Consider the following 56,903-nt stretch of genomic DNA (forward strand, 5'->3'; position numbering starts at 1 on the left):
CCGGGGGGGTGGGGGCGGCGCCGAGGAGGAGGCGGAGGAGGCGGCGGCTCGCCTGCCTGCCTGGCTGGCTGGCTGGCTCTGGTGGCTGCGTGGGGGTGGGGACACGCCAGAGGAGGACAGTGTATGGGGGGGGGAGGGCCCTGGGGGGAGAGGCGCCACAGCCCGCCTGCAGGGCTGTTGTGCTTCGCTGTCGCCTCAGGCCCCGTCAATGCCTCCGCGGAGGGTGTGGGGGGGGCAGAGTCCAGGGTCGTCCGGGCGAACTGGGCCCGGGATAGAGGGAGCGGGGCTGCCTGCCTGCCTGCCTGCCTGCCTCTTTGGGCCCGTCCTTGGCGTCCGCCCCCTCGGGGCGCCCGTGACGAGGAGCGCGGCAGGATGCCGACGGCCCGCCTGATGGCGGAGGCGCGGGGAGCTGGCCCGGGAAGAGCTCCGAGGGTCCCTGCGGGAGGAAGCCCCCTCCCCCCCCCGGCCTCGGCACGGCCGGGGGCAGCTCTTGGTCGGGCGACGGGCGAAGGGCCTGCGGGGGGCGCCACCGAGCGCCTCCCTTCCCCCTCCCCCCCCCGGGTGGCTTCTGCGTGACCTCCCGCTGGGGCTTCTAGCGGGGAGACATGGGGAGACCTCCTTTCCGGACCTCGGCATCGCCCAGCAGTGGTCCAGGGGGAGCCTAACAGGAAGGCTCTGGGGAGCGACTTCCCTCTTGTGACACGCTGATGCCAGGCGGCCTCAGACAGCCTGCCTTGGTGGTGCCAGTGACCCACCACCCACCCACCACCCACTCCTCGTCGTCCTGCGGGAATGAGAACTGGGGAGCAGAAACCCGCCTCCCCCCACCCAACCCAACCCAACCAGTGGTGTGTGGGTGGGTGGGTGGGTGGGTGGCATTCGGAGAGGCCGAATGTAAATGGGCTGGGAGGCAGAGCTGGTGGCAAGGGGAAGTGAGGGCTGGTTTGGCCTTTCCTATACCTGCTGGGGAGCATTAGCTGAGCTTGCTGCGAGAGGACGGGGTTGGAGAGTGAGTGGGGCTTGGTTTTTGTTTTTGATTGGTGCTGGGTGGAACGATGTGCGAGAAGCAGAGGCTGTGAGCATTTAAATTGTAAAAGCTCCTCCTCACCAGAGGCACAAGCCAAAGGGCAATGGCACAAGGGCTCTTGCCCTGTGGCTCTTAGCCTGGGGATTGGGCCCGGGGACCCTACAGGGTGGGGAAAGAATCCTGTTATCAGGGCAGAATAGATCTGTGCGCCCTGCAGGAGTACCGAGCGAGTTAAGCGTTGGTGTGAGTTAGCAGCACAGCATGGAAGCCAGGGCACTCGGTCCTCATTCAGTACAGAAAGGGCGCAGGGTATAGAGGGCAGGATACTTTTCATTTCCAGGGTTAAAACACCAAAAATAAATGATTAAAATACCAGTTGTGAAGTTAGAAAGCCAGCAGGGATGGGGGGGGGGGAGGCTATCCAGTGTGCCCGCATAGAATGTCACATGTATGACTATCTGCCTGCTGGTCAGAAGTCATGGTAGGCGCTCAGTGCAGGATGACTCTCAAGGAGTGAGTTCATTTCCTTGAGATCAAGGTAGCTCAACTGGAGGAGCTGAGACACACACACAGAGAGAGAGAGATGGGTAAAGACTCCAGGGATGAAATAGTTGCATCCCAGTCCCAGGGTGACGGCTCCCTGCAGATGATGGAGCCCTTGGGAAAGGAGGTCATCTCTCTGAGGTAAGGGGATGTGGTACCTTAAAAGGGCCCCCTGCCTTGGATGAACAGATATCCTCTTGTACCAAGGATATGCCTCTGAGAGGAGGGGGGCTTCTTTTAGTGGGAGATTCACTCCTTGGAAATGTAGACAGCTGGTTTTCTGGCAGGTGCATGGATCACATGGTGACTTGCCTGCTTGGTCCAAAGTGTGAACTGGCAAAATCCACTTGCAGACGATCCTGAAAGTGGATTGAAAGTGCATTATTTGGCATGTGTGAAAGTGCCCTATTATGTTCTTATGAGTATGGATCACTGCAAATGGTGAGGCTTGATGCCACCTGGCCCAACAGATGGTAGTTGGAAGGGATGGGGTGTGAAATGGCCCTCTGGGCTGCATCACTCTAGTGGCTGGACCTGGGTTGACCATGAATGCACCATGACCTGGCCAGTTCCTCTCTCTGTGAAGCCACCTAAGATGAGGACACGTCAAGCCCTCTATAAGGGCCAGGGGCACCTGCTCTGTCCTAGGATGCCTCCTTGAACTGTGGTGGGCCTGGCATAAAGTTGTTTATGTAGATGTGTTTCTAGTATTTTCAATATTTTTTAGCTTTGTTTACAGCACAATTATTTCACGTCAAGATGCCATCAGTTAGTGATTTGAAGGAGGGAAGCTCTCGGAATGCTTTGCTGCTGCCAGACTTACCCAGTGGACCACTGTGTACTTATCGTAAGAAAGCATCCTTCAATTGGAAGGAGATGGCATTGTTCATAGAGGAAGAAGATCTCATTCAGTTCAAGGTAATGTTTAAAACAGTAACTTGTCAGTTCAAACTTATAAATTCAGTGAAAAGTATTGTAACACCACTTGGAATGCGTAGAAGCCCATAGTTAGCTGACACTGTGGAATGCATCAAGAAGTAATAACTGTTTCTGTAGACCATGGCTGAGTGAGTTCACCTATCCGGATGACTTCTCAGTTGTGTTTTTCCATACTTCTCCAACATTTGATGGAAAGGCCACTGGTTCATTTTATCAACCACTATTTTGAGATTACTAGGAAGTCACTTTACATAGGAATGAATTTGTTGCACCTTCTTGTTGTAGTCTGGGGGCCTAAAAGCAACTTACAACATCGTTCTTCCCTCTTTCAGTTTATCCTCATAACAACCCTGTGAGGTAGAGAGAGTATGACAGGCCCAAGGTTACTCAGCAAGGTTCCAATGGCAGAATGGGAATCCGAATCTGGTTCTCCCATTTTCTAGTCCAGCAATCCAACTATGACACTAATCAACTATGACACTCTAACCCAGGGGTGGGGAACCTTATTGCTGCCAAGGGCCATTTGGATATTTATTACATCATTTGCGGGCCATACAAAATTATCAACTTAAAAATTAGCCGACCAAGACCCAAGCAGGCAGCTGCCCCACCGGTGTGGGCAAGCAGGCAGGCATCCAACCAGTGGCGTACTCACGCACCTGGTGACACAGGTTGGTCTCTTGCACCAGCCGGGCGTAGCCGTCCAGCCGCACACCAGAGTTGCTCCTGCTCCGCATGGTCGGGGCCGGATTCTACAGCTCGCTCCTGCTACCTCCGCCTGCAGGGATGAAATGAGGACACACTGGCTAAGAACTCACCCCCCCCCCCGCGCGCATTCTGGCCCTGCCCCCTTTAACACCTCCATTGTCACCACTTCCGCCCCCAGCCCTCTTGTAGTACAGAGGGAATACGTTTCTCCACAACCTGGATGGGAAAGGGTTAACACAGTTTCTTGGGCAGTCCCAGCAGCTCCATAGCTAAAAACTCTTCTGCAAGGGGAAAAAAAGGTTCCTTTTCTCGGCAAAACAAACTCATACCCGCCTTGAATAGAGGCTATTCATGTCTGCGGGAGGGGTCGGATCACCAGTCTTAGATCCTTCTGAGCTAGAGATTTGCCAGGACCCACAAAGGGCCAGACCAAATGATTTCGCGGGCCTTAAACGGCCCCCGGGCCTGACGTTCCCCACCCCTGCTCTAACCGTTCTGGTTCATATATATGTGCATGTGAAAGAAATTGGTTCAGTGGATTGTGCTGATTTCTAGGGCAGTTAAGCATAGCTGTGTGTGGGGTAAGTAGCTTCAGTGGGAATGTAATTAATACCACACACCCTCCCATTTATTTCCTTTTATGTCAGTTTAATTATGACCAACTTAAATTTGTGGCATTATGAATTGAGGTTATGATATTACAAATTCCCTACTGTGTCCTAACTTGGAGTTACAGTGTTGTAAGGAATTTAGTCCAAATTCTGTTTTCTAGCAGGCATACCTCAAGCCTAGGATTATATGGTAAGAAACATAGATAGCAATCAAATAACTATACCAATTTAGAGCTGACTGTTTGTAAGCGTTTTTATTTTTGAAACCATTCTGTTGCTGTTTATCATCCACTAAGAGCCGAGTATTCACAGCTTTTGAACATGATCCACTTTTTGCTCGTCTCCCTGGAGAAGAATTATCCCTTGAGAAATATCGAGAGCTAACCTTCCTCCGCTGTAAGAGACTTTTTGAATACAATTTTCTAAGGCTGGAAGATATCTTGGAGAAACCATTAAAAATCATGCTGCTGATTACCTGTCTGGGGATGTACGATTGGTCTCTTGGAGCCAAATATTTGCTGAACTCCCAGGTAAGGAGGACAATACAGATCTGAGAGTCGTTATAACTGCCGTTGCAGACTTGGGTCCTTCTGGCTCTGTACTTCTGTCCTTCATCTTCTAGAAGAATATTAATCACTGTGTATGACTCCTTGGTTGGGAAATGCTAGAAGCTCCATGTGTTATTTTTTCATGGGATGATTGAACTTGAAACGATTGCTTGAATGTTTGAAAAAGGTATCACAAGTTAACAACTGTAAGCCCATCATTTATCATGTCACTGGAAACAGACCGCTGTATATCTAGTTATTATCTAAGCTGCCTGTCGGTCCTGATTTAGGGACTGGCCAGTTAACGGTAGCTCCGAATACTTCGATGAGCTTTAGCGGAAGTTAGTTTTTGTCAGTTCCGATGCCAGTTGCTGCTCCTTTGTACAGGAGCAAGATGACAGCAGTTCATAGCTGGGAAGAAGCGGCAGCAGCAGCTGAGACCATGAGCCAGACACAGTGGGGAGCCTTTATAGGAAGGGGTCAGGGGCTGCTGAGAGCCACCAGGGGACCCTGGGAAAAGTGTTCATCTGAGCCCAGCCCCTCTTAAATGCAAAGGAGAAGGGAAGGGATGGGAGGAGCTCAGCAATCCTGAATGGAGCATAACATCCCTTTAGAAATCCATGTCCACTCACTTTGCTTACATAGACAACAGAAAGGTCTTTCTTGCTGCAGAAGAGTACTTGCTGTGATTTCAGGTGAAGCAAAGAGTTGAAACAAATCTCTGGGTTCCTAGAGCGGCCCCCATCTGAGGAAAATGAAGCCATGGGATTCTCAAGTGTCCCCCCCCCCCACACCAACTTGTGCAAATTTTGTACAGCTAGTCTTCCCCTCTCTACAGCCATTATCTGGCCTGTTCCTGTAAAGAGCTATGCACAATCTCTACAGTTTCCTCCTTTGGCCAATGTCAGGTCTTGCCTTGGGTCCCAAGTCATTCCATGAGCTTGATTTCTAACCTCTTTCTGCTAGTTTCTTTCTATGTTCAGTATACAAGTCTGTTTCACAGACACAAGTCTATGATCAAAAAGCTTTCAGGTGTTTGTAAGTTCATCCCGAAAGCCTACTACGAATTGTCGGTTTGGAAGGGAAACAGCTTCCAACTTTGCCTCCGTACTATGGAAGCAGTAACATGTTTCACTTAGTATCAAGACTCCCTCAATTTCTTTTGATCTTTCAGCTGCATGGTGGGGGAAGTCTGGAACTCAGGACACAGCTGGGGCCAGTGGTCCCCTGCTTTCCTTTGGATTAGAGAGAATGGCTTGTGTTTAGTGTGTATGTGAGGGTTGGTGTGTAATGGAACAGGATTGTTTAGGGAGCGCAAGCCTGGAAGCAGATGGGAATTGGTAAAAGATAAAGGTAGTCCCCTGTGCAAGCACTGGGTCATTACTGACCCATGGGGTAACGTTACATCCCGACATTTACTAGGCAGACTATCTTTATGGGGTGGTTTGCCATTGCCTTCCCCAGGCATCTTCCCTTTACCCCCAGCAAGCTGGGTACTCATTTTACCAACCTCGGAAGGATGGAAGGCTGAGTCAACCTTGAGCCAGCTACCTGAAACCGACTTCTGTCAGGATTGAACTCAGGTCATGAGCAGAGCTTGGACTGCAGTATTTCAGTTTACCACTCTGCACCACGGGGCTCCTTGCAGGCCTCCATTCCTGTCTTCACCTGAGCTTTCCAATGTTCTTACTTATCCATACCAAAGGCTAAACACTTGTTACGTACCATTTTTATTTTATTTACGCTATTTATAGTCTTCCTTTCTCACTGGGACTCAAGGTAGAATAAATCAGTACAATCAACAGGGTGGGACATTCAAAAGAGAATGAAACAGGCATTTTACCAGAGGTGACCCACAGTATAAGTGTTAATGTGACACATTAAACAAAAGCAAAAATTACACAGCAGTGGCCTTACAGCAATAGACGGTACCAACTATTCACTGTGGTACAGTCCACAATCCCCAACCCTCCACCTCAGGCCTTTCTCTGAGCCACATTATTACCACACAAAAATTGCAAATCTGAACAAAAAGCCCTCTTGGACAGTTTAATTTTCCATAGCTTGCGGAAAGCTTGTGGGAGCCTTCCTGACCTCATCAGGCGGCGTCTGCAACCCTAAATTCTTATTATATATTTGAGATGACTACATTTTGGGGGAAAGCATTTGTGGAGTGCAAGAAGTCTGAAAGACCAGCAGCTCCTTTAGGCCCACAGGACAAAGCTGTATCCTCTAGGGAGGAGGAAAAAGGCGCCTCTGAAATACCCGGCACTGCGAAGCTTTTTGCTCTTCTTGATGCATATAGTGGAAAGTTTAACCTTGCTCAGACCTTCTCAAGAAACACGATCCATAAAGGGAAATTATATTGCTTGGGAATACTTCACAGGTAAGGCAAAGCTTAGGGAAGTTTTTTTTGGGGGGGAGGGGAGTTGCATAGTTTACTTCAAGGATAATTCTGGAGGGGTAGCTGTCTTAGGCTATTGCAGCAAGAATAAAAAGGAGACCTAGAGCATCTTCAAGACTAAAACTTTTATTCCACTGTAGTCCATGAAAGCATACACTGGAGTTTTTTAGTCTTTAAGGTGCCACGATACTCCTTTCTTCAGAGAGCAGTCAGGAGCATATTCTCTGAGCTGTGGACTCATCCTGAGACCATTATGAAAGAGCCTTTGCTATCCAAAGTTTGTTATAGATATCTGTTAACAGTTTCAAGTTTTGACCGTTGCATAAGCATGTTAATTCCTCATGTTGATATTTGCAGGTGTTCAAAAGTGCCATTGAGAGTTCGGGCTCGGAAAGACATGAAGAATTTCTTAAACAAAATGAGAGCATGGAGGTAAATTTTCTTGGTTTCGGTATATGACTATGAAACCTTTTAGTGAGATCTGACGTAGCTTTGGAGGCGAGTGTCATCTGTATGCTGATGCCCTCTGGCTGTAAAGCCCTTGGAGCCCCTAGAACGTCGGTCATCTCTCTAGAACGTTGTCTGACTGCTGTGAACAAGCAGGGGGGCCGGCCTAGCCAATGGGAACAGGGGCAACGACCCTGGGCCCTGTGCTGGTGAGGCTCTGACTGCCCATGGCCCCAACCCCACTGGGGGGGGGGGAGAAAGATGACAAAAAAGAGCTGGCTCCCACCCGCCCCATCTGGACCACCTGCTCGTGGTGATGGCTGTTTGCTCCACCTCGTCTGGGGCTCGGTCATCTAGATTCATCTTGCTTGGCCCGGGGGTGGGGTGGGGCAGTGATTCTGGGCCCCCATTCTGGACACACTGCTGAGGATGAACAAGTGGCATCTGGATCCAGATAAGGGGGAAGTGATGCTAGTCGGTAGGGGTTGTGGCCTGGAGGATGTTATGTGCCATAGGCTGGATGGGGTTGAGCTGTCTCTGGCAGAGTTGGTGAAGAGTTTGGGTCTTGGCTTCCTATAAGAAAAGCAGGCAGGTTCCATTGTGAGAAGTGCTTTTTTCACCTCCTTCAGCTCGTGAGGAAAGTGGCTCCCCTGCTTGGACACAGGTGCCCTGGCCACACCAATCCAGGCCACACACCCTCAAGGCTAGTCTAGTGCAGCTCTGCTGTTGGGCCTGAAAGCCATCCTGAGGCTGCATTGGGTGCAAAAGGCAGTGTGGCGTGCTGTCGAGATAGCTCTAGCCATCGGGCACAGTATGCCCGAGGACTGGCGGTCAGTGTGCTTGGGGGTGCTGGTGCTGATCTTTAAACCCATCTTGGTGGGGGGACCCACATGCTGGCAGGCAGGGCTGCCCCTCCCCATGTGGACCAGAGTGGCCGCTCCATTCCTGTAACTGTGGCCTTTAACCCAGGCTAGATTTCCCCATGGCAGAAGGGAGCTTCCCTGCCTCCCCCCTCCCACTGCAGCCCACCGGTCTCCACGAAATGCTGCTCCTGAGGGGCAGGGGATGTGAGGGGGGAGGGCTGCAGCAGGAAGGAGGAATCAGTGAAAAACTGCCAGTTTAGTCTGGATCCCACCCAGGGTCTAGAGATCCTCCCCTGTTGTCAGGTTAAATCAGCCTCTGCCTGTTGTGCAGCTCCTTCATTGTGGAACAGCCTTCCAGGACGTTTTAGGAAGAGGTCCATTTTGTTGCATTTCTGGAAATTAAGCAAGGCTGAACTTTTTAAGACTAGCATTCCTGACTTCTGAGGATGAAAGTCCTCAGGAGGCCAGGAAGGGGCTGCGCTGGTGTTGGGGGCCCCCACGCCGGCGTCCGAGCTACTTACACTGTTGTAAGTGGCCCCAATGCCAGCAGGGAGGCTTGGATGCTGGTCTCTTGGTGCTGCTGTGGCAGCTGCACCCCGGGATGCCGATGGGGCCTTCCGCTGGCATCCCACTGGCATAAAGGCCCATGCCGGTGTACCAGGGGGCGTTCCCGGGGTGTTTCGGGGGGTGGGGCTGCCTGTAGGCAGCCTCCTGTCTCCTTTTGCCCCAGGAACGCCAGCAGGAAGAAGAGTGAGGCTGCACCTGCTTTTTAGCAGGTGCAGCCTCACTGTTCTCAATGGGGCAAAAGACCCATTTTAAAAGAAAAAAACACGAAAAGGTTTTTTTCGAGCTTTCGGTGGACAGGGAACTGCTTAGGAGGCACTGCAACGGCGCCTCCTCCCTGCTGTCCCTGGCTGCTGAAAGCTCAGGAATGGGCTATAAGTTCTTGAAAGAGGCTTGTCTAGCGTTCATTTGTTTATGTAAATTGGTAATTGATTTGATTGGCTTTAATTTTTGTAAACTCTTTTTGAATAGAGGCCCTTCGTTTCTCTAACCTACCCCAGACATTCTTGTGGTATTCTTGTTTCATTAAACATGCGTTAAACTCAATTTCATGTGTGTTTTCCTGCAGAATTTTGGATGTTTTGCTCTGACGGAACTCAGCCATGGCAGCAATACCAAGAATATACGTACTACAGCTAGATATGACCCTTCTACGCAGGTTAGTCCAAAATCACTGGCGTTCTTTTTTGATATTTTCATGAGCGTCACTCAGCTCTTTGCCTCAGCTTCAGGCAGAGGCAAAAAAGAATTTCAGGAGGACAGACCAAATCCCCAATAGTGCGGGCAGCCAAGCGCCAAGTAAGTGCCAGAATAAAACAAAATAAAAGTTAAACAGGGGCAAAGAAACAAGCAAATCCACGAAGTTGCAGGCTGTTTTCAGCTCAACCCCATACCCCACCGTCTTCATAGGCGTTGCCCAGCTTCTGCCTCGGCGCCGAACTCAACATCAAGCTCATCAAGCCTGCAGGGGCGAGGAAAAAAAAAAGATTTATGGGCACCAGCCAGCCAGCCGGGCACTAAATCAATAAAATAATACTCTAAACAAAGACAAAGGGCTAAAATAAAAGGCGACTATACGCTCTGCAGAGCAGAGCTCAGTTGCAACGCTGCTCTCAGTTCGACCGGAACTCTCCCTTTTTTGATATGGTTTCATTGAAATTTTTATTAAATTAGAACTTTCTACTTCTCAGCCTGGCCACAACAGTATTTTCTGTATTGGCCCCCCGGCAGAGATATTTCATATAAATTGCAAGAGTAGAACCGCCTCAGGGATTCTCACCCAGTTGCACTTTGCAGCTTTAAACCTCCCTGTCATCAAGAAGTCTTTTCTTGACTTCTATGGAATCATCACTGAACGCACAAATCTTTGTGCCTATTTGAAACCAGATCCCGAACCTATAACTGAGGAGCTACAAAGAATTGCAATATGGAACTGAATACACAGTCTGACAAGAAATACCTTAGATTACTGTTAATACAAAAAGAATGTTATTCTGCGCCATTACTGGATGCCTCGTAAGTTCTTTAAACTGGAGCAGTCAGACTAGGATAAATGTTGAACACATGAGCAGCTAAGAGCAAATCTGACACACATACTGGAGGTATTTTTTTATTATCATCTCATTTTGGTTAGAAATTAATAGACAAACTAATTTTACCCTAGAAATGTTCACTGGATCTTAATCCACTTACTGCAATATTGGGGTGTGTTCCTTTTTTCTGGAACTGCTTGTAAAAGGACAAAGGCTCTGAATCTTACAAGTCTTGGCAATAGTGAACACACATAATTCTCCAAAACAGGAAAGGAATAAATATGCCACACATTGAAATATGGACTAAATAAATATCATGGCATTTGGTCTGAGCTTGTGAATTTATTTGGATATTAACATGCATATAGATTAATCTGTTTACTGGTTGCTTCAGGGCTGACCAGGGATTTCTGGGACTGTCTTTAATTGGTTGTGAGAGGGTCTTTTTTCTTTTTTGGCCTGGTTTATACTGTATTAACAAGTGGGAGGCTCATTTCAGTAGACCCAGTTAGAGTAGACTGGTGAGGCCCTAACTAAGGTGGCAGATTTTGTGTGGGCTGGTGGTTAAGTGAGTTTAATTCCTGCAGTTTCGGTGAGGCTAATTGGCAGGCACCCTGAGGGAGTGATCCTAAACAGGTCTGCTTAGAAGGAAGTACCTTTGTCCTCCTAGGAAAGCATTCTTGGTCCTCTAAGGCTGAATATTCCATCCTTGACTTTAGGGGGAGGAGTGCCCTTGGTTCTAAATAGATCAACCAAACCCTTAGCAGCTGGAGCGGCACCTTGGGGGAGGGGAAGAGGCTTAGCACCTCTGGGCGGGTGTTCTGTGTACAGGTGAAGGGAGGTAAATTAAGCCGGCAGCAATACTGACCAAGCATTGAAACAGGGTGGATTCACCCCAGGGTTTGATAGGCCACTTGCTGGCAGCTGCTCTCACCAAAGTTAGGGCTGTTTATTCGAAATCAAATAAGCAAATAAATAAATAAAAAGGGAATTATGTGCATTTATTTTGTTTATAGTCTGAATAAATAAAGGGCTTTTTTCTTGCAATGTGAGCTTGGGCGATAGAAAACACTAGCAGCTTTAAAAAAGAATTAAAAAAGAAAATAATTTTAAAACTAATTTACTTATCCATTCAACTCAGCAAAAATATTCTGTATCCCTATGCTTAGCTTTCTCCAAGCCAGGTGAGAGCAGTTTTTGTGTTGCCCTTGTTAGCTGTGGGGTGGGAGGGGGCTTGAAACAACGAATAGCACAAAAAGACACCCAGCCCCCTCTTCTCTGCAGCTGCAGACTCTCCCCTCCTGAACAGCCTTGCAGTGGTGCCCATGTACAACTGGGACTAGCATCACTTGGAGACAGAGGGCTGGGGAAGGCTTATTCAGGTGAAGTAGATGCAGGTCTCAAATGATGGATCTATTTATGAACGACTCTCAGGGTTGAAGCAGGATGGTTGTCCTGTTCCCTGGAATCAAGGCCAAAGTGCAAGCTAAGGTCAGGGGTCGTGTGCTGCAGTGTGTAGATCCAGCATTCCCTTCCGCTGTTGAAGGTCAAGCTCCCCTCTGCTCAGCTTGGGATTGGCTTGGCATATGTACAGGGTACTTGTGAAACATGAAGCTGTTTTTAGAGAGTACTGCAAGCTAAAAGGCAGCTTCCTGTTTGCCCAGATTTATCATTTGGTTTGCAATGTTGGCTCATACATCCTTATTTTTACTCTTTTTGTGTACCTTGTCACATTTTCTTCTGTGAATATCTCTATTGTATTATATTTTAATGCCCCACTGAAGGTGCAGACTTTGTGCCGGGGAAGTGCTGGGCACAGATCTTGATAGATCTGCAAGCTTTGATGTCTGTTCCTCTCAGCATTGCAATTTCTTCCAGATTTCAGCCTTGATTTTCCTGAAATATGATTTGCATTAAGATTAACTCTGATAATTTCTGTCCAAATGTTTCATTGTATTTGAATCTGAATAATTCAAATTCTAAAACAGAGGCATTGCTTGATTCCTGTAATGTTGTGCTTTTACAAGTGTAAAGCATCTTGCAAAATTCATACACTTTTTTTTCGTCAACCGTGTAGGAATTTGTCATCCACTCACCTGATTTTGAAGCTGCCAAGTTTTGGATTGGCAACTTGGGAAAGAATGCCACGCATGCTGTTGTTTATGCCCAGTTACATACCCCAGATGGCCAGTGCCATGGACTTCATTCTTTTGTTGTACAGGTAGGCGTGGATAAATGCTGCTGCCTTTTTAGAGTGTTGGGAAAACTGTGACGGGGACAGTTGGGCTCTGCGCACCTTGCAGTGGATCCCTGTGTTTCTCTGACCCCAGAGAAACTCCCCATGAGAGTTTCCATTCTGCCACCAACTGGAGTAAAACCTGAAAGTTATGAAAAGCCAGGTCAGCCTATAGCGTGCCCCATGGACATGAGGAAAGTCAATTAGCCCCACCGCCCTCTTCTCTGTCTCCAGGGCTGCAGGAGCTGGTGCATGTGCATGTGTGGTCCTTAATTCAGAAAGTCTCTCTTAGTCAAAAGTATCAACGTTTAGTTTTATTGGTAAGGACCCGGAAAACAGGTAGTGGGACAAGTCTACAGAGAGGTGAAACCCTCCAGAATAAGCAAAAGTAAACAAACTTACACCTTTAGAGCATCTTCCCACCCTGAAAGACAGATCACCCAGCCTGCGGCTAGGATTGGCAAGAGGCAAGGTGTCAGGCTCTCACACCAACAAGAGCTTCCTCTGGGCACCATTATTTCTAGGGCTCTTGGGTGGCAGGGATTTCACTTTCCCACAAACATTTTTCCTTATTATCCTAGGATGTTTTTGCACTCAGTCCTTCAAAAGGTGTGGTGTGTAAACTAGTATGAGTATAGAGAGGAAGGGATAGGTGCCAGCCTTGGGAAAGTACCCACTGATTTCCCCCCCCCCACACACACACACACACACAGTTTACAGGAGACTGATGCAGAGGGTCAAGGTGTGGCATCCGTGTGCTGATGTGTAGGCGCTGTGTCCATCTCATGCTTAGCTTACTGCAAACTCAAAAAACAGAACCAGTCTGCTTCTTTCACAAAACACCTGGATCTGTCCATAACTTGAGCCACAAACATTGTGGGTTAACATGGACAACTTGATTTTAATTACCATTGAACACTGCAAAATTTGAGGAAAATTTAATTGCATTTAATGTAATTTAACTGACTAGAAGATACGGATATTTTAACGTCATATTGCTTGTGATCTAAAATTAAATATATTTATTTGAGGAAGGGGGAAAAGCATTATGGCCATTGAATGCTATTGGAATTGTGCATTTAAACTAGGCTGGGAGCCCCCTTCAGACTGGCTGTGTGCGCGCACGTGCAAGGGCACACACATCCCATGGCTGTGCACCTTTCATGCTAAGCAGCAAAATGTTGGCCCTGTGGAGCTGTCACTGAGCACGCATTTTTCTACCTGGAAGAAGATGAGCTGCCCCATGTCAAGGGGCTGGGGGGCAGGTTTTGTCCCTGCATTCCACCTAGGAATTAATGGCAGTGACTTAAACAAGGTCACTTGGCAAACACCCTTAGGCTGGAGACAAGCCCTGAATCATGTCTGGAGGGGAGCAGCTTTTGCACCTTCTCAGTCTGTTTTCTTGTATTAAAACCTATTTATCATCCTGTACAACTCAGTGAGAACCACTGGCAATTAAGGCAGTCCTTCTCTTTACAGTCACGCACTATCTGTGTAGCTCCTACTCCTAGCCTCACCCTGGGTTTCAATTCCTGCTCATGCTAGAGTCTGGAAAGGAGGCCAGAGAATGGCTCTTAGAAGTCCCATTTATCATAATAGCAGTAGAGGTAATAGTAATAAACAGAATGCTGTAGACTCCTTTCAGTTGCCAAAGGCTGGCTGTAAAATTGAGAACAGTCTCAGCTTCACAGCCAATCTCAGACAAGCCAAAAACTGCTTCTTCCCCCCTTTCCAGGCATCCTCAGGACTCTCTCTGCTAGTGGGGCTGTTGAGGCAGTCCAGGCAGGTGTACATTTTGTACCCTTTTCCCCGCTAACCTCTTCTTTTAAAAGAAACTTCCCCCTTTCAGATACTTCTTGAAACCCATGGGTTTTCCCTTCCCCATTGTGTCCTAGTTGTGTCCATTTTTTTGAACCACACTGAGGTTCAGAATCAGATGTATAGCTAAATATGTATGTGGCTTTACATTCGAGACCAACAATGTGTTCAATAACCTCCTGAAAATATTTCATAGAAATGGAAACTATTGCAGGAATATAATGAGGTTTTTGTTACAGGTTCGAGATCCAAAGACCCTGCTTCCCATGCCTGGGATGATGGTGGGTGATATAGGTAGGAAACTTGGACAGAACGGCCTAGATAATGGGTAAGCATCTACAAACGCTCTTCGCTTCAACTGAGCTTGACCTGAGCAGTACAAATGTTATGAGGCACTTCTGCCGCCCTCTTGGACAGAGACCTTTATTCGTTTATCATAAAACCAAGCCCAATCTAGTAGGAAAACTCCCTAGATTTCAGCACTATTTCTTTAGAATATTTGTATCCCATCTTATTCTTCATGCAAGGTGAAATACCTGGAAAATATGATGCAATTTAATACTGAAAAGTGTAACATTTAATAAAAGCAATAACCAAAACACCAAATAGCATGTACAGATAGTGGCCAGCTAGCAGTAGCCCAAACAAGACATTGGTGCAAGAATAAACTGCCGGGCCTCACATAATTCCAAAGGCTGTTTAGAACAGACAGGTTTTAATGGTGCAAGGAGAGGCTAGGAAGGAAGAAAGGGAATTATGTCAGGAGGGAAATAATTCCATATCCTGGGGATGGCAACTAAGTAGGCCTGTCCCATGTGCATGAGATGGTCAATAGACAGATGTGTGAGGGGGCAAACCCTTAAAGCATCCACATGGAACCTAAAGTCTCTTTGGCCGAGATAAAGCAACACAGTAATCACCAGAAAGCACAGTGCTGAGGGGCAAGTGGAAATCTATCGAGCTTTCCTTTTTGCAGGTTCCAGCCACCTGATTTTGAGGGAAAATCAGAAGTTTATTTATCTGTTCCCAGATTCAGAGTGAAATCCTTATATTCCCCAACCAATAATCATTTGTTGCTTTAGTTAAAACGTTTGGTTAAAATCAGTCTTCTTGAAAAGGTCAGATAAGCAAAGATCACCGATGTACGGATTAAACTAGCTTAGGTCATAGCCATTAAGAACAAATGAGTATACATGTCATTCCTACGCAACCTACACTGAACACAAGAATGAATAGAAAATAATGAAATTTCTTCTAAAACTCTTAACCTGGGTTTTTTGTAAATTCTTGTAAATTTTTGTACATTCTGTCTCTGAGAGATTCAGTATGTGACATACTGAGTTCTCATGCATAAAAGATCACTCCTCTACTGCATCAGCTGATAATTTTTTTTATCAACTAAAGCTTGACATTCCATTGAGCATGCTGTGATATTTCTCAACTAAATACCACAAAAAAAGTTGGTAGTTTCTTTCCTGGGATTTTTCTGAGCATAGAACCAGCTATTCATAACTTATTTTAACAGTGAATAATAAATGTTTCGTTCAAGGCTAAAAGTAGAAAATTGAAGCCATAAAAAGTGTGTATGCTTGTAATTTTCCCAGGAAGTCTCATAAGCAATTCTAAGAATCAAAAGTAAGTTCAGGACTGCTAATATTAATCAAATAGAAGCAAATTCATGTATGAACCGTGAAGCGTACATGCCTACTGACCTCATTTCTGGCAATGTCATTTGATGAAGCTGGTCACCACCAGCTGTTTCATGTATATGGGTGGAGGCAGGCTTTAAGGTACATTAGATAAAGACCAGCACTTTTAACTAGGCCTGGAGACAGAGTGGGAGCCAGTGAAGTTGTCACTGGCTTCATCATTAGAATCATCTGCACATTGCAGGGAATTCACAACAACCTCCCTGCCCCACACCCCCAGTGACAAAAACCCCAACCCTCCAGTCCCAATGCAAAATGTGGCCAACCTGGACTGAGACAGTTGCTGTTGCAAACCTGGGTGAAAAAAAACACTAAACTTTTTAAAAGGTGTGGGAAAGGGGATGTGGAGAGAAATAAAACAAGAGTTTAAAGTTGTAGGGATTGTGCAAGACTCATGCATAAGAAGTAGGTGGGCAGGACAAACAGGGAGTGGGGGTCAAAGAGGGCAGAGGGAAGGAGCACCCGAGAATGGGAGAGAAGACAGCAAAGGGGGGGGGAAGGAAATTCTCTGGCCGCAATCCTTCGCAAGGCCCCCACTCGGAGCTGCTTAAGCTGAATGTTTTCCAAGCAGGCCTACCTGCAGCCTAGTCTGTTTTCTCCAGGAATGGACACTTTTGGCATACCAGCAAGATCTGGTAAAAAGCACTCGTTATTTTATATTTTCCATCTTTATAATTTTAAATGAAAGTGTTGTTAGCCAGCCCTTGGTCATCCAGATGGCTCAGTTAAGTGGCATTGCCCAGAGGGCAAGCTCCTGCCCCAGCCCCCACAGCCCGGTATCTTTGGACATATGAATGCCTCACACCTTCCTCTCCAGCTGGCCAGCTTGAGGACTCTGGCACTGCCAGCTGATGTCATTCTTGGGTGGCTGCTTCCCCTTCGGCCTGCCTCACTCTTTTGGGAATCCCACTTTGCTGGAGGATCCTGGCTGGCTGCTCCGCTTGCCTGTCAGTGTCAAAGATAGCTCCATGTTTGATTCCCCACTCCTCCACATGAGTGGCAGAGGCTAATCTGGTGAACTGCATTGGTTTCCCACTCCTACACATGAAGCCAGCTGGGCTAATCACAGCTCTCTCAGCCCCACCTACCTCACAGGGTGTCTGTCTGTTGTGGGGAGTGGAAGGAGACTGTAAGCTGGTTTGAGTCTTCCTTAAGTGGTAGAGAAGGTCGGCATATAAAAAACCAACTCTTCTTCTCCCCCCCCCCATGGTGTATTATTCTGTGGAGGGGGCAGGGCAGAGTAATAAGCTCAATTAACAGGAACGTTTGATTATCCAGCAACCTCCATTCCCCATTGGGTGCCAGATAATAAAGCTTTTGCTGTATTAATATTAATAAGGCTTCTTTTCACAGTTTCTGGTGCAGTAGCTGTTAAACGGTCAGGGAAGCTCTGCCCTTCTGGCTCCTCTGGGAAATAGTGGAACCCCCTGGAGATGTTGACACTGTAGGGGCACCTCTGTAATCTGCCTCCACAGCAGCAGTAATGGATCCAGGAGCATTCCTGACTGATTTTAAGAGGCAGTTAGGCCTCACTGGAGCGGTGGGGCATTGAAGGTGCCCCCAGTGAAGGGGGATAAAAGCAGGAACGTGAACGGCTCCAGGAGCAACTGGCAGCTGAAGGCAAGAGAACACTGCAGAAAATGAGGCGGGTGGAGCATGGAGCCCACCAGCTAGGTGGGTCAGGGGCCCGGAAAGCCCCTAGGCTGAATATCCAGCCCCCAACCAGAAGGGACTGGAGTGATGGGATTTTTGTTGTTGTGGGCGTTTGCACTCTGGAAGAGTTCCCTTGTTCGGCTTCTTACCATGGAAACCAGCCAGGCTGCCCTTGCTCTGCTTTAGGAGCAGGTCAGTGGGGCTCTTCTTTCCTTAGGAGCACACCACGCACACTCGTTTGGGCCCTGGCAGTACACATCTCAAACGGAAGTGGGGGGGAGCTGCAAAAAATGTTGTGTGCATGGGAGACCTGGCTTATTTAAACTGCTGTGACTCGGCCCTTCTTCAGCAGGGTTTTCTGTAGTCTGCTCACATTGTGACTCTCAACAAATAAATTTTGAATGCCACATCCTAACAGGACAAATAATCTTGCTTCTGTTGTTGAACACAATGTTCCAACTTTGCTGGGAAACCAAGAAGACTTAAACTATTGAACCCTCCCACCCCAGTTTCCATAATATAGCCAACTATTTTTTTGTAACATTTTGTGGTATTTTCCCTGAGCAACAAGTATATTGACTCTTAAGCTCTCTTTTTGCTATTATGCGTCCTTCCCCCCTCTCTCTTCCGGTATGTGACATGTACCGCCGAGCTGCAGTCACCTCATGGTGACCCCAAGAAGGTCTACCTCATGGGGTTTTGGAGGCAAGAGATGAGCAGACGTGGGCTGCTGTTGCCTTCCTCTGCATAGCAGCCCCCCGTCTTCTTCCTTGGTCATCTCCCGTTCAATACCATCCCTGCTTAGCTTCTGAGCTCTGACAAGTCCAGGCCAGTCTGGGCTATGAGGGCTTCTTCTTTCTTTGTAGACCTTTTATATCCAGCTTGAGAGAAGAGTGTTAAAGGGATTAACTGGGGAAGAATACAGAGGCATATAAACACTGCATGCTCATACAACAATGTACACACTTCAGAAAAAATTCTCTGCCTTCTGTTACTAAATGCTGAAATTGAAATGGTCTACAGCTCTTGTGGTGCTTTTGAGTTACTTTCACTCTCCAGCGGGTGGCACACTTCCCTTTCTGGGATAATGTCATAATGTTCTGTAGACTCTTAAATTTGATCTCTTTTGTAAAATAGCTGCTAGGTTTTTCAAAGTAATGAAGGTGGATCGTGGAAAGATTAATGCTGAACCTAGATAAAATGTTTTGACAGAATTCCAAAATGTTTTCTCGGTGGCCCTGCACCGGTCAGTTCCTGTGCATTTTTACAACTGTTCAAGCATTTGCACAACAGTGGTCCCTTGTATGTTGTCACAACTGGAAAGCAATTGCTGTAGAGGTCTCTTGACAGCTTGCTCAGCAATTCACAGTGCCTTAGATCCCACCTAGAATTTCTGTGGGTGCAAGAGGGGGTGATGTGAAAAACCTCTGCCTGAGTCCCTGAGAGCTGCTGCCAGTCTGAGTAGACAATACTCATCTTGTTGGGCCAATGGTCTGATTCGGTATAAGGCAGTGTCATAGGTTCACTGTTCTCTCAGCCCCAGCTGCAGTGTTAGGATAATGAGTTACTCCTTGGGGTCACTGTAAGAGCAGCTGATAGATATCACATATGAGAATCATTTTGAAAACTCAAAAACATCCCTGTATAAATGCTAAGTAAACAAGGAAGGATCTTTACTAGCACCAACCAAGCATCTCACATGTGAACCGAAAGCGACATTATCTTATATTCTAATAGTCAAACATGGCCCAATCTGGGAATACTTAAATCTGCAGATCGGGGCCACACTGACACAAAACAGATGGTTTAACAAACTTGGGTAACTCCCAAGTTTGCAGAATGCCTCTCTGAGCTTGGCCTTTGGGTTGGGGAGGGCAGAGTAAAAATGCAATAAAAATAAATAAAAGATAAAACTTTTTAAAAAAGAAAAAAAGTTTTATGAAGGAAAGGTTTACAAGCAATCACAGAGAAGTGTTATCAACAGGCAGGTGAGGAGGGCAGGAGGGGAAAAGAGATTGGGGGCACTTACAAATGAGGAAGACAGAGGCATACGTGTGAATCACATCTTTCCGCCTAACTGGTGAGACGAGTAGATGCAAAGAATCCTCCTCAACACCCCCCCAACTGCTCTAGTGCTGCTTCTCCCCTTAATTGTTCCTTCCTTCCCCCCATGTCATCTCCAGCAGGTTCCCTGCACCCCCAACATTGCTGGCTCAGCTCCCTGACTTGGCTCCCACCTCCACCCTGGCCTGGCATGGCTCCCTGCTCCCCTCCCACTGTGGCTACCACCACCCCTTCAGACTCTGCAAGTTCCTTGTAGGTTTCCACTTGTCAATATATCTAATTCTCAACATGACCAAATCTGTGAATACTTAAATCCAGAAATGTCTCCGAAAAATGAAATCTAATACAAACACACACACACACGCATTGGGGTTTTTAAAATGAAAAATAATAATAGAAGAAATGGCTGTAGCCTTAAGAACCTAATGCCCTTAGTGAGTATTTCTAGACAACCACATGACTATTGCCAGCCTTCAAACCTTGGTTTCTGTCAGTGAAAGGCAGGGGGTTGAAGAAGGGCCCTTTAAGAGAGGATTCATTGAGTCCACTGGCCAACTTGCCACCACACTTTGCAGAAGAAGAAGAGGAGGAGGAGTTGTTTTTTATATGCCAACTTTCTCTACCACTTAAGGGAGACTCAAACCGGCTTGCAATCGCCTTCCCTTCCCCACAACAGACACCCTGTGAAGTGTCTTCTTGCTACTGTTCAAAATCAGCCACCTCACAAAAGCCTGTATGGTATACTGGTTAGAGTTTGAGATTAAAATCTGGGAGATCCAGATTCAGATCGTTTCTCTGCAGTGGAAGCTCATAGGTTGACCTTGGGCCAGTTAAACGTTCTCAGCCTAACTTATCTCTCAGGGTGGTTGTGAGGATGAAATGGAGGAGGGGAGAATGAGGTACCGTAAGCTGTTCTGTGGAGAAAGGCTGCTGGGTATAAAATGAAGCAAATAATACAGTGGCAGGGCAGGGGCAGATTATACAGGGAGGCTGGCTGGTGCCCGGAAGGAGAGAAAGAAGTGGGAAAAGCAGAGAAGGTATAGGGGCTGCCAGGGAAGGGAAAGAGGAAACAGTGAGGGAGGGGGAAATGAGATGCCCCCCCCCTCCAGAAAGTCCTTGTGGGTCCTGTTCGTGTTCTCATTGCTAGAATGCTCTGGGTTGCCAGTTCTTCCTGGCCTGGCTTGTCTTTGTCCATTCTGTATAAGAGTGCAGTCAGATCCATAAGAAGATTGGTGTTTACCACTGCCAGGGAATATGCTTTACAGATAAATCTTGCCCATCATGTTAAGACCAGTCTTCTGGTTCTTCTACTCCCTTATGAGCCATGCATGGCACTTGATCCAAATGTACTTTCCGGCAGAACTGGTGGAGTTGGCGCCAAGTGAAACACACCTGCCTTCTGAGGGGCTGCAACGCCTTTGTGTCTTTGGGCTGTGCGTTCAGCCTTTGATTTAGAGTGAATTCCTTTCTTTATTGATAGGTTTGCCATGTTCCACAATGTCAGGATACCCAAGGAAAACTTGCTGAACCGAACTGGAGATATCACAGCTGAGGGGACATACACAAGTGCATATAAGGTAGGCGTTGTGCTTGATTGACCTCTGTGTGCTTTGTCATGCCCATACTTAATCTCTGTCTCAACAGGATTCCTTTTATTCACTAATCCTTTTAGTTCTTCCTCGTGTGCTGTTCAGGGCATTTTCCACTGAGCCCTTTTACAAAATGAGGATTAGGAAGTTCAAACATCATGTTGAACTTCCAAGCCGATGCAGGCTTTCAAGGTGGCCTACAGCCAGAAAAAATTGTGTGTGTGTGTATATGTGTGTGTGTGTACATATATACACATATAATATGCTAAAGCAAATATAAAAACCACATTAGAAAGTATAAATTCATCTGAAACAAATAAGAATACAATTAAAATCAAGAATAGCAGCACTTGGAAAACCAGCAGCAATAAAATATCATAAAAGTAGGCAAGACGGCAGTTAAGAGCAAATGACAATAAAATATCACAGTACCACAAATCAAACATGAATAACCCGTTAAGATCAGCAATATTCCCCCTCCCAAAAAAAAGCTGACAAAATGCCTGGGTAAATAAATAAGCCTTCCCCTGTCATCAAGAGCTTACCAGGCTCAGGGCCAAACAGATAAGGGAGAAAGAAGTGTTCCATAATCTGGGTGACAGAACTGAAAAGGTCCCGTCTCTTTCAACTGCCACTGGACACCCTTGCATAAGGAATGTGATGCTAATCTGACCTGGCTGTGGTTACAGAATGGACAACTGTGGCCAAGCTTTGCCTTCGGAAGGTTCGGCCCAAGCTGGCGAAAGGCACCGTGCACCAAAGACGCAATCTACGCTGCTGACAGCTGCAGTTCAAGATCTAACAGCACCTCCAGATTTACTCTCTTAGGGGGAGTATGGTCTCTTCTAGAACAGGCTAACTCATCAGCGACCAACCAGAGCTCTCGTCTGGACTGAGTTTCACTTTGAACTTTGTCTATTTTGCCAAATTTGTTGTTGATGGAAAAAGTTGGGGGAAAGTTCTTAAATTAAAGCCTTTGTGGTTGTGTTGCCTTATTTCCCTAGGATCTCAAGCAGCGTTTGGGAGCTTCCCTTGGTGCTTTGTCTAGCGGAAGAGTTATGATTATAGCCATGTCCGTGGTTAATTTAAAGCTCGCCATATCAATAGCAATTCGTTTCTCAGCTACTCGGCATCAGTTTGGACCAACAGATGAGAAAGAGATACCCGTTCTTGAATACCAAATGCAGGTAAAAAACAGACTTCTGTTAACAGTTGACACACCTGATGAGCAACTAATGTAGACTAAGAATCTGGTGTCAACTTAAAATACTGGCACAAGTCTTTCATATTCTCTGGCACAGCAATTTGACTTTGAAATGCCACACAGCTGGCTGACCAGCATTATTGCTGGTTGCAGTTCTTCAAACCTGTGAGGGCCTGTTGTGTCATGGGCAAGAAGCGGCTGTGTGGCTGTGAAAAGGGAGTGGTGAGGGAGGCTTCCAAGGCCAAATGGTCCTTATCGAAGCAGAAGACACAGAATTAGCTCAGCAGGACTGTTGTTTTTCCCCCTTGTTATGAGGTAATATGAGTGCCCGAGACTATTTCTCATGGTTTAGTAGTATGAAGGAATCTTGACATCAATATGGATTAATGTCCAAATCACTTTTCTGTCATGTTTCTGATTACCAAGATTTATTAAGGCTCATCTTTAAGAAGCTATGCTCGCTCATGATTTAAGCCACTGGGTCATAGGGATCCAAAGCAATGTGCATGCATTGGCGTTGATGTGGAGATATCAGAGTTTTTACAAGTTTTCCCTCATGGAAATTCCTTTCTTATTCCAGCAGTGGCGGTTGATTCCTTATTTAGCAGCTGTCTACGCCTTAGACTGTTTCTCTAAGTCACTGTTTATGAACTTCATTGAATTCCACATCGGCCTTCTAATGAAGGACAAGAGTCCACGACAGGTGAGAGATTTCTCAGGTGTTAATGGTGTGAAGAAGCCCCCACCCCTTCAGTTGCTCGATCTGAGCATGCCAAAGTATAAGGTGTGTCCTTTCTCCCTTGTGGTGGGTTCCCATAGAATTCTTGATAGTCCGGAATACGGTAGCTGCCACTATTCTTCTGAGATGGGAGACAGTGAGATGCCAAAACAGCTGTCAGGGCTGAAGGTTTCTAACCGCTTCCAAACCCTGAAAATTCCCTCAACTCCGCACTCCCTTTCTTTCTCAAGTTCTCAGGTCCCTAATACCCCCCTCTTATCCATTATGATGGAAGTGAAAGAATGGGAGAAAAATCCCTTAAGGACTAATTTCCTGGAAGTTCAGAGGCTTCCACCATCCCCCCTTTCCCAGCAAGCAGGATGGTCAACTTTCAGAGGAAGAGAATATGCAGCAAGAATACACAACCTATTTCTATTTTAGGGGTTTCCTAGTTTACCGGAAGACATAATTCCCTTCTCAAGCTAACCTAAGAGAAACCTGTAGGAGAGGGATATAGTTGGGAGCTGCTCCTATTCCTACAGCCAAAGGGGCAAAGGCTGTTCATTTTCGTTCTGTGCAGCCCCCACTGGGACTGTGCATGTGCAGTCCTGCCGCCAGAGGTTTTCCCATAGTTCTACCTCTAGGGGACACAGCGCATCGGCTGATTTAAATCAAGGTGATTCAAATTATCAATGAAAAAGACCAATTTAAATCATTGCTTTAAATCAAAGTTTCTGTTGATTATTTAGATGTTCCCTAAATAAAAGTGTATATTAATTGGTTGTTATAATGATAAAACATATTGATGTAAAGCTGAATAGAACCTTTATAAAAGCCCCAAAGGGACATACTGTGTTTCTTAAGTATTTAACTTAATGTTTTCACTGTTTTTTAGAAAATGACACACACCGTGTTACTTTTTTTTAGTTGATACTCATGATCTCCAAGAATGCTGTCTTACAACTTGCAGCTTTCAATAGACAGGTCCTGGTTGGAATGGCCACTTAGAGAGTGCTGCCTCTTTGCCTTTGTCATTAACCCTGCCTACCCTTGCCCCACCTCGCAAAAAAGTAAATATTCCTAAGCAGAAAGCAGGGCTGGTGGTTGTTACCAGTCAGACCCATGAAACATGAATCTTTGGGCTCTGCTTTGCGAGTTTACAAATAAGAAGGTCATGTTCAGTTTTAAGAGATTATATGTTGGGACCTGAAAGAATCACAAGGGAGGGAATCACATCCGTCCTCCTCCTACTCGCCTGCTGGGTCAGCCACCCACTGACCAGCCCGCCTGCTTGCCTGCAGCACCTCGCAAGGAGACACTCTGATAGAGCACAGGGCCTTTGTTAGGCCAGGAGTCTTTGCATGCTGATTACTGTATTTTTACTCCCTTGCATATCAGGCTGAACTTGGACGTGAGATACACGCCTTGTCTACTGCGGGCAAGCCGCTGTCCTCCTGGCTCGCACAACAGGGAGCTCAAGAATGCCGAGAAGCCTGTGGGGGTCATGGCTATTTGGCTAGTAAGTCAATTATTTCATCAGCTGCACAGATAGAGATCTACACGAAGAGTTTTACTTGGTGAGGTTTTGTTTAAAGATGTCGGGGGAAGGGCATGGCTCAGTGGTAGAGCATCAGCTTTGCATGCAGAAGGGCCCAGGTTCAGTCCCTGGCATCGCCAGTTATAAGGATCAAGTAGGAAGTGATGTGAATTACCTCTGCCCTGGAGAGCCACTGCCAGTGTGAGCAGACATTAATGACTTTGATGGACTAATGGTCTGAGTCAGTATCAGGCAGCTTCATGTGTTCATGTCTCATGGCCTCTGATAAGGAAAAGAGAGTAGGGTGGTCCACCCCCACCCCCACCCCACAGCAAGCTGGATCTCAAAGGTTTGCTGCAAGCTCTTGCGAAATGTTCTGCTTATATGGCTGGTAGTCATACAGAAGATTTTGTGGCTCTCTGAAATTAGTAGGCCAGGCATATTATGAATACAACTTCTTTTCAACATCCTTTTCCTTGCTCTGGGTCCTGTTTGGCCCCAAAGTTTACAGGTGATTTGAGAGACAGGAAGGACAGGGGACAAAGAGTAATAGTAAAGGAAAACTTGGACCCCTCTATGGTTATGCAAGGCAAAATTCTGAATATACCACACCCAGACAGGACCTGTCCTTGCTCTCCTGGATCTGTTGATTCATTACCTCCTGCCCTCTTGGAATGCCGCGTTTATGAGGAACTTAGATCACGTTATATCTCTCCCCTTTTAACATATAAATCTAATGCCTCTGTGTCTGACATAATGCCTTTTTTATTAAGTGACAGGGATCCCACAGCTACATTGTCAGTGGCAAGATTTGTTTCAGTCCTTTAATCCCTCAAACATTAGATATATGCTGCTCAAGATCAATGGATCAAGGAGCTTCTAAGGGAGAAAGGAAGGGCATGGCTCAGTGGTAGAGGAAAACTTGGGTTGAGTCCAACAGAACACAGGCTAGAGTGCGCTGGTTGTGATGGCAGTGCAGAAATAATGCTTCTTTGCCACCATCATGTCCATGAAGAGCCACCCAACAATGCTGTTTAGGGTTATGCTGTTCAGGGTGGACGCTGATCTGGAGAACCGGGTTTGATTCCCCACTCCTCCACATGAGCAGCAGAGGCTAATCTGGTGAACTGGATTTGTTTCCCCACTCCTCCACATGAAGCAGACTGGGTGACCTTGGGCTAGTCACACACTCTCAACTGTGTGACTAGCTGTGGTTTGATTCTTGGGCGTAAACGTAAGATGATGCACACACTGATCTTGTCCCCGGTGCCCTTGAACATTTATGTGAAGCCACTGGGAGAGACCATCCAAGTATTTGGAGCACTCTGTCATTAGAATTCCTTTTCTGTGGCTGCCCCCACCCCCTGACCCACGTCCCTGAGAGTTTTCTGCACTGGATCAAAGACCTTCCAGTTGTGGAAGGCCTTTGATTTACCATAGTTTACACAGTCTTTTAGAGGGTGGTTGTATCTCTTCAACATATTATGAATAAAGGTTTGAGGATTTGCAAAATCTGCTTTTTATACATTCAAATTTGTATCATAAACTACCAAATATGGTCAAAATGTAGTCTAGAAATTTTAAAAAATAAATGTGTATTCTTTTATACCAAAGGAGAAGTCTTTGACCTGCTTTACAAAGGCTTAACTTTCATTGACATTTTTACACTAAAACAGAGCAGTCTGGGTCTCTGCAAAGTGGTGCACCTCTCATTTCGTGCTGCTTGTACCACCTCCTGAGGCCACAGTCTGAACGCCTTAATCTTGTTTGCATGTGTGTGTTTTTTCCAACAGTGAACCGTCTAGGTGACATCCGCAACGACAATGACCCAAACTGCACATATGAAGGAGACAATAATGTTCTGCTGCAGCAAACCAGCAACTACTTGCTGAGCTGGATGAATGCCAGGCATCAAGGTGAGTGTGTGGGACTTGAGGTGGCCGTGAGCCCAGCGAGAGCCAGGTGAGGTCTGTCAGTGGGTGAGGAAAAGAGGCAGTGAGCAAGAGCCTCTTCCTGGTTGTGATGTGACCTCCTGGGGGCTGCAGATTCCTGAGATTCCTTGTTGAGGTTTCACATGAACACGTGAATCAGACCTCTTGGTCTATCAAAGTCAGTATTGTCTACTCAGACCGGCAGCGGCTCTCCAGGATCTCAGGCAGAGGTCTTTCCCATCACCTACTTGCCTGGTCCCTTTAATTGGAGATGCCGGGGATTGTACCTTGGATTTTCTGCATGCCAAGCAGAGGCTCTACCGCTGAGCCACAGCCCCTCCCCTTTCCTTGCACTGAGCTGCACTTACCAGCCCAACTGTGCTGTAGGAGGCTAACTCAGCCAGAATGCTCATTCCTTGTCAGCTTTTCAGCTGAAATGCTGATGGGTGGTCCATAGCCAATTAATGGCCAATTCCTGGTACTGTTTTTCTTGTGCCAGTACCAGTGTGGTGGAATGGGTAAGAGTGGCTGCTGCAGTCGTCTTGTTTGGGGGCTTCCTAGAGGCACCTGGTTGGCTGCTGTGTGAACAGACTGCTGGACTTGATGGACCTTGGTCTGATTCAGCAGGGCTCTTCTTATGTTCTTATTTTCCAAGGCTTTAAGAGGGGAGTGGACATGTTTATGGAGGAGAGGGGTGTTTATGGATGCTAGTCACAATGGATACTAGTCATGATGCCTACTGATCCAGGTTCAGAGGAGCAGGCCTATTATATTAGGTGCTGTGGAACACAGGCAGGATGGTGCTGCTGCAGTCATCTTGTTTGGGAGCTTCCTAGAGGCCCCTGGTTGGCCACTGTGTGAACAGACTGCTGGACTTGATGGACCTTGTTCTGATCCAGCTTGGCTTTTCTTATGTTCTTAATCTTGCATAATTCAGTTGTTCCTTACACCAACTTTGCTTCAAGGTGCATGACATGTTCTCGGACAAATCTAGCTGGGATTTCATTCAGCTTCTTTATGCTAGGGATTATGCTACAAAATTTGGAATTTGAATAAGTGCGCCCTGTAGCTTCACTCCCTCTCAATTGGATTGCATATGCACAGTCCCTGCAGTATGCTACTGTATCAAATGTTTGTTCTGTTTCAAGCTTGCTACATTTTTCACATGTATAATAAATACTCATCCTAAAAATGAAACATATCAATTAGCTATCAGGTACAGCAGATTTTGTACATCTAGAAATAGGCCACTGTTTTCCCTCTTGAGTGTGAAAATTTTAATTTTGAACATGGCTGAAGATTGGTGTCAGTTATTATTTTGGCACTTGGGCAGGAATGCGTGAGAACGCCGGGCACTGGATCAACGCTAACCTCTAGCACAGTGTTAATTTTATTCTGCTCAAATCTGCCAATGCTGTCTCCACACTAGCCATGCACACAAGGGATCAACGAATGCACCACAATGACCAATGAATGCATGGCATGACCGCATGACATAACCCCAGCACACTATGTATGCAAAACACAATCCAGCAGGCACGAGGACCCCATGGCACTCGTGACGAGCGGTCAAGTGACCATTCCTGACTTTCCCCACCACTGCATCTCTAGACCAGATATGAATTCACTGCTACCTAACTGTCGAGAACTTGCAAAGGTTCAGGAGCTCAGCTAGAATCAATGTGACAACCCCACAAAGGAGCAGCTGGTTTCACACAGGGCAGTGGTGGCGGTGGTCTTGTTCTGGGCCGTGCACGTGGCCTGTTTTTTCACTGTTAGTGGGGAGTGTCCTTGGCCTTCTATGGAAGGACCTTTTCCCACGGTCACCCCTGCCGACTGCTTCGGGGCTTCCTTTTGATTATGCATGCCTTTTCCGCCTGTCAGAGGTCGCCCTGCTCTCCCCACGTGTTTTGCTCGCATTCTCCAGATTCTGGTTAAAACAGCATCTGGAAAACATGGGCAAAACACGTGGGGAGAGCGAGGTGACCTCTGAAGGGTGGAGAAGGCGTGCATAATCAAAAGGAAGCCCCGAAGCAGTCGGCGAAGGTCATCTTGGGGAAACGTCCCTGAATAAAAGGCCCTTGCCTCTGCCCTATTTGGAGGGCTGTTGGGGAAAAGTCAAGGGAGAGACAGTCATGACTAATAGCAACTGCAGCAGACAGTGTCCAGTGTGGGCTGATGAGAAAGCGATGCCACCCGGGTGCTCCTCCCCTTCTAGCATCTCTGCCTCCCTTCCAAGCTGACGCTGCCCCTGTTGAGGCGGGCGCTGCGCTCATTGAGACAAACACCACTGGAGGAGCTGCAGTCAGACCTTCCCCTGGAGTTATTCTGTTTCGTGTGCCAGGAGTTTTGATCTTGGCAAGGCAACAGCAGCAGCAGTCTTGGTAGCCAGCATTCACTTGCAGAAGTGGCCGTACGTGATGGGAGTTCGCCTGTGGTTAGATGTCCATGGCCAGCTGGCCTCCACATTTCCTGCCTCATGCAAACTTATCCATTGTTCCCCAGGTGGAAACGTCTTACTGTTACCTGTTGAGTGAGTGTGGATTGTTTAGCTAGTGCACAGTTTTCCTCTAGTGAGGGGTGGGATTGTGGGAAACATTCTGCTCATATGTGGTTTCCCTCTCCCTTACTTACCTGTATGGAATACTTTGTCCCTACTCCCAGTTGGGCCTTGATCTGGATGGCCCAGGCTAGCCCAATCTTGTCAGATCTCTTGTCAAAAATGGCCTTGACCTCACCCAGTGTTACAACATTTTCCACACTAGCTACCTCCCTTTTTCCCTCTCTGTCTTGAGGTAACATTTGTCTTCTCAGCAGCCCCAGCCCCTCCTGTCTTTGTTCTGCTCAGCAGTTTGGTGGACAAGACTCCTTCGTTGTGCAAAATATCCTTTTACCAGATTCTCCTGCCTTGCACTCGGTTGCCTGAGAGAAAGGTTTTGCCTTGAATGGGCAGCAGCCTTGCCAAGGATCCTGTGCTCCACCCTGGTTGCAGAAGCAGTGTAGAAGGAAGGAGGTAGGGGAGCTGGAGTTCAGTGGGAGACTGGAATGAAATAGGCCTGAGGCCTAAGCAAGCACACGGGCGCTCCCTCGCCACATCCCCAGTGCCCACCCCCCAGTCTGGCTCTTGCATCAGCAGTGCCATCCTGGCAGTATCATGGCTGCCACAGTCTAACGTTATGTTCTGTGACCTCAAGACAATGGTGACAGAGATCCCTGATGCCACCTGGATCTCTTGGATCTGCTGGTATAAGGAGATGTCTCTTTGTTAAGCCCGCAAAAGTGAAGCAAAGGATGGCACGGCAAGTTTCTCAGCCAGTTATATGTATTTAAACCCTAAACAGTGATTGGGGTGTGGCTGTCATTTTTAGGTTTCAAAAATGCAGATGGGTGTTTTTTTTAAGTTTCCAGCTTAGACCTCAGGACAGTCTTTTAAAAAGGAAATAACCTCTGAAGTATGAATGTAGTGTCAAGGAGAATGCTTGCTTGACCTCCTGAGAAAACAGCTTCCTAGGAGGTGATTGTCTCAGTTAATGCTCAGGTGAGCTGATTTCTACCTCCCGTTGACTTTCAAAGTTGTTACTGCTCAGATCTTGACACACTCTGAGTTGGTATGTGGATTTGCTGTCATTGCTGTTTTCAGACAGAGGTCCCATGACATCACCGCTGGGCTCTTTGGATTATTTGGAAGGCTACGACCACATTCTTCGCCAGAAATTCACAGTGTCAAATGTTCATGACTGCATGGATGCTTCAGGTAACTTGGTTCACTTTGCTCCTCCCATTTCACACACCTCCGTTTTCAGTGGGGCCTCTTTTTCTCCAGGTCTTCTGTGTTTGCTGCTTTCGGGGTGTTGCAGTTGGGTGAATTAGAGTGCCTGTGACTGTAAGAGGATAGATACAGCAAGCGTGTCAGTAACCATAGGGGAGAGGGACAGTCATTAAGACACATTGATCCCAGACGTGGTTTGGCACCAGACTGACATTTCTGTGTGTGCAAGGACTTCTGGCGGGAATGAGGGGGGCATCTGGGGCTGCTGTTGGAGGCAGAAGGCAAGCAACTGGTGCTGTGAGGGCAGAAGTCGTTGCGCCCATGGAGACGTTAGTCTGATGCCAAGCCTAAGAACACTGACCATGGGGTCCAGAATACATCCACCCTCTTTGTAAATGGTCTTATATGTGTAGGTACAATTTTGAATTAAAGAGCGGCTTTAATGATTGGGGAGGGGAAGCTGAGGTTGAGGGAAGGCTAATGATTCTGTCTGGCATGCTGGTTGTGTAAGGAGAGAGGGGCTCTCTGGTGTTGGTTAGGACTATGGGGGCATCAACAGCAGGACGAGATGTGCGCCAGGCCCACAAGGATAGCACAGGACTTCAGTTCCCGGTTTATAACATACTCAGGACAGCTGATAGTATATGAAAATATTAATCACATTTTACAGCAGCATAAAAACAAATCACAAAATCAATACAAACAAACAGAAGGAAAAACCATAGGACTCAGCCCAGTAGAAACAAAAACCTTAAAAACCAGCAACACTACTAAAAGTTCTCCGAAATACAACAGCGTTTAATACACAAAAGCCCCTAAAATAAAACTCGGCACAAATCAAATCCCCTCTGGAGAATCATCCAGCCCTGCAGAGAAGAACAGTTTTGGCTGCTCTTCGGCAGGCCATCTGTTCTGGGGGGGAGGCCTTCCTAACCTTGGGGTCCTCTGTGTTGGGGGGCTCCATAGTGCATCCCCACCAATCTCCCCTCCTGCAGCGCCAGCATGCAGAGAAGGCTGACCCTGGCAGACCTTCAGTGGAGAGCACCTCCATATGGGCGCAGGTAGCCCTAGGTTCCTGGTCTGAGGCTGCTGAGAGCTCTCGGGGTCAGCACAGCACTTTGACGTGGGCCTGGAGACAAACTGGAAGCGAATGCTGGAGCCGAAGGAGCAGGGGGCAGGGTGTGGAGGCACGGGAGAAACTGGGAGGGGCTCCCGTAGGGCAGAGGTGGTCTGTCCGGAGAGAGGGCTCACGTTGGGCAGCTATAGAGCTAGGCCTTTGTCTGACTTGGTCCTCAAGACACCACAGGTGGGCGACAATGTTCCCAGCTCTTGCCTAGGTAAGACAGGTCAGTTGCATTCAAGGAAATATTTATAATTCAGCAGTCACAAAATATATGAACACAAGGCTAAAAGTCTTTTATGGGAAATGCAAATTTTCTGTTAAAAGAGAGCCAGCATGGTGTAGTGATTAAGAGCGGTGGACTCTAATCTGGAGAACTGGGTTTGATTCCCCACTCCTCCACATGAGTGGATTCTAATCTGGTGAACCAGGTTGGTTCCCCCATTCCTCCACATGAGCAGTGGACTCTAATCTGGAGAACCAGGTTTGATTCCCCACCTCCACCTGAAGTCTGCTGGGTGACCTTGGGTCAGTCACAGTTCTCTCTGAACTCTCTCAGCCCCACCCACCTCACAAAGTGCCTGTTGTGGGGAGGGAACGGGAAGGTGATTGTAAGCCGCTTTGAGACTCCTTAAAGGTAGAGAAAAGTGGGGTATAAAAACCAATTCTTCATAATGCTCCATAAAACATTTTACAAGAGGTGCACGTCTGTTTTGTAGAATATTGTGACTCTTCTTCTGGGAGGCAAAAACTGTGCTTTTTCTTACTCTGGAGGAGGGGGTTCGGTGATGTTCTGTGTCTGGTCCCTTCCAACATGGCAACTCCCTGCAACAGGAAAGTCTTCACTATCTCTTGGTCGTCACTGTGGGAAAACGGGAAGTTTGCCTGAGCTTTCCGTGAGAAACGGCCATGTCCCGGAATCAGCCCCAGATCAGCGACTTGTACTTAAAAGTAATCTGAATGAACAAAACTGCCCGAGTATAGCCTTGCTCTGGGTGCAGAGTTTTCATGGTAGGTGACGGGACTGGGCAGACTGATGGTTTCCTAGAAGAGAGGCAGCCGTCCCAGGGACTCTCTCTTGATTACAAGAAGGAATGTTGTGGTGTGTGGCACTCCCTAAGTGAGGCTCAGATGGAGTAAGGATCCCAGCAGGGAAAGGGTGCTCACTGACTCCAGAGTAGACGGAGGGTGGTGGGACACTTTGGTTCGTGGGGGCCAGCTTAAAGGCCCTGATAGATCTGCCCTGGACAAGTCACTTTCTCAACAGCAAACATTGCTTTATTGACAGAAATATGCAGGCATAATTTAGAGAATCCATAAATTGCTTTTAAATGTAAAAGTGGCCCAACACATTGTGTATGTCCTTGCTTGCCTTCCCATCTGCCATCTCATTACTGGAAGGGTTTGTTTTTTCCAGTTATTATTATCCTGTGATCTGGGTCAGACACTTTATGAGTCATGCTTTGAACAGGAAGTTTGGCACCTGGGGGATGCTTAAAAAACAACCCGTAATAACCCTTAATTGCCTTGGAGTATTCCACGATCAGATTGCTCTCAGCATCCATGTGCATTTGTGTGTCGTCGTCAGTTTCTGTCATGTTTATGAATAATTTCAGCAGGGAGACAACAACCAGCCTGCTTAAGGAAATACGTTGCTCAGGTGTGTGTGTGTTTTTTGAGCATTATGTCCACAAGACACCTGCAAGTCACGCAGGGATGCAGATTTTGTTACAGACTATCAACATACATTGCTCTTCACTTCATAATGATTTCAGATACCTCAATTAACACAGTAAACATTGACATGTTCTTTCTCCAGTACCTCTAACAGCATACAAGTGGCTGGTTTGTTACTTGCTTCGAGAGAGTTTCCAAAAGCTGAGAGACCAGGAGCAATCTGGTTGTACTGAGTTTGAGGCCAGGAACAACAGCCAGGTAAACAACTTCTATAATTTCATGAGTTCAGGTTGGGTTTTCTTTCATGTAGTTTTTCATGGACTACGCTGCCGGCCTGTTTTTTTCAACTACCATTTGCCCCCCCCCCCCCCCCCGGCCCGGTACCTGGCCCTCCTGAACCTTGTAAAGCCATGAGTGACATTTGACAGTCACAGTAGTGCAATGTGAGTGGTGAGCGATCCGGGGGCAGTTCTTTTCCTGGATTGTTTTCTCTTTGAAGGAGGGAGTACTGAAGACACAGGACAGTCTTGTAGTATTTGCTCTATGTGCAAATATAAAGGTACACACACATGAAGCTGCCATATAGTGAATCAAACCATTGGTCCATCAAAGTCAGTACTGTCTACTCAAGCTGGCAGCAGCTCAGGTCAAGGTCTTTCACATCACTGATTGGTCTTTTTTTTTTTTTTAAGTGGAGATGCCAGGGATTGAACCAAGAATCTTCCGCATGCAAAGCAGAGTCCCTTCACTGAACCACATCTCCTTCCCAAAGCATAGGTAAAGCAGACACAAAAGCATGGTGGCACTCCTGCTGAGCAGCAGATCCTCTGGGATCTGATGTAGTGTAGCGGGAGAGAGAGAGAGATCCTGCACCACTAACCCTCCTAAGCTACCTCAGCCTACTCACAGCCGGAGCTCTCCGCTTCTCTTTCTGTCCCTGCCCTTGCTTTTTACACAGATATAAAGACCATGATCAAGGCAGGTTGAAGTTTGCATTTGGAAAACACTCTAGTGATCATCTGAAAGGTTAAGAAACCCAAGGGGACCGTAGCAGTTCCTGGCTAACTATCCATATTTCAATATTTTTATTACTATAGATATATAAAGTTGGTCCTGATCACCCCCAGTTTATCTCTCCCCCTCTTTTTTTTCTTTGTTGCGTTTAGTCTGTGTTCTTCGTCTTGGTATTAAGGGCTGAAAAGGTTATCATCAGGGGAGACAGGGGAGAGGGTCCCTCGGGAACACAGTCACAATTAACATCCAGGGTGGCCAGCAGTGAATAGTTCCAAGCGATGGCAAGCCAGTACATAAACATTGTTTTGGCCTTTTTCACAAGTGTGCTTGGTGTTGTGGTGAGGAAGTGTAAGGTGGGCAGACAGTCCTCAGTTACTCCCAAAATCAAGATTCCCACTTTAAGAACAGGGGCACTGGACTGTGTGAGAACTTTCCCACTGAAAATATTTTGGTGCCCGCTCCTGCCACCCCAAACTGTCACACGTTTGCTCCTGTGTCTGATATGCAGAGTAGTCCTTGTCTCTTGCCCAGAGCTCCTGTCAGCGGGGAGTGAAGCTGTTACCTTTAGAAGGAGGTAAAAAGGTAAAGGTAGTCCCCTGTGCAAGCACCGGGTCATTCCTGACCCATGGGGTGACATCACATCCCGACGTTTACTAGGCAGACTTTGTTTACGGGGTAGTTTGCCAGTGCCTTCCCCAGTCATCTACACTTTACCCCCATTTTACTCATTTTACCGACCTCGGAAGGATGGAAGGCTGAATCAACCTTGAGCCAGCTACCTGAAACCGACTTCTGTCAGGATCAAACTCAGGTTGTGAGCAGAGCTTTGCCTCCAGTACTGAAGTTTACCACTCCACGCCACAGGGCTCTTTAGGAGGAAGTGGCATGGTGGAATAGGGCATAGGACAAGAGCATGGGGGGAGGTGGAAGAAGAGCCTGACAGAGCATGGGGGGAGGTGGAAGAAGAGACAAGAGCTGTTCAAGTAGGTGTGAGTCAGAGGAGGGGAGTAATGCTGACAGCAAATGAGGAGGGAGGGGCTGTGGCTCAGTGGCAGAGCCTCTTGCTTTGCATGCAGAAGGTCCCAGGTTCAATCCCCGGCATCTACAGTTATGGACCAGGCAGCAGGTAACGGGAAAGACCTCCACCTGAGACCTTGGAGAGCCGCTAACAGTCCGAGTAGGCAATACTGACCTTGATGGACTGATTCAATATAAAGCAACTTCATGTGTCTTCTCTTTTTTTGGAGGAGGGGTTGTGGATCAGTGGTAGAGCATCTGCTTGGCATGCAGAATGTCCCAGGTTCATTATCCTTATTTGTCAGTGTCCATTTGTTAGATGTGCAGAATTTATCATACACATTTCAGGCCATCATGCCTGAGTACCTCAACACGAGAAATTTTTGGGGTCTGACTGTCTTGGCCTGGGTCGTCATGATTGGGCAGAAACCGCAGAGATTTCGAAATGTTTGGTCAGTGTCTGGGCAGGATTCCTGAGTGCTGGGACAGTCAGAAAACAGCAAATAGCCAGAAACAGCTGAGGCAAAAGGGGGCCAGTAAATTTTGCTAGAAGGGGGGGAGAAAGATTCCTAATGAAAACTGAGCATTTTAGAAGAGACATTTTAAAGTAATACAACTCTTCAAATGTAACTGAAATGAAACAGTCTACAAGAAAGCCTCACTTGTGTTGAAAGGTTTAGTGATTAATCTGAGGGTTTGAGAGTTAAAGTAAAGAAATAAGTCAAGTCATGTAGGGGTTTTGGGAAACTGGGAGCCATGAGGGCTGGTGTGGCCTTTTTATGAACCCTGTAAACTCATGCCCTCCCACCATGTGGTCTATAGAAAACCAGTCCCCTAAACATCTGTATATTTGTTAAATCCTAATTTTAATAGTCAAAGGATTCTAAAGGAATTTTCTGGGGAGTTGTGTGTCTGAGAGATAACTCATAGAAGGCATAGTTTGTTTTACAACAGTTAGTGATTCATCAGAAACCTTTGGGGGAAGCTGACCTGACATTCAGAAATAGGACACTGGTTGAGGGAACTCGTATTAACTCTTCCACATGGAATTTGCCGGTTTCCCCATAACGCTGACCATCCATGTGGAGTTTGTGCCAGGTTCCACACAAAAGACCCACAACAACAAGTTGGTAAAATCACAAACTACTTAGCCATGACATGGATTTTGGGGGTAGGATCACCAGGTTCCAGAAGCCATATGGGAGGTGGACCCGTATTTACAGGTTATCTTCTACCTCCTCTTCTGAGTGACTCTAAAGAGTGCTGATGTAAAATCTGTCAGCCAGACTGTTCCGATTAAGGCCAACTCATTATATTGTCATATTCCTCTTGGAAGCTGGTGAGATTGTTGTAATCTGGTATAGAGTTAGCACTGAGGTAAGAAAAGTCAGCTTTGAGGTAAGATGAGTTAAGATTTCTGTTTTTGGACTAGTTCTTTTTGGATAAGGAGCTAGTGGTGAACATATTTTCTGGAATTTATTTTGGGTTTTAGGGGGAGAATATATCCTCTTAGGTTGAGGGAAGCTAGTGAAGAATTTCTTGTTTTTGGAGAATTTGTCCTACTGGGTTGAGAGGAACAGTAGAGAATTTAACTGTAGAATTTTATTTTATTTTTGTAGAATTTATCCTCAGGTTGAAGTATCTGTAATAAGAGATTGAAATAAAAGAAGGAACTTTGTTGCCTTGAAATTGTCATTGCTGCATAGCTGAAAATAAAGTAGTTAAATAATATTTGGATTGTGTCTGTTGTTTCCTTTCATGTGGGATTTTTCTCCTTTCACACTGAGGATAAAATATCCCTTGTAATTCAGGGTTAACTAAAAGTTATCTGTAATCATGCAGATTAGCATATCTGTATTTCCATTCACTTTGCAAGTTTTTCCTTTCTTCAAGGTGTACTACTGTCGTTCCTTAGCAATAGCTTTCATCGAGCACACCGTTCTGCAAAGATATCACGACTGTGTCCACAGTGCGGACACGCCGGCCGCTCTCCAGCCAGTGCTGCATCGCCTGTGCTCGCTGTACGGACTGTGGTCTTTGAATAAGCACATGGCTGTGCTCTACCAAGGTGAGGTCAACATCCTGCCAATGTGTCACATTTGATTTTGAAGGCCCGTGAGGCGGCTGTCCTTCCGTTTTTCTTATGCATTTTATTGTGTCCACCTGAAGTATGATTGGATGTCTTAGCTGGGAACCAAAATGATCAGGAGGTTGAAGCACCTCCCGCATGAGGAAAGGCAAAATCAGCTGGGACTACTAAATGGGAGGGGGAGCGGTGAATTTTGAAATGCAGTTGGCTGAGTTTTGGTGAATGCTGCTGGCTATAAAAGACCCGTTTGTTAAAGAGGGGGGCTGTTAACTGCTATTAGCCTCGATTGCTAAATGGAAGTTCTGTGCTCAGAAGCACTGAGCCTCTCTAACAGTGAGATGGAGCGACAGGAACGTACATGAGGTTTGGGGCTTCCACATTGTACTTGGGAGCTTCTCGGTGATCCAGCCAGCCACTCCGTAAACGGGATGTGGGACTGAAAGCACCTTACAACCGATTTTTCTTATGTGATATATGATAAAGACTTTTCTTAATGTGTATCAAAAATCTATGTTGAAGGGTCTAGAAACTGGCCTGCAGGTGTAAGAGAGCCAACAGGCAAGTTGATGTCTTATGATTTCAAGCGCTTGAAAATGTTACACTTTTTCTCAGAATATCACTCATCTGTTCAGTGTTCATCCTCCCAGCCCGAGGAAAGGAAAGCCTAATTTTGCTTTCTAAAAGCTGGTAGCTGTCATGAGGGAAGCGGTCTTCAGTGAGGCGCTGCTGCCAAGGGGGACGTGCTCCCAATGCCATGCCGCGCTCACTAAATATCAGGAAAGGAGGCCAGACAAGGTGACCTCCTCTGATTCATGAGTTGGGGTGAATGAAAAGTGGCGTGGAGGTTCCTCCCAGGTCTTGGCTCTGCCTGCTGGGTCAGGGAGCAGTGAGTGAAGGTTCCTCTCGGGCTGCAGCTGGTAAGCTGGCAGTCTCTCAGCCTCTTTCCTCCATACTTTAACTCCTGCTGATGGCTGGGGGGGATAAGAGAGGTTGTGGCCTCTGCTTGGCCTGCAGACACGATGGTCCCAAACCAAGTAAGGCTTTGCTTGTCAGGCTCCACACACTCACATACTAGTTGTGGCTTTCCCCCCACCCCAGCAGGAGCAAACACTTTCTCCACTTTTTCCATTTTGGGGAGGGGCCATGGCTCAGTGGTAGAGCATCTGCTTGGCATGCAGAAGGTCCCAGGTTCAATCCCTAGAAGCATCTCCAGTTAAAGGGACTAGGCAAGTAGGTGATGTGAAAGACCTCAGCCTGAGACCCTGGAGAGCCGCTGCCAGTTTGAGGAGACAATACTTACTTTGATGGACCGAGGGTCTGATTCAGTATAAGGCAGCTTCATGTGTTCAGTACTGACTGATGGACCGAGGGTCTGATTCAGTATAAAGCAGCATCATGTGTTCATGTGACCCCCGTGGTGTTCAGCTGCATCTGTATGAAGCTGGTGTGCAGTCATGCAGAGATTTGGAGTGAAATATGCTGTTTGTACACAACCTCTCCTTTTCAGCAGAGTTGGGTGAAACAGTGGAAGATGTAACAGGATGCAGTAATGAGCTGCTGAGGGCCAGTAAACTGAAGCTCAGTCCAGAGAAGAGTTGGTGGCTTTTCAGTGATAGGGAGTGAGGAATCAGCTTGATCTAGGTGGGGGTTGCACTCCCCCCAGTGGAGCAAGTTCACAACTCAAGATGGGGGAGTGCTTTTAGATCTGTGTGCAAGGGGGGATGCTGAGGTTTGCTCTGGAGCATGGAGCATCTTTAACCCACTTCGTTTGATGCCCTAGCTGTGGCCTTTCCTTTAAAAATATGACCTGGCCACAGTTATCCATCCTCTGATCACAACCAGGTTATATAACTATACAGTCCAGCAGCCTCGGAAGACTCCTCGGAAACTTCAGTGGTTTCAAAATGCAGCAATGATATTTGCTGGCTGGTATGAACTACAGGCCCTGACCTGGATGGCCCAAGCTAGCCTGATCTTGTCAGATCTCAGAAGCTAAGCAGGGTTAGCCCTGGTTAGTATTTGGATGGGAAACCACCAAGGAAGTCCAGGGCTGCTGTGCAGAGGAAGGCACTGGCAAACCACCTCTGTTAGTCTCTTGCCATGAAAACCCCAAAAAGGGGTCGCCATAAGTCGACTGCAACTTGAGGGCACTTTATACACACACACATACACACACACACACACATATGAACTACAGAGAACTTACCTTGCCAATACTTTGGAAATAATACTGGATACCAGTTTGTTGGTGGGCCTTATTCAGAGTTGCTGGTTCTTCAGGGTTGCCATGGTGCCTGAAAGACCTGCTGCTCCTTGCCTGGTCATTAAGACCTTCCACTGGAGGCCTTGACCTCTGTGCCCTCATACTCTGGCATGAGGAATGTGGGCTGCCCAGGCTTTTTCCATTCAGTCCTGATCTGCGGAGTTTCCTCTTTACTTAAGTGTACCTGGTTCCTTCACTTTTGAGTTTCATGTGCCAGGAAAAGTGTTTTTGTTCTGTTCGCCCAGGCATTTGGCATGAGGTAAGTGACAGAGGTTCTTTCCCCCTCACCCACCCTTCAATTTGTCCTACTTTACTTGTTTTATCATGCTTTATAGCATTTAATCTGTTGCTGTTATTTATTGGTCGTTGTATGGTTGCTGCTTCTGTTTTCTATCACTTCTGTTGTGTCATGCTATGAATTGTTTCTGTTGCGTTTTCTGGTGTTATCCTGAACCACATTGGGAGCAGGCATACGGAAGGCCTAGGGAGGCTCTTCTGAGAGACCATCTTCTCTGAGCCGCCCCTGGCCCAATAAAAGTAAAGGCGAGCACCAGCTCCTTGAGTTTAACCCAGAGACAAATTCTTCCGTTACCAAACGTATGTATAGAATCTTGTAATGGAAACAGAGTGCTTTAGCTCTGCTTATTACTGCATGTATTTTTCAGGTGGCTTCGTTTCAGGTGAGAAGGCGGGTAGACTTGTGCAAGATGCAATTCTAGAGCTTTGTTCACAGGTATGTTCCAAACCAGGTCCAGTAAGATTACTAAAACAGTGACCAACTTGGGAAGGCCCCTACAGTGGCAATCTTATCTGGAAGTTTCCTCGTGGGCTTGTCCAGACTCCATCACCGAGGTGGGGGGGAGCGAGGTGTTCAGACTTTTCTTGCAGCTCTGAATGTAGTTTATTTATTTATTTAACTATTTACGTCCCACTTTTCTCTGAAAGGGACCCAAAACAGCTTACAATAAAAACTGTACGTAAATGAACCAAAGCACAGCAAACAAAACAAAAAGACAAGCAAATACCTCTCCCGCTGGTCCTGGATTCTTTGGCTGGCTTGACTGGGATCACAGGCTGTGAGCCCAAGACCAGCCGAAAAGCCCTCTGTGGCTCTTGCCTTTCAGGTTATGCCTCTGGCCACGCCCAAGCTTTAAAAAGGTACCTGGGACAGGAAAGGGGAAAGCAGTTCTTAGCAAAGCTGTTACACAGCTGGCAAGGACATTCCTCATCTTATTCTTCCCTCCCTTCCTGCCACTCTCCTCCAGTGAAAATGGAGTGTGATTCATGATTTCTTTGCATCTGGGGAAATTTGAGATGACTGCCAGTCAGGTCAGCGTAAAGAGCACCTGCAGAAAATTTCTGGAGCAGGATTGCTGGGTGGGACAGGCAGTTGGGTGTGGGAGGGTCAAGGGTTGTGGGAGATAATTGCCTTTTCCAGTTCAGATACATAACACGTCCTGCCAACTGATCCATCATATGTATCTTGCATAGAGCTGGAAAGGACCTCAAGGGTCTTGTAGTTCAATCCCCTGCACAGTGCAGGAAATTCTCAACTACCTTCCCTCCCCCAGTGATCCCTACTCTATTCCCAGAGGAAGGAAAAAAACCTCAGGGATTCCTGGCCAATACGGCCTAGAGGAAATTGCTTCCTGATCCCAAAGTGGCAATCGGCATTTCCCTGAGCATGCAAGAAAGGGCCACGAGAGCCAAACACTGACACAACCCTTCCTTCCCTCCCTCTCCCGATCTGCCTAAGTTCACAGAATCAGCATTGCTGATAGATGGCCATCTAGTCTTTAAAAACCTCCAAAGGAGGAGAGCCCCAAAGAAGGAGAGCTCCCGAGGAAGCCTGTTCCACTATACAGGGAAAAGTGAGGTGCCCACTGTGTAATTATCTTTTTAGCATATTTATGGAATTTAGAATGCTTTTGTGTTCTACAAGCAAAATTATGAATATTGTCAAAACTACAGAGAGCTCCAAAGTGCTGCACCTTATACTGTCTTAATTTTGGGCGTATAAAATACAGGTAAAAAGAAAGGTTGAAACAGAAAACAAGTTTTATAACAAATAAAACTGTCTCACACATTCACAACAGGACTAATAGCATATTTGAACAATGTGTTAATATTGAAAGCACTGGACTCTTCAGTACTGAATTATCATAATACACATTGTAGCATATTAATTGTGGGCAAAATTATTCATCTTAAAATAAACATCTTTGAAAAGATGTTGAATATGTCTAGAAAATGCACAGAAAGTATCATTCTCTTATTATAGATGGCCTTACATTAAAATCTTAATACTATACATTTTGCATAAAAACGTGTCTTAAAAAGAATTTCATACATTCCAAAAGAAAAAAATACTTCATAGGATTTTTTTCTGAGCTCTCATGGCAGGCATCTGCTACTGATTATTATGAAGATTTAAAATACATATAATGTTATAGAAGGTCAGAAATGTAAACCATTTGGTCAAAATAAGCTGTAGAAATTTGCAAAATTAAGTCATCAATTTAACTTTTGAAAAAACAGCAAAGATAGACATGATACTGAAGCTTTCCGAATTCGAAGGCGTCTGCTGTTGCGAGTGAACCATTTGTCATGATGACTCTGTCGTTTCTTGGCCACCACAGAAAGCACAAAGCTGCTTCCAATTTTCGTTCTTTGTTTCTGCACAGCTGAAGGATGACGCTGTTGCCTTGGTGGATGTTATTGCTCCTCCTGACTTCATTCTCAACTCCCCCATTGGCAGAGCAGATGGAGAGGTAAAAAAAATATATATATATACTGTTTTTCTAAAGCTCTAGCAGGGATGATGGTGATCAGATGAAAAGGAGGATTAAACTCCTTTTCTCTCAGTAATTGCATGGAAAAGGTATTTCAGCACGTGTGTCTTTCCCTCCAAGTTGCACCTGTCCAAACGCCCACCTTTTCCATCTGGCTCCCATAGAAAGAGGCAGAGGTGTGCAGTAAAGTAGTTCAGAGCGAGTCCTCTTGGGTTGCCATTTTGGGTTAAAAGCAGCCCCTGGGTCAGGAAGGGCTGAAGATGGCTGGTTTAACGGAAGCCACTCTCTTTCCTTTGCAGCTGTATAAGAACTTGTGGAGCTCCGTCCTCCAGGGCAGCAAAGTGCTGGAGAGACCGTCTTGGTGGGCAGAGTTTTGTGCCAATAAACCTGCTGTGGGTAGACTGAGGTCAAGAATGTAAATGGAATGGTACACAGGAGTGACCAAGGTAGGGGTTGGGATGATTTACGCTATTATGAGCTAAAGAAATCATGTTTTAAACATTGCAAATGAAGGGACTTTTTGTGAAGGAAGTGCTCTGTGGCACAAAGGTTTTGAAACAGCATCCAGGCCTGAGGCCACCGGCATAATCACGTCGAGACCAGCACGGACCAGTTCCTTCCCAGTTCTCGCTTTTGTGGTTTATTCAAGACATGTGTGAATGGGATCCTTCTGAAGCTTGAATATTACGTCCCTCTCAGTTCATGAGAGCTCACATCTGAATCTAACATCTGCTTTTTGAACAGTAACACAATAGTAAACTGAAGCTGGAAAAATAATTGTAGCAAGTAGAAGGAAAGTTATGTCCACACAAAGCTAACCAAGATTCTCTGTTGCTATTAATTTAAATAGTTCTGTCAGAGTCACTGAAGTGTCCTGTTACAGTTACTGAGCAGAAATATTTATGTCATCTCCAAATTTGGCCCACAGAGTTCATATAAGATGAGAAGTTTCAGATTTTGATTGTCATGTTTATGCCTCTCTAAGGCAACTGATTCCATATTCTTTCGTCTAAAGTATATTTAATTGATGGCAGTGAAAATGTTTAATTCTACATAATCTCTCCAGTGTTCTGCATTGTATCTGTACTTTTAGTTTAAGTGAAAGCAGATGTATCAACCTCAAGCAGCTGCTTTCAGAATATCCAAGTTTTATTTGTTATATGTTACAAAATAAAATTCTTCCACCTGCTAGATATGTTTGGCTCTCAGAATTTATATATTTTGTGTCATCGTTAGAAATGGTGGAATAAATATTAACATAATTAAAGAAAAATGTTTGTTTCAAATATTCATGAACGATACAATTTTGGTTTCCTGTACAGTCCAGGAAGGGTACACTCCACGTGTTGGCCTGACTCTTCTGCCTCCCCTTTGTCTCTATCACTTGGTCCGTAACCAGCCCGCCTCTCCTGTGCAACTTAGGGAGACCCTGCAAGCGAGCCCTTACTTGAGAATGATTCTGGAGGGTGCCTGCAAGATAAAAGGAGGTGGGCTGAGCAGGACTGAATGTTAATGGGGACACAGAACGTCTACGTCGCCTGGCCACCTTCCCTTCCCCTCCCCACAACAGACACCCTGTGAGGTAGGTGGGACTGAGAGAGCTCTGAGAGAGCCGTGACTAGCCCAAGGTCACCCAGCTGGCTTCATGTGGAGGAGTGGGGAAACTAACCCGATTCACCAGATTAACGTTGGCCACTCATGTGGAGGAGTGGGGAAACCAACCCGGTTCACCAGATTAACGTCGGCCACTCGTGGAGGAGTGGGGAATCAATCCCGGTTCTCCAGATCAGAGACCACTGCTCCAAACCACCAGTCTTAACCACTACTCTGGCTCTCAGGGGGGGAAAAGAAAGGTGCAGAGAGAAATTACTCAGCTGGGTACAGTCAGCTCTATTATTCTAAACATTTCAGTGTAATCAAGGTGCTTTTAGGCACCGTACTCTGTTTAGCTTTAGACATGCTTAACAGAAAGTTATGTGTCTTTTAGTTGAAGGAGGTTAGTCTAAGGGCCAAACTAGAGTAGGGTTTGGGGTTCTTAAAGACTTGGGTCCAGCCCCAACCCAGTGGAAAGGTTGAGACCCAACTCAGGTTCCCTGTAGCTATATGACAGCTGCAGGGAATGTCTTAAAAAATAGAGGAGCTCCTATTTGGGCTTGGGAGGGGGGAAGGCGCCTGCCTCCCTCCATCCGTTTTCCTGTGCCAAATCAGCGTGGGGAGAGGAATTATTTCCCTGTTTTTGTTGCTCTGCATGTCAGGCAGCAAGAACAGGTTAATAACTCCCCCTGGCCCTGTTTTGGTACAGGAAAGCAGCTGGGGGGAGGCAAGAGCCCTTCTTCCTCACGTGGCGGCAATCTGAGCCCAAATGGGATCTCCATTATTTTTTAACAGCCATTCCCCGCAGCCACTGTGGGGAAGACTAGTCAAATCTGGACCTGACTCAGTAAAAACTTGCTGTGTAGTTTGGTTCTGTACAGATGCATGCTGTGCAGCGTGGGCCAATGTTGTTTGAGGGCTGGGACTGCAAAACTGGTACTGATGAGCGTATTCATGTGTGGAGCCATCAGATCCTTGAATATGATACTGTGATGGCTTGTCTGCCTGGTGTGGCAGTTAAGAGCGGCAGACTCTAATCTGGAGAACAAGGTTTGATTCCCCACTCCTCCACATGAGCGGCAGACTCTAATCTGGAGCTCTCTGGGAGGTATATTGGAGAAAGCGGTCCCAAAGATACAAAGGGCCCAGACCATTTAGGGCTTTAAAGCGAGTGCTAGTTGGGTTTACTGATCCACAAATAAACGCGAAATAAGCCCTTTCAGCTTTTTTCAGGGTTAATTGCAGCCGAATAGGGGGAAGGGCAATAGCGGACCTACATTTTTGGGACCCTGAAGTTTGAACTGTTATGGGGGCCATAAGCAGCAACAACAGGGCAACATCCAGCAGAATCCAAAGGGCCTTGCTACCCTTACAAGGACCTTGAGGCCCAAATGACGGAGAAAAGGGTGGTGGGGTGGAGTCCTTGAAAATGGGTCATGCAGTGAGCCCCTTCCCACCAGCAACGAGGTCTGGATAATAGCTGTTATCTTCTTCAATGGGGTTGTTCTATGGCAGATCACCACAATTTTTAAAAAAAATTTAAACACTACATCTCAGATTTTGATTAAAATTGTTGTACTGGGTTATCTCACATGTCAGTCACTGGTGTGAATAAAATAAAATAAAAATTTCATTAGTTTCATAGTAGATTCGCCACTGGGAAAGGGGAATCCTGGCAAAGCCAGATAGCCCCATCCCAAATAACCTGAATAGGTATTCGGGTTATTCGGGTTTGGCTATTCCCCTTTAGATCTGTGCTGCGGGCCTTCTCTAGGGCTGGAGAAAGCCTGCAACACAGATCTAAAGCAATTCTACACCACACCGATTCCTGGGAGCCCCACAAATTGAGGCGGCATGGAATTGCTTTAGATCCACGCCGCCAGCCTTGGCAGCGTGGATTTAAGTGAAACCCACCCTGTGCAGCTTTCCTGGCAGCATGGATCTAAAGTGAAGGGCCCCGCCTGCCCCCTGTATAAAGCCCCTGATTCTGCCCCCTGTATAAACATCAATTGTGGGTTTTCAAAGTGAGCTGTCCATTTGCCCCACCTGATATGTGTAAAACTTTGCGTTCAGGTATAGCTGATCTTTGTAGATGTTGAGGAGCTGCCAGGTCAGACTTAATTATAATAAGTGTTCCTGGTATTGCTTCCAGTGCTTTCAAAATAGACAGATTAATCAAAGCCAGTGGTTTCTCTATTCTGTTGAATTAGTGCTTAGTCTTAGAACACAGATATGATAAAAAAAATACCTCCCCTCCAAAAAAAACAAAGAGGTTGTGTTTCTCCCTGGTTAAAAAAAAGTTGCAAGGCCTCTATAACTAGGGCTGATGCCAAATGCATCTCCAGAGGTTATTCAACACTGCAAGAACGTAAGGCTGTAGAAGCATTAATTTTTTCAATCAAAGTATCTAATGTTGTCTGTGCTTCTGAAGTCCAGAAGGATTTTCTTTGCACAACTGGAATTAGTTCATAGAATAGTTTTATCATCTGACTAAAATCTGGCACAAATGCCCTTGCAAAACTCAAGAATCCTAATACAGACTGTAACTCCTTGAGTGTCATAAGAGCAGTTATTTTGAGGGGCTTCTTTGTGAATTGTTTCTTAACTTCAAAAAGGATGTGGATAGAATGGAGTGGGTGCAGAGGAGAGCCACAAGGATAATCAGGGGCCTGGAGACCAAGCCCTACAAGGAAAGGCTGAGGGAGTTTGGGAATGTTTAGTCTGGAGAAGAGGAGGTTGAGGGGGGACATGATTGCTCTCTTTAATTATTTGAAGGGCTGTCACTGAGAGGAGGGCAGGGAGCTGTTCCTGTTGGCAGCAGAGGATAGGACTCACAATAATGGGTTTAAATTACAGGTGGAAAGGAACCAGCTGGATATGAGAGGAATCCCCCACCTCAGTAAGATTAATTCAACAGTGGAATCAGCTGCCTAGGGAGATGGTGAGCTCCCCCTCACTGGCAGTCTTCAAGCAGTGGCTGGACAAACACTTGTCAGGGATGCTCTAGTCTAGGCTGATCCTGCATTGAGCAGGGGGTTGAACTAGATGCCCTGTATGGACCCTTCCAACTCTATGGTTTTATGATTATAAGGAATCAGAAAATCAGCATCCAGTCCTTCAATCTGACCAGTCTCTAATTCATTTTCTTGTCTATTTATCAGGGTCTGGATATGATAAATCTCATGCTTCTGCACAGCATGGCAAGATTTTATAAATGAATACCTGCAGCTAACCTCTTGTGTTAAAAATTCAGATTTTACACAATTCCTTTCTGCTCCAGCATCTACTAATGCCAGATAATCTTTCCCATTACAGTTACCTATTAGTCGAGGGAAAGGTGGTCAGTTTGTGCCTTTGTCTGCTCCTCTTCCGTCCTCTGGGTCCGTTTTCTTCACTTGCCTGATTTCCTTTGGGTTTCCTTCGTTCTCAGGTGGGGCTTTGCCTGGTGAGGCCTTGCAGCTGCTTCAGCTTGTTTATTCTGAATCTCTGCTGCTGGGAACAGACAGCAGGAGAAGGATCTTCTTGCCTTCATCCACTCTGCTCTGAATTTTTCTGAAGTTCTTGGCTGGATGCTGTTGGAAGCAGGATGCTAGGCTAGATGCATCTCATCCAGCAAGACCCTTTCAGTGTTTTTAAAATGGAAATGTTTGCTTTGTTCCTGGAGTGCAGAGTACTTATTGCACTTGGGCTGAGATACGTTTTGTTAATTAAAATCAATTTTAACTACTAAATGTGAGCTCTCTGATCCAGAGTGTCTTGAGAATGCTGATGTGTTCTGCCTGCCTGAAAGAGTGGGTCATAACTGGCAACACAATGATGATAATCTCTTAACCATGTATTAAATTTGGGAGAGTTCCACAGAAAGATTATATGAATATTATCTCAACAGTTAAGAATGTAAAATCCTATTTTCAAGCATTAGCCATTGTTTAGTAAGGAATAAATGGGTCACAGAGTTTGGGTGAAAGAATTACTGGATGTGTGAGGCTTCTGAGGAAATATTCTCTGATTGATGAGTTCTGAGGAGAAATGGCACCTCCAGGGAATGAGACTCAGGAACTCCATCCAGCATGATTCTCCATCTCATCTGAAGAATCCCTTGTGGCTTTTGTCTGGGTGGTACGCAAACTTATTTTCACAGGAAAACAATTCCCAGGAATGGCAGCATTACTATTATTTTTTGTGGTGGTTTTATTTATGTATTTTAAAAACCTGCCTCCTCTGCAAGTTCAAGGCAGTTTGCAAAATATATGCTGTAAGGCAGGGGTCCCCAACCTTTTTAAACCTGCAAGTACATTTTGAATTCTGACAGGGCACAGTGGGTCCAGCAACGAAATGGCTGCCACAAAATGGCTGCTGCAGGAGACGGAGCCAGCCACTAAATAATTGTTGCAGCTGCTACCAAAGCAACATTTTTAAAAAATTTGCAGAGCCAATTAAATCTCCCATATTCAATAAGAAGCTTTCCTGGGCAAAACCCCTACTTGGCACCACCCACTTCCTGAAAACACTGGGCGGGTGCCAGAAAAGTTGTTGGTGGGCACGATGGTTGGAGACCCTTGCCCTAAGGCATTTAAAATTAAAGTGGTATGTTGATATCTCAGCTACTATTGCCAAACCAGAAGCCCCAGCCCTAACTAAGGGAGAAAGAAGATGAGATGCCGTCACCCAGGGATGCATCTCATTTTGTAGCATGCAGGAAGGCTTTTAGAGGATTGTGGGGGTCCAGTGCTGGTTGGGACCAGGGCAGCATGGGGGGAGGAGGGATTCCTGCCTTCCCCCATGTTGTTTTGCCAACCCAAAATGGTGCTGAGGGCACATTATTTGCCAATAAACCCCCTGCATATGATGGGCAGATACATCTTGCTGAGAATAGAACAAGCCAGCTAAGGCACATGAAATGGGAGCCAGTGTGGTTGGAGAGTTGGACTAGGTTCTAGGAGACCCAGCTTTGAATCCCCACTCATGCCATAAGAACACAAGAAAGGCCCTGCTGGATCAGATCCAGGCAGTAGCATATAGGACTACAAAATGTCTCAGCGAGCTGTCATTTCTTGCAAGTTTGTATTTGTACAGTGGGAGACCTTGGGGCGGGACCAGCGTGTGGGGGATGGTGGGTTCCAGCTGCTGCTAGACAGGCAGGTGCGTGTGATTCCCTGTGTATTTTTTTTAGAACGCAATTTATAATGTGGCCTGCGGGGGGTTTCAAGAGCAAGTGTCTGGCATCCCATCTCCAGGGCTGGAGTTTCTCCCAAACAAGTGGGGTTTTTTTTACTAGGGAGAGGTTGTTGGAGCATGCTACACTGTTTGTAGGTTATGTTTTTCCAAAAGTTTCTCCATCCTATCAGTGACTCTTTTAATAAATGGCAAGAATACCTTTCCTATGGGAGACTGTTTTTCCTGAGTTTTCTGAGTTTTGTTTGGTTTAATGGCCCTTCTGATTTCATAATGAATTAAACAGTGTTTAAACCCACCAAGAAAATACAACAGATGCTACGATCAGCAAAAGCCAAAAGAGACCCCCTCACCTCTGCAGGAGTAGATCGTATACCTTGCAGATGTGGACAAGTTTACATCGGGACCACAAAGCGCAGCATACAAACAAGGATAAAAGAACATGAAAGATACTGCAGACTTGGCCAACCTGAGAAATCAGCAGTGGCTGAACATGGACTGACACAAACAGGACACAGGGTCTTATTCCAACATACTGAAAGACGACAATTCTACCAACTATTTTGTCAGATTGCACAGAGAAGCCATTGAAATTCATAAACATCACCACAACTTTAACAGAAAAGAAGAGAGTTTAAGAATGAATAAGGCTTGGCTTCCTGTCCTGAAAACCTCCAGACTAACAAAGACTACAGTCCACAATAGCCATGCGGATTAGCTTTGGATTTCATACATTAACAGAACACTTCAGGATACAATTGTTCCACATTAACATACCACACCCTCATTAGCACATTATCTTGATACTTACAGGACAATGATTAGCACATTACCTTTGATACTTTTTGCAGGACAATGATTCAGCTCAAACCCAACCCCTTTCTGACTATATATTACTCTTCCTACACACTTGACACAGAGACACTGTCCTTCAGTGTTACTCCTCTGAAGATGCCTGCCACAGCTGCTGGCGAAACGTCAGGAAAGAAAATACCAAGACCACGGTCACACAGCCTGGATAACCTACAAGAACCAATGAACTCTGACCGTGAAAGCCTTCGACAATATTTAGAAACTAGAGAGTTTGTAAGACTGACTGCAGCATGCCCAGGCACAGACAAGCCCCATGCCGAAACACCATGCTTTTTTCTACAAACCCCGTCAGCTGTTATGTCTGGCTTCCTGTTTTTAACAGCAGGAGTTCTCTGTTAGACACACAGAGAGAGAGAGAGAGAGAGAGAATATTTCCCCTTTAGACAAACCACCGCCGTTTTTTCTCTCTCCCAACCTCCGACCAAAACGGCTGCAGGTGATAGGGAAGTTAAACTTTGCAGCTTTTAGGCACGTTTTGCAGAAAGAGAGAGAGAGAGAAACGTGGTTTCATAGTTCCTGTGTAGTATAGAGTGTGCTTATTTAACAGATCTTACCAGCAGGAGCTCTCACAATAGAAAGAAAGCAAGAAGGCGTTTGCCCCAGCCTATGCAATAAAGGGGAGGGGCTGGTATTAGAAAACGCCTCCATTTCCTACCACCTGATCCCCAGTTAAATAATTTCATAGGTTACTTCCAGGGGAAAGGGAGGGGTGGAGTATGCAGCTTAGCCGACGGGTTTCGAGGGAGAAGGGAGGGGAGAAGGGCGGGGGGGAGAAGGGCGGGGGAGGGTTCTCTCTAGCTTCCCCCTTATCTTTATGAACCAGAGTACGAGAGCCAGCTAGTTTACCTTCATGTGTCAGAAACTTTCCTTCATTTCTTGCCCTGCAGAGCGGAGTTTTTAGAGGACAACCCTGACTGACAGATCCCCTTATCTGTTTTCTAAGCACCTCTCTGCAAAAACAGCCATCTTATGGCACGTAGACATTTTTTACAGTCTGGGAGGGGGGAGTGGAGGGGGAGTGGGGGGGCTGGCTGAAGCGGGACATTATGCAGCAGGGGTGTCTGAAGCCATGTGCCGGCAGATTCCAGGAAGCAATCTAGCTGTCTTTGAAAACAACCACCGACCGCCCAGTGAGATATGGCTGGTTCTAGGGGCTGAATGAGGAGGGCTCCGCTCTCAGACTCTTACTTGCTTAGCTGCCCCGTGAAAGTAAAAAAATGAAACACAAAGGAAAAGGTTTTGAAGCAGTCCTCTGCAGCCTTTTTACCTTAAGCCTCATGTGGAAAAAGAGAGGCTAGCGGAGCTAAGCCATGCCAGCAAAACACTCACACAGACACCCCAACCCACCCCTGAGAGAGACTGAACGGGGCCTGCCGTTTTTTGCCCACATGTGTGGGGTTTTTTTTTTAAAGCACGACAGCCCTGCAGGGCGGCATCGTCGCACCAACTCATGGAGGGAGGCCAGCAGAGCGCCGAGCTTTGGCACAGAGGTCAGGGGCGGCAAGCCTGGGCGCCCCGCCGATTTTCATGGAATTGGGAGCTGGTTTTTAAAACACAATGCCGCCCCTGTCAGGCGGGCCACCCCCACCAGCTTGCAGAGAGAGCCGGGCAGAATGCTGATCTTTGGCACGGAGGTCAGGGATGGTCTCCCTCGGCGCCCCGCCGATTCTCGTGGGTTTGGGGCTGTTTTAACAACGACCACCGGGGGGGCTATGTGCCGCACTTGTGTCAGCGGGGGGGGGGTAGCGAGTCACCTATCACCAAAGGCGTCTAGGCGAGGGGGTGCCGGCGGTGTTATCCTCGAGGGCCTGAGGCCTTGCACGGAGGAAGGGGGCGCAAAAAGCGCCCCCGATCGAAACAAGGTTCTGAGCAGGGCATGACAAGCCCGGGTCTTGGCAGGCGGAGGGGAGAGAGGGCCTCCAAAGCTCGCTAGACAGAGAACATAGCATAGTCCCCTGGTTCTACATCCTTCATTGCTGTTTATAAATGAGCACAGATGGTGTAATAACATGTAGGGCTGTTGAAAAAAAAATAGGTAAAATTCAGATTCGGCAAAATTCGGCCCGTTTTTATTCGGGAAATGCCAAAGTCTGAACTCCCCCGCTTCGGGTACATGCAATTTGGCATGAGGTCCGGAGTTCGGGAAAAATTCAGCTGAATAAAGCCATTAAAATCGCAACGGCACCTTTCCGCGGCTCCGGGGGGGCATTTTTTGGGGTAGAGGTTCCAAACTTTCAGCGTAGCTTCAAAGGACTCTTCTTGCAATAACCCCCAAGTTTTGTAAAGATTGGATCAGCGGGGGCTGAGATATGGGCCCCAAAAGGGGTACCCCCTCCTTAATGTGCATTTGCAATTAGCAGAGCTTGCCACTTGAAGCTCCCAGCCCCGACAAACAGCTGAGCTGCAGGGAGCAAGGGTGGGGCAGGTGCGAAGAAGTTTGCAAACCATGCAAAGCAACACAACCATGCAAACCATCACATTTGCAACCATGCAAAACAACACCTGACGCCTGGGAGTTTGCAAACCATGGAAAGGGACAGAAGACGTTTGCAACCATGAAAAGCAACACCTGATGCCTGGGAGTTTGCAAACCATGGAAAGGGACACAGGCATGCTAGCTAAGCATCAGGAGCAGGAGGGGGTGGAATTTCCCCTTTTGCATCGGACTCGGGACCAGGCAAATGCATTAAGTCACAATTTGAAAACAATTTTTGAGCAAGCATCAAAATAGACCTAACCGATCTTATGAATGAGGGAAAACCTGAGGACACACAACTGAAGCCCCCCCCTCAAACCAGGGAGAGACTTGAGGGAGCACACACACCCCAGACAGAACAGGCGAAAGCCCCCTTTGGCTTCCCCCACCCACCCACAGAAACTGCTCCCTCCCCACACACACACCCCACACACACACAGGAGAAAATTTATAGATTAAAGCCCCAAAAGGGGTCTTACTGTGGGTGTCTTTTGTTCCATCAGGAGGGACTTGGAGGACTAGGTAATCCAATACGGTTCTATTTAAGCACGGGAGGTTTTGCCTTGGATTTGCCACTGTCAAGATGCACATAGGATCGACTGATCCCATTCATCCCAATAGGGAAAAGGGGGGGCATATCTTAGCCCCCGCTGATCCAATTTTTACAAAACTTGGGGATTCTTTCAAGAAGGCTCCTCTGAAGCTACGCTGAAAGTTTGGGGGCTGTACCCCCAAAAATGCACCCCCTGCAGCCACGGAAAGGAGCGAATGTGTGCTGTAAATGGAATAAAAATGCACATTAAGGGGGGACCCCTTTCGGGGCCCATATCTCAGCCCCCCCTGATCCAATCTTTACAAAACTTGGGGATTCTTGCAAGAAGGCTCCTCTGAAGCTACACTGAAGGTTTGGGGGCTGTACCCCAAAAAATGTGCCCCCTGCAGCCACGGAAAAGAGCGAATGTGCACAAGCACCCCCCCCCCACAGGGATTTCTCTCTCCCCAGCCGGGCCGCGCAGCAGCTGGGCTCATGCACTCAATCGCGACTGATTGGCCAGAAGAAGACCCAGCTTGGCCACCGATTAGCCGGGGGAGAATGCTGCTTACTAACTGACAGTTATGCTGCTGCGCCGAACCCCGAATTTGCTGAATTTATTCACCGAACACCCCAAACTCGCTGAATTCGGCTCCCCGTTTTCCTCTCTTTTTAGAGTTCGGTTCCATCCGAACTAAAAAACCGCCGAATCAGGGGAAATTCGGCTGTTTTTCAGTTCGGGACGAACCGAATCGACAGCCCTAATAACATGGCATGAGCGATCTAGCATGTATGTTAGGGGGTCTTTACACAGATGTCCTATGTCAGGGAGAAGAACAGTTGAATAAAACACGTAATTCTGCCCTGAGATCAGTCATGATCCAAAAGCCCTAAATCAGCAAAGGGAAGTGTTGTCTTGTAGTCATCCTGACTCTGATGATCCTATAAAATGAAGTGGACTCATGCTTCAACCACCATGTTGGCAGAGTTCTAATCTGAAAGTGTGGTATACTATTTTCCAACAGGCAGGTACAATTATACCTTCAAACTGTTTGCCATTGGTAACTGGTTCATAAAGTACAAGAGGTGCTTTCCCCTTGCCCCGATGCATGTATCTTTATTTTATTTTTAGACTATGTACAATTGTCAGAATTATTTTTCCACGGTGTGTGTGTGTGTGTGTGTGTACAGGCTTGCAAAGAAGGGTCTCTTACATGAGTCTTATAACAGCAAAAAAAGAGAAGAGGACACATATTTAAATATGCAAGATAACACTTGAATTGTTAACCAATTTTTACATTTCTCTTGTTCATCTCTCCCACACCCTCTAATTAAAACAAGTCAATTGTTTTTTTAAAAGAAGTGAATAGCTTCCATATAATGGAAGGATTTTATTCAAGCCAGGTACTGCTGGAGTCTAGCTGTAGAGGTCCCTCTGCAATATATATAGTTTCTGAAGGGGTGTTGTCTTGAACATAGTTTTAAGGACACCGTCATTTGCAATCTCCAGCAGTTGTTCTTCTTCTTGCATAGACATGCTAGATTCGCCTGATTTGTTGGCAAATGGGTCGCGGATCCATTCCTTACCAGTTCGTGGGTCTTTTGTGGTTGGGAAGTAGCGCTCAAACTCTTTTAAAAGCAAAGACAGGTGATCGTGCACCAACTGGCAGAATGAATGTTCAAGCTCAGTCTCGCCTACAATCCCTGCTAATGTCTGAAACATGTCCAAAATGCCTCTGTTCACGCGCCGTCCCCACAACTCCAGTTTGGCTTTAAATGCAGCTACTTTGTCTGACAACTTGAAAACAGTTGTCATTTTCCCCTGAAGGCCCAGATTGAGTTCATTGAGCAGGCTGAATATGTCACACAGGTAAGCCAGTTTTGCGACCCATACCTTGTCACTGAAATGTGCTGCCAGCGGTGACTTCTTTTCTGAGAGAAATCTTTGCAATGGCTCTCGTAATTCAAATACTCTGGTTAGCGATTTTCCTCTGGATAACCATCTTATTTCTGTGTATAAGAGAAGGCATCTGTACTCTGCGTCCATCTCCTCACAAAGCTGCTCAAACAGGCGCGAGTTAAGTGCGTGTGCTTTGATGTGGTTAATAACTTTAACGACATCCATCAATACGCTGTTAAATTCCGGTGACATTTTTCAGCTTGCCAGCATTTCCCTGTGAATGCGACAATGCGTAGATTCACTCTCAGGTGCAACCTCCTTAATCCGAGCAGTTAAACCAGACAGTCATCCGGTCATGGCAGCAGCTCCGTCTGTGCATATGCTGACACAAAAGGACCATTTCAGTTTTTCTGATATATAACCATCCAGTGACTTGAACAGTTCTGCTCCTGTGGTGTTGGTTGGCAAAGATAGTGCACATAACAAATCCTCATGCACATCCTTCTGATATAGATATCGCACATAAATAAGTAGTAGTGCCTTGTTGTCGATATCTGTAGATTCGTCAACCTGGAGTGCATACCACGGTGATGTATTAATCCTCTCCAACAATTGTGCCTCAATGTCTTCGGCTATTTCCTCAATGCGCCTAGTCACAGTGCTAGCTGACAAAGGCACATGTGCTATCTTTTCCACAGCAGCCTCTCCTAGAAGTTCACGGCAAATGTCGTTAGTGGAGGGCAAGATCAATTCTTCACCAATAGTAAATGGCTTTTTAGCCTTAGCAATGCGGTTGGCCACCAAATATGATGCTCTCAGTGCATTCTCCTTTATTGATGTGGTGGCCCTCATAAATATCTTCTGTGCTTCGTGCTCCTGTTTTTTTCTTTCAAAATACTCCAGGGGCTTGTCTTTTATGCCAGGGTGCTTGGTGGTCAAGTGGCGAAGCAGTTTTGAAGGTTTCATTGCCTCATTAGAGAGCTTCTCGCCGCAAACTATGCAGAGCGGTTTTGGTGCGTGGGAATTACCTGTCCCGATAAATCCATATTTCAAATAGGACTCATGGTATTGTCTGTTAAAAGTTGCATGTTTCTTTGATGTTGAAGGCTCTTCTTCTGTCTGTTCACTGGGCCTTTTTTTCTTCCCAAGGAAACTTTCTAACGATGACTGTTTCATACTCATTTTTGCTAATTTGTGGGTTAAAGCAGACACAATAACACATCAGTACACACGGGTACCGGTGAACAGATAGAAGAGCTAGAAGAGTGATACCTTCTCTTTCTCTTCACTCCACTGCTGCTTGCAACCGCTCAGCTCCAGATGTCACCTAAATCCGAATGTAAATCAAAAAACTATCAACGCAAAAATGTGATCAGTGTTTTAAATATATGACCAGTGTATCAAAATAACTGTGAAATATATATATAAATCACAAAAGATGACTGTGCCCCCTTTCAATACAGAGATGCCAGTGTTCCCCTTTCAATACAGAGATGCCAGCGTGCTCCTTTCAATACAGAGATGCCAGCGTTCCCCTTTCAATACAGAGATGCCAGCGTTCCCCTTTCAATTCAGAGATGCCAGCGTTCCCCTTTTAATACAGAGATGCCAGCGTTCCCCCCTTTCAATGCAGAGATGCCAGCGTTCCCCCTTTCAATACAGAGATGCCAGCGTTCCCCCCTTTCAATGCAGAGATGCCAGCGTTCCCCCTTTCAATGCAGAGATGCCCCAGCATTCCCCCTTTCAATACAGAGATCATCGCGCCATAGTGCTGAGTCTCCTCAATAGCAGAGAACCCTCGCCCCCCCTCCGTGCACTTATGCCTGAACCCGCACAAACACATTCGACCCAGGAGTTATTGACCTAAATAAGTGCAATAGGCCTGGGTGAATGAGAGGGCATTCTAATAAAACCACTGCTGCTCCTCTTTCCGTTTGATAGTGCTGAGTCCCCCCCCCCTCCGTGCAC

General features: G+C 46.5%; 1 protein-coding gene across 1 annotated transcript; it reads left to right on the forward strand.

The window, feature by feature from the left end:
• Nucleotides 1-2,329: 2,329 nt before the first annotated feature.
• Nucleotides 2,330-42,911, forward strand: ACOX3 (acyl-CoA oxidase 3, pristanoyl). Its single transcript, XM_056855265.1, has 17 exons — nt 2,330-2,488; nt 4,125-4,358; nt 7,138-7,212; nt 9,223-9,312; nt 12,264-12,407; nt 14,480-14,568; nt 21,147-21,243; nt 22,260-22,442; nt 23,040-23,162; nt 24,576-24,696; nt 26,508-26,630; nt 30,286-30,399; nt 33,354-33,469; nt 37,136-37,310; nt 40,260-40,327; nt 42,279-42,365; nt 42,686-42,911. Exons 1-17 carry the CDS (start codon nt 2,330-2,332, stop codon nt 42,803-42,805), a joined length of 2,118 nt encoding a protein of 705 aa, XP_056711243.1. The 3' UTR covers nt 42,806-42,911.
• The last annotated feature ends 13,992 nt before the right edge of the window (nt 42,912-56,903 follow it).

This window comes from Euleptes europaea, chromosome 9, assembly GCF_029931775.1.
Source record: "Euleptes europaea isolate rEulEur1 chromosome 9, rEulEur1.hap1, whole genome shotgun sequence".
In the NCBI taxonomy this organism is placed as follows: domain Eukaryota; kingdom Metazoa; phylum Chordata; class Lepidosauria; order Squamata; family Sphaerodactylidae; genus Euleptes; species Euleptes europaea.

Bases quoted from the DNA above. Each gene is read 5' to 3' on its own strand.
- ACOX3 (XM_056855265.1), top strand. From the start codon at position 2,330: ATGCCATCAGTTAGTGATTTGAAGGAGGGAAGCTCTCGGAATGCTTTG. The intron at 23,163-24,575 runs GTGAGAGATTTC...CTTGCATATCAG, and splicing joins AGGACAAGAGTCCACGACAG to GCTGAACTTGGACGTGAGAT. The intron at 26,631-30,285 runs GTGAGTGTGTGG...TGCTGTTTTCAG, and splicing joins GATGAATGCCAGGCATCAAG to ACAGAGGTCCCATGACATCA.